This window comes from Monodon monoceros, unplaced genomic scaffold, assembly GCF_005190385.1.
Source record: "Monodon monoceros isolate NGI ecotype Baffin Bay Population unplaced genomic scaffold, NGI_Narwhal_1 Super_Scaffold_2, whole genome shotgun sequence".
Lineage (NCBI taxonomy): Eukaryota > Metazoa > Chordata > Mammalia > Artiodactyla > Monodontidae > Monodon > Monodon monoceros.
The window spans coordinates 7,274,743-7,346,831 of NW_021703776.1; positions in this window are offsets into that span (position 1 = coordinate 7,274,743).

Here is a 72,089-nt window from a genome sequence, read left to right on the forward strand (position 1 = left end):
TGGTGTGTCAGGAACTGTATCCTTAGCCAGTCAGGGGCCCCTGCATGCAGGTGACTGAGTGAGGGTTGGGTGAGAACAGGGCCTGAGACCCAGGGGCAGAACATTAACTCAGCTGGTGAAAAACTCAAGCGACCTCATCACAGTAAGTCATTGTGAAGGTAGGTCTTTTCTAAATATCATGACGGCACACTTTTTTTTTTTTCAGAAATGCCATGGCCTAGATTCTTCTCATAAAGCCTTACAGTTGCCTTAAAGCCAAATCCTGGCTTTCTAGGCTGACACCCATGACTTTCCATATGCCAAGCTGCCAGGGCACTTGTTTGCTCTGCTAGGACCCACAGACCAAAGTGGAGTTGTGCACCCCTTTCATATTTCTGTACCTTTGCACAAGGCATTTGCTCTCACTGGAAGGTTCTGTTTATTCCTCACTGGGCAAATTCTTGCTCTCACTTACCAGCATCCTTATAAAGTGTTCCCCAACCCAGTTGTCCCCTAGTTTGTATCCTATAACATTTAATACAGCTCTAGGGTCATTATCACTTGGTTCTCTAAATAATTCTGCATTTATGTATCTTCTGTAATAAAAAATAGGTAGCATTTCTCCAGATCTTGCTATGTGCCAGCCAGTGCTAAGCTGTTTGCATGTATAAATTTACTAACGTTTGGCAGCAATCCTTCCAGCTGGTGCTATACTCATATCACCCTTTTACAGAGGAGGAAGGGGCACTTAGGTGCAAACTTGCCCAAGGTCACATATAGGAAAGGTCAGGACCCAAATTCGAATCCAAGTCATCTGACCCTAGAGATGAAATGCCGGGCCACTGACTTGCCAACTCTGCTGGAACTTGCGTTCCCCAAGGGCGTGGTGGGGACTTACCCCTTGCCTCTCTCATAAAGACTAAGGTCATCTACATCTGTGGATGAATTCCCCCACCTTTCCCAAAAGTGAGCAGCACAGAGAGCCATGCAGCTGAGAGAATCATCTCCCTCGGTGCCCTTGGATGGACGTCCAGGCATTGAGGACTTTCCTCCCATCCCACCATGTGAGTGGTTTCTCCAATCTCCTCATTTGCAGGGTCAAGGAAAAGATAGGCCAGCAAGCCCCTCATGCATCTTTCTGAGCAGATGTGTGACTATTGATCCCATCAGGAGCCAGAGTGCCATGTGGGCTACATCCTGGTGCCAACTCTACGACTGAGCCTGAATTGTGCTGCTCTCCACTGGTATCACTGCTGCCCAGATCCAGGGCCCATCCCCAAAGAGAAGAGCGTGTAACAACTGAAGTTCTCAGTGAGGGGCTGCAGGGTGGGGGGCTGGATGTCTTGACTGCTTATGTAGAGTAATAACAACAGCAAGAGCAAGAAATGACTACCTGCCTTCTGGGCATTAGGTACTGTGCCTGTGGCCTCCAATAATCCTTTGCTCTTCCCTGCTGCCCTGGGCTGTATTATATATGAGAAAATTTTATATATGAGAAAATTAGGGCTCAGAAATTCAGCAACTTGCCATAGTTTAAAAAGTTTGTGAGTGATTGACCTGATATGAAAGCCCATGCTTTTAACATAATTTGAAAATGCCTCCCTCCCTCCCTCCTTCCCTCCCTTCCTCTCTCCTTCCTTCCTTCACTCCTTCCTTCCTTCCTTCTTCCTTCCTTCCTTCGTTCCTTCGTTCCTTCCTTCCCTCCTTCCTATATTCCTTACGGAATGGCCATGCGCCCGGCCAACACCAAGACAAACATGCCCCTCCTTGATAGAGCACTTCAGGATAGGGCCCCAAGAAGGCTGCTTCAGGCTGGGCAGGTGCAGAGGGAGGACAGACCCAGGGGAGAGGGAGGGTGTGGGAGCCACTGCAGTAGTGTGTCTAGGTGTAAGGACTCGGGTGGCCAGATGGAGACCAGGTGCTGGAGAACCTGGGAGGGAAGGACAGAACCTAAGTCTTGTGTTAGGGATGAGGCATGGGCTGGACAGGGCAGCAGAGCAAGAAGGAGGGGCAGTGGCCTTTGGAGAAGGAGAGCAGAGCCCTGGTTTCTGCACATAGAACAGCCCTGAGATGGGAAGAGGCTTAAAGCAGAGGGTAGAGGTTAGGAATTGGGGTCCATGATTTTAGTTTGGCTCACACCATGCTTCTGCTATTGTTTTCATTTTATTTTGCATTTTACTTGAGCCAACTGAATAACCAACAGATTTCAAATGGAAGTCTGGATTTTTTTTTTTTCCTCTTCTTTTCTCTGTGAGTCGAAAGATCGATCATGCTGGCCATGGACTGCAGTGGGTTGGCGTGCTTGTGGCCATTCTCCGAGGGCACAAGTTCCCTCTCCTGGGCCTTGCTCAACCTGCAGGGCACCAACTCACCAGACTGGAGGTGCTTGTCAACCAGCCTGGGCTGGGACATTTGAAAATGTGATTCCTGCCCCCAGGTGTGGGATGTGCAAGTGTCTGAAAGGAGGGAAGGGAAGATGATCATAGGTGAAAAAATCCATGCACTTGGCCTGGGGTGCTGGCTGTGTCACCCTCATGGATACTGAGGTCCCCTAGAATGTGTGTTGGAGTTGGGGAGGTGATCCCCAGTCTCCACTTAGCATGGGAGGGGATTAGGATAACTATGTGAGGTGAAGATGCGTAGAGGGTGAACAACCAGATGCCAGTAGCTTCAAAGGACTTTTTCTCATGCAGATGGAAAAGCAAAGATATTTCACAGTTTACATTCTACTCATATGAAAAAAGAAAAATGAACAGATTTACTAGCGATCAGCAGTTTAATTGGCCTGAGCAGGGAGTCACAGTGTGTATAATTGCTACAGATGTCTTGTTCCTTTGGATTTGGGTTAAAAATGTAATTTGTTTTGCTTAGGGACTTTCAGGGATTTTCCAAGGCCATGTAAGAGTCAATCATATGGCAATCTGCTCTTTCTTTGTCACACTTTAAAGTCATTTAATAAAAACTTAGGGAGCAGACTTGGGAATATAATACAATTTGGCTCCTTTAAATTGAATATATATTTTCTAAATACCAAGTAGATAATTTCCAGGAAAAGAATGGCTGTGATACTGTACTTATTGTTACAAAATTAGGCGACTGAGAGGGTTGCTTGCAATATTCATGGAAAATAGCTCAACCACAAGTGGGAATTGCCAAGACTTTGTCCCATAAGTAATGTTGGGTAACTTCTTCAGCACTTAACTGAGTTTCAGTCCCCTCAGTTCCTGCCAGCATTGCCATAGGTGTGGCGAGAGCCAGGCCACAGCCTGCCATCACCTGATTCTTTCTCCAGTGTCACAGCTGGCATTTGGGGTCAGATTAAACATGTTAGAAGGTGTCACATTCCTGGCTTTATCTCAAGCTTCTGACAGGAGAGCCTGAAGGGTGAGGGGCCTCTTTTTTCCCGTCTCAAAATCCATTTCCACAGTTGACTATTGTAGGAGTTGTTCTCTCATCTATACATTTTCCATGTACACAAACTCAACATTTCCTAAACTTACCTCTTTTGGAGACTGTCTTAACTTGAGCTTCCTGAATTATCTCCTGGAAATCCTATGTCCAGGAGTCCAGCCACTTGTCTCCTCTGGATTGCTCTGGATAAGAACTACCCTGACCTCTCCAGCTGCTAGACCATTCCTCATACACAGGTGGTGACACCTTCACGGTCTCTGCAAACAGAAACACCTGCTTCTGGATACTCTGGAGAAAAATCCTGGAGCCAGCTGGAAATCCTCAGCTTCTATAAACAACACCTGTAGTACTAACACATTTCTACTGTGGTTTCCCTCAAAGAAGTGTATGGGCAGGCAGACAACATGCAGGTTGGGTGTGTAATCTAAAGTGGTGGGCCTTAAACAGGAACTCAGGGATATATTTTTAAAATTCAGTGTTATTCCACAATGTATGCATGTTTGATTAAAAATGTAAGTTAAGTTCCACTTGCAGTAATGGCAGACTAATTCAGACAAGTTCTCCTGGGCAAAATATAAGAAACATTTTCTCGAAAGTGTTGGAGGGTTGATAACACAGCGAAGAGTACAAGGCCAACAGCAAAGGAGAAAGGACATCAGAAAGGCAAGCCAGAATTAGGAATGATTTTCCTCATAGGTGTCTATCAAGTCCAGAAAGGCTACGGAGGGTGTCCAGGAGCCTGAACCACAGCTGGACTCCCTTAAAGTCTGGGCTGCATGGATGAGGGCAAACCTGAGATGGTCCAATCCTACCCAAGACAGAACCCATCTTTGAATCAATCCCTCACTGAAATAGAAGAGTCTGTAGATTGCCAGTACATGGGCTACCTGCTAGAAGTAAAGGCAAAGAGTGTCTGGAAAAAGAAAAGTATTATATAATTTTTCGTATGTGATGTCAATCATTCAATCAAAAATAACGAGGTGTGTGTAAGCAGAAAATAATGTGATCTAAGAGCAAAAGACACAACCTAAAAGGGAAAAGGTCAAACAGGGCATTGACTTAGAAATAACTGTTACTATGTCCAAGAAAACAAAAAAACAAAACTGAGATGAGAATAGTTAAGGAAAGTTCCAAGTGGACATTCCATAATTTAACAAATCCATGAAAGAAAATAAGAACTCAAAGAATGTGTTTAGCAGAAAATTGGACGCAGAACAAAAAAAGGATAAACAAATAAAGAAAAGAACATATGAGGTGTATGGGATATGTGAAAAAGATCTAACGTATCATTAGTGGGACAATGAGGAGAGGTAGAGACACAGAGAGAGGCAGGGAGAGAAGGCCAAGAAGAAGCTTAAAAATCACAAGTGACTATTTTCCTTGTGTCTATGCAGGTACAACTGGAAACCTTGATGAAATGGATAATTTATTGGAAAATACAGTTTACCAAAATCCATTCCAGTAATAACAGAATTATTTAACACACCCATTTCCACAGAAAAACTAGAGAAAGTTATCAAGGAATATTTCACGTAAAACCATCAGGCCCAGAGAGATCCAGGGGAATTCAGTCAAAATTTTAGAGACCGTGTCAAAACTTCTAAGTTCTTTTTGTGAAGCAAATATAGTAATGATATATAGTAACGATACTTAAACCTGATATAAATAACATAAAAATGAAATTTACAAATATTAATTTTAAATAACAATGCACAAAACCTAGATGAAAATACTAGCAAGTGGATTCCAGCACCACGTTAAGAAATAATTAAGAATTCTTCAAGACCAAGTGGTTTTAGACTTTCACTAAAGCATGATTCAATATTAGGAAATCTATTAATATTATTCAGTTTATTAATATTTCCAAGGGAAAGAACATATGATCTGCTTGATTGATGAAAACCTCTTTGACAGTCAACACCATTTTCTTTTATTTATTTATTAACATCTTTATTGGAGTATAATTGCTTTACAATGGTGTGTTAGTTTCTGCTGTATAATAAAGTGAATCAACTATATGTATACATACATCCCCACATCTCCTCCCTCTTGTGTCGCCCTCCCACCCTCCCTATCCCACACCTCTAGGTGGTCACAAAGCACCGAGCTGATCTCCCTGTGCTATGCAGCTGCTTCCCACTAGCTATCTATTTTACATTTGGTAGTGTATATATGTCCATGCCACTCTCTTTGTCCCAGCTTACCCTTCCCACTCCCTGTGTCCTCAAGTCCATTCTCTATGTCTGTGTCTTTGTTCCTGTCCTGCTCCTAGGTTCTTCAGAGCCATTTTTTTTTTTTTTTAGATTCCATATATATGTGTTAGCATACAGTATTTGTTTTTCTCTTTCTGACTTACTTCACTCTGTATGACAGTCTCTAGGTCCATCCACCTCACTACAAATAACTCAATTTCATTTCTTTTTATGGCTGAGTAATATTCCATTGTATATATGTGCTACATCTTCTTTATCCATTCATCTGTCGATGGACACTTAGGTTGCTTCCATGTCCTGGCTATTGTAAATAGAGCTGCAGTGAACATTGTGGTACATGACTCTTTTTGAATTATGGTTTTCTCAGGGTATATGCCCAGTAGTGGGATTGCTGGGTCATATGGTAGTTCTATTTTTAGTTTTTTAAGGAACCTCCATACTGTTCTCCATAGGTCAACACCATTTTCTAATAAAAACTATTGAAAAAGGTAATTTCTATCAAAACATAGGTAAGAATACTTGAGAATAAAGTTAAGAAGAAATGCTCAAAGCCTATATGAAGAAAATTGGGAAACACTCCTGAAAGACACAAAAGTAGACACTTGAAAACTGTAGGCAACATTATACTTTCTGTGATGCCTAACATGATAAAAATGACAATTCTCCTGTTACTTCATAAATTTAGTATATTCCCAATAAAAATACCAACTATGTTTCTTTTCCCCAGACATAGGCAAGTTGATACTAAAGTTCAAATGGAAAAATGTACACAGTAGAATAGCGAAAATAAAAATGAAAGAAGAAAAAGAAGACAAGAAGAATGATGAGTGTTTAAGACTCTACCAAACACCATTACAAAGCCAGTGAGTGAAAACATCTGGGTTCCGGCACATGCAGAGTGACAGACCAGTGGACAAGAAAAGGAACTGTGGAAATTGATTCAAGTCCATAAGGACACCCAGAGCATGATAAGGGCTGCATATCCAATCACTGAGCAAAGATAGACTGCTTAATAAATGGTCCTGGGACAGCAGGATAGCCATTAGGAAAAAGATAAAATTGTGTCTGCTCTTCACTCTACACATACAAGAAAAACCCAAATGGTTCAGAGGTAGTAATATAAAATTGAAAATATACAATAAAGTATGTGTGAATACCTTCAAAACCTCAGTGTATAGAAAGACTTACAATATCTTAATCTAGAGGCAAGAATGAAGGATTGATTAATTTGATTACTTAAAAAGAAAAATGTGTTCATGGCAGAAAACATCAAGATTCGTCTTGAGTCAATATTTGCAACATATGTCACAGATAAGGGAACTAATATTCCTAATTTATAAAGAGTATTTTAAAAGAATCTGAGCTCTTTTTTTTTTTGCAGGAACTACTTTTATCCCATTAAAATATTCCTTAATGATTCGGCAATTATTTACATGAAGGAGAGTCCCGAACACAGATTTATGACTGTACTAGCCTTGTTCTTAGAGACTTATGAATTATATACAAAACATTATTCCTTAGAATACATTACTGAAGGTCAAACAGAATGTGAACTTGCCAGAGCTTACTCCTGCCTGTCTATCTGCCTTCATCAGACCACAAGACAGGTGTAAAGATGGACATATTTTAAGACTTTGAATTTAAATAGTTTGAATGCTCTTTCCCAAATGCATCAGTTCAAAGGCTTCACTAATTTGGTAAAAGACAGATCGTCAATCACAAATTCATCTACTTTTGTCTTTGGGACATACATTTGGACAAGACATTCAGAATAATTTAGAATTATTATTATCTTTTATCTAAATGTCCCATAAAAATGGCTAAAGGAGACTTAAAGACTTCAGAACATTGATGACACACGTGTTGGTGAGTCTCTGGTGAAATGGGTACTGCTATATTTCTCTGTTGGGAATGCTAAGTGGTACGACCCCCAGGGAGGTGCATTTCCAAAATACGTGTGTATTTATCCTTTGACTCAGCAATCTCATTTCTAGAAATATTACCTAAAGACACACCTCTAAAATACAAAAACACATAAGCACAAGATTATGTGTTAGCATTGTTTGTAATTGCAAAATATTGGAAATTACTGAAATGTCCAAGAATAGGAGAATGAGTTAAAAAATTTGGTACTTACACAAAAGAGAAATATGCAGTTATATAAAAGAATAAGAAAGATCTATATGAAGAGTTTGGAGTAATTTCTGAGAGTCACTGTTTGCTAAAATAGGCAGACTGCCAAAGAGTACATATAGTATGCTACCTATTATGAAGAAAAAAGGGGAAATAATAAAATATACACATATTTGACAATTTTGGCAAAAACAAAACAGAAAAGCACTGAAAGGATAAACAAGAAAACAAGAAAATTGGTTCTAAAATGGGTGGGGCGAATGCTGTTGAAGGGCCAGAGGAAGGAGTTAATTTTCTGATTATGTCTTGAAGGATTTTGACTTTTAGAAACATGTTAGCATTCCACATAATCAAAAATAACATTAAATAAACAATTATGGGGGAAAAATCTAATAATGAATACAATTAGAAACAAGTGAATATAAGTCTACTTCATACCCACAGTGAAGGAAAAAAAAGTCAAATGCAAGTAACTTGAACATGGTAATTTGATTGTAAAACTGCAGTCTTCAGAATAAAGAACTGAAATTAGTTGTGCACTCTCATTAGTAAGTCTGTGTTTTATAGTGTTATGTGTGTAGTAATTTGGAAACTATTTTAATGTAAGACAGGGCAAACAATGAAAAGTGGTAATCTTGATGGGATTCAGAGTTTTCATTTGAATAGGGAGAAGGCAAAGAAAAAAGGCCTAGTAATGGAGGTATTGGAATGTGTGTGTATATATATTTATCCATACACACTCACACACACACACACACACACACACACACACACATACACACTAGTTTTGTCTGGTGAAAGTGTCAAGAAGCAAAGATATCTCAGGAGCTATCTATCCAAGAGACCAGGTCTTGGTATTAAGAAAATACCCACTTTTGATTGACCATAGCTTTGAAGTCTGGGAGGGTGATACCTCCAGCTTTGTTCTTTTTTTTTTTCTCAAGATTGCTTTGGCGATTTGGGGTCTTTTTTGGTTCCATATAAACTTTAGGGTTATTTGTTCTAGTTCTGTGAAAAGTGCCATGGGTATTTTGATAGGGATTGCATTAAATCTATAGATTACTTTGAGTAGTGTGGCCATTTTAACAATATTAATTCTTCTAATCAAGAGCACAGGATATCTTTCTATTTCTTTAAATCATATTCAATTTCCTTCATCAATGTTTTATAATTTTCTTTCACCTCCTTGGTTAAGTTTTTGCTGCGATTTTAAACAGGATTGTTTTCTTGCTTTCTTTTTCTGATAGTGTATAGAAAAGCAACAGATTTTTGTACATTAATCTTGTATCTTACAACTATACTGAACTCATTTATTAGTTCTAATAGTTTTTGGGTGGAAACTTTAGGGTTTTCTATATAAAGTATCATGTCATCTGCAAATAGTGAGAGTTTTACCTCTTCTCTTCCAACTTGGCATGGTACTGGCACAATAACAGACACATAGATCAATAGAACAGAATAGATAGCCCAGAAATAATCCCACAAACCTATGGTTAATTAATCTATGACAAAGGAGGCAAGAATATACAAACGAGAAAAGACAGCCTCTTCAATAAGTGGTGCTGGGAAAACTGGACAGCTACATGTAAAACAATGAGATTAGAACATTTCCTCACACCATATACAAAAATAACCTCAAAATGAATTAAAGACATAACTGCAAGACTTGAAACCATAAAACTCCTAGAAGAGAACATTGGCAGATCACTCTTTGACACTCTTTGGATGTGTCTCTTAGGCAAAAGAAATAAGAGCAAAAATAAACAAATGGAACCTAATTAAACTTAAAAGTTTTTGCACAGCAAAGGCAACCATCAACAAAGTGAGAAGACAACATACCTACAGGATGGGAGAAATTATTTGTAAATGACATGACCCACAAGGGGTTAATATCCAAAATACATAAACAACTCATACATCTCAATATTAAAAAAAAACCAACCTGATAAAAAATGGGCAGAAGACCTGAATAGACATTTTTCCAAAGAAGACATACAGATGGCCAACAGGCACATGAAAAGATGCTCAGCATCGCTGATTATTAGAGAAGTGCAGATCAAAACAACCATGAGATATCACCTCACACTTGTCAGAATGACCATTATCCAAAAGTCTATAAGTAACAAGTGTTGGAGAAGATGTGGAAAAAGGAAATGTTCCTAGGGATGCAAATTGGTGCAGTATGGAGGGGCTAGTTAGGGGTATGAGATTGAGATACAAAGTACTATGTATAAAATAGGTAAGCAACAAATATATATTACATAGCACAGGGAATTATAGCTGTCACCTTGTTTTTTTTTCTTCTTTTTTATTGAAGTATAGTTGATTCACAACGTTGTGTTAATTTCTGCTGTACGCCATTATCTTGTAATAACTTTTAATGGAGTATAATCTGTAAAAATACTGAATCACTGGCTGTATACAGTAAGTAGATAGACTGTGAATTGATAAAGGTGGGGAGAGTGTGAACATCATGAAGTTTCTTGCAACCTGCAACTCAGATTCTTTCTGGCACCAAGGCCGGTGCCGTTCCTGCCACCGTCCTTCTGAGAAGAACACTTCAGAGGAGGACGGATGGCTTTGAAAATCTCCCTGCAGGAGGCTGTTTGTAAGGACAAGCCCCAGGGACACTGGCACATGTGCTTCTGGGTGCCATCGCCTTACATAGTCATATTAGCTTACATACACATCGGGAGGCCTGGTGGCAGTCCCCCACCCCAAGAGCCACACCTCCACCCTGCAGCCGGCTTGTCACCTGCTGGGGGGGGCTCCACTGCACCTGCACCTGACCTGCATCTGTGTCAGTGTAAGCCTGGAAGGGAGAACCTGATCGAGCTGCCTCTTCACTACCCTACCCCCTGTGGGCTCTGGGAAGGATCTGCTGCCCACGGACTGTGCCTGGAGCTGGGGGACAGTTTCACTGGGCACTTCCTGTCCTCTGGTGGTGGTGGTGGGGTCGGCTGAGCTGATATGGCTGACTGTTTCCTGGTGGCCAGTTTTAGTTCTCTTACTGGCACCTGTGTGTTGGCAGCCCTGCTCTGGCTCTTGTGAGCATCCTGGCCGGCCCCCCAGCATTCTTCTGAGGGACTTGAGGTCCGGCCAGTGTGTTCCACACCCCTTCCCTGTAGGGACTTCTGTCGTCCACCCAGGCCACACCAGACCTGTCTCCTCTCTTCCCTTGGACTAGACGAGCCAAGGCACTCCTGTCCTGCTGGTCCTGAGCCATTCCGATCTCCAACGCTGCAGGCTTCCTAAAAGAGGATCCAGTCTTCACCGCAGCATGGGGACAGGACACCACCCAGGGGTGCTCGGAAGTGAAGGGACCTTGAGAGACACAGGACACTGAACTGTAGCACAACCCAGCAGCCCTTCCTTGACTGAAGGCCGAAGCTTACGTTGAATAACTATGTTACTACAGTTATACAGTCTTTAGAATCATCACTTAAAATGACTTTGTATTTTGTTCTCAAGTTGCTTTCACCCTAAGCAACTTGTTGGCCCTTTAGGCTGCTTGCAGTTTTTCTTCATTAGCCATGATATTGTGCATAAAATCTTTGTGCACATAGATATGACTTTTCCGTATTTCACATCCCTCCAGATAGAGTTCCAGGAGTTGTAACGCCTACTTAAATGGTGTCATCCTTGATACTTACTGTGCCAATTTGCTCTGCAGCCACTCAGTAGTTTATAAAAGTTCCCCTTCTACTAATCCTTGTCAGCAGTGGGTATTCCATTTTTAAAATGTTTTGTTAATTTAGTCAGTGATCTAAGTATAAATTGCTAATTACTAAATTAAAAAAAATAGCTTGCGTGAAAGAAAAGTTTTCAAATCCAATTATTTGGCCACTTATCAAAGGGACACATTATGTACCTCCATAAATAATCTTGAGATGTTATTTTTATGTCATGCCTTTAATTATTACATCAAATTATGCAGTGGCTGTCAACATATTTTACACAAAACACATTTTAAAAAATTGTGATTTGTTTGTGAGGTTTTAGGAAAAACAACTTCAGCTTAAAATATAAATGGAAACATGGAACATAGAAGTGAGAGGAACAATGAAATTCCCCCAAACAGCTTGAAATAATATCGAAAACTTGATCTCATTTTAAACACAACAGTATGGGGTTTCTGGAACTGATTTAAGAGTTCTTTGAAATGGTTAGTTCTTACATCCAGCACATACATAAATACCCACATCAGAAATGCTACAGCTAGAACAAAAGAAGCAAGGTGCAAAAATAGAGTTCTGGGAAAAGTTCTCCAAACATTACCACATTTGCTTCAAAATTTATTTTTTCTCAAGGAACTTCTTTTGAGAGAAATCTGGGGTACTCAGACCCAGTTGCAATTGACAGTGGTTTGTTGCACTTAACGCGGCTGTGTTTTAGGAACAATGCCTCCTTATACCTACTTTGGGAAATAAGCAGTGCACTTCGAAAATGGAGCAGTCCTTAATCTAAGGACTTTCTTTTCATATATTCCACCTTCCTGAGCACAGCTAGTCTTCTTGGATGAACATGAGGATTTGGGGTTGCTTTCACCTTGACCCTGGCAGGGTTGCTCTCCCTCACGCCCCGTGGGCTCAAGCTGTGTGGATGGCATGCACACTGCTCTGTCATCAGTGTCTCCTGCTTGGCTCCTAAGTGGTGCCTGTCTTCCCGGGAATGGGAGGGAAAGCTGGAACATTTGGAAGGGGCTGTGCGTGGCTCAGAAGACCGTGCTCTCAGTCCGGCTGTTTGTTGATTTTAAGTGACATTAAGTGAGTCACTCCCCCTTTCAGACCTTTACTTTCTGGGTTTCTATGTTTGTAAAGTGTGGGGATTATATCATATGACCTTTAATGATCTTTCGCCTCTGCTTTTCCATAATTACTTTACTCTTGCAATTACTGAGGTCTTTGGAATTTCTTTACAAGTTTTGTAGATTTCCTTGAAAATGTGTAAAAATAGATCACTTGAAATCGTTTGTGTTTTTCTCAAGCAATTACTGAGCTTCTGCTTTGTAGAAGGAATTCTGATAGTGTGTTCAGACACATAATTTAGTAAATTGACTTGGTTTCTGTCCCCAAAAGCTCACGATTCCATAAGGGGAAAAGCCAAACATTATTTTGGCAGAACCTGGTAGGTTCAATAAGAAATGCACAAATGTGGTCTAGGAGTGTTGGAGAAAAGGCCTCCAATTCGGCCTCAAGTGTTTTAGATCCCCCATCCCTGAAGCATTTGTATTTGAGCCAAATCGCAAATCATGGGTAGAAATGCCAACAAGCTGGAGATACTAAAACAGGCTTTCTTTTTGGTTTAGGTTCTATGTAGTTTTTCTGTTACTGTAAACGATGTCATAATAAATATATGTGTATATCTATATTGAAATCTATTTCTACATCTCCATCTACTTATCTATCTCCACCTTCGCCTCCACATCTGTATCCACATCTATGTCTATATTGAGAAGGGAATTATATAGGCAAAATAGAGGGCTGGGAAAGAGGGAATGTTCTGACCACTCTGAAGGCTGGTGGTCTGGAATGTGAGACTGAGTAACAGGTAGATTGTGGAGCCCTTGGAGTAATGGAGACCAGGGGGCTTCACGCTTTGCTGCATGCTAGAATGTCCCTGGGCAGCTTTTATACCCTTGGTTCTCAGGCCACACTTTGCACTAATTCATTCAGAGTCTCTATGGGATGGAGGCATTAGTACTTTTAAAAATTCCCCAAGTTATTCTAACTTGCAGCCAAGCTGGAGGACCGGTACCTGACCATAGGGAGCCATTAGAGATCTGGATCCTGTGGGCAGTATTTTTGGTGTGTATTCTAGAAGCCTCCTTCTGAAAATCAGCCGGCAGAGGAGCTAAAGCAAGGAGAGGCCAGAAGCAGGAAGAGTACCAGCAGGGGTCAGTGAGTGAGGCTGGTGGTGATAGAAACTCGGAAGGGTCCATTGTCGGGCACGGTGAGGAACTCCATAAAGGGGGAGGGAAGAGGCAGGGTGGGGAATGGAGGTGGAGACCTCTGGATAAAGAACAGTGTAGTTAAGTGAGACAGAGGGGTGTCTACGAGAACATGAGGAGGAAATGTTTGCTAATCTCAGGGGTAGAGGAGACAAGCTCTGGGGGGAAGGTTTGGACGACTGGAAAGAAGTGTTTGGGAGTCGTGAATTCAGGGGAATGTCAGGCTACAGGGATAGATGTGCCCCCAGCCTCCACCCCAGGGAGCAGGGGCACTGAAAGCACCTGTACCACTTCAGCTCAGAGCCCGCGGGCGGGCAGGCCCTGTGTCTCTATTGGTTGCACACCTCAACAGGGTGTGTGAAGCCCTTGACCTTAATTAGAGGACTGATTTCACACAAGCTGTCCTATGCCACAGATTCCATAGATCTCCGTTCCATACATTATAAGGTGGAAGGTTAAGAGATTAATGACTCAGTGTTTAAGGGAAGAGACAAGCAAGGAGGCCACTTGGATGGCTACTTCCTAGACACGGAAGACACCCCAATCCAGATGCCTGTGTGCGGTATCTTGAAACCCAAGAAACTAGAGTCGCTCTTGACCTGTGAGGGGGTCACACCATCCCTGTTTTCCTGGGTTGTTCTCTTTTCTTGTCTCTCTTTGTACAAATTTTTACGTTTTCATGCCCACAGAAAAAGGGAAAATGGTGTCCATTTTGGCCGGAGACAAGTGAATAGCAGACATCCAGGAAAAAAAAATCCAAATGTAAAATGTTTTAAACTTAGAATGTTTTAACAATTTAGGAATATTCCTATCCCAAAGTGTCTGAACCAATGGCAAAATTGGACACACTCTCTCTCTCTCTCTCTCTCTCTCTCTATATATATATATATCACTTTTCTGAACACTTGAAATATTGTACATCAACCATACTTCAGTAAAAAATAAAAATAAAAAGAAGAATTGGATCTGCTTCTGACTCACCATGACTTGTTCTTAGCCCATTCACTGCCCCAGTTAGAAGCTGGAACTGTTTGAACATGTTGCCTTCAGGGTGCAGAGATCACTTCCCTGGGTGTTGGAGAGGCTGGAGCAATTTGGTCAACTGGGTGCAAAATGCAAATCTGAGGCTCTAAGGCTCTGGCATTGGAAGAGCTAATGTATTCAGCTTTGTGCATGCATGTCAACTCACAAGACCTCTCAGGTGAGGAGAAATGAAGCAGTGTTGGTCTTAAGCAAAAAATTAGGTGAAGTCGTCTGTTCTGAAATGCTTCCTGTAACAGGAAGTTAATTTAGACACACTGAAATCCCCTCTTTTGAGTCCCTGAAGAGGTGTGTGTGTGTGTGTGTGTGTAACATGGGAGCCCAGTGGTGAGGATCTTGCCAATTTTAAACAACTGGCATCTTTATTTAGCTGTTAAATTCCATATCCCCACCAAGAGCCAGCTCTGCAAACACCAAGTCCTCCAGCATCTGGTTTCTTAAAGTCCTGGGACACATACACACTTTCTGGTGAAAGTCAGCATTTTGCCAAAATGCCAGAAATCATTCTCAAACTCCAGAGACTCTTCCTGAAATCTGCTTCTTTAATTTAGTGGCCTCAGAGCAGCTCACTGCAACGGCCCCCCCTTTGTCCTGTACCTGCAGAAACCATGCATTCGAACTTCATACCTCTCATTCTGCCCGGTGGCCTCCATCACCCTGCAGGGCTCTGGGCTCCCCTTCATAATTGCTTAGCTGTCTTTTTTTCTTTTCTCTGACCAATGATATAAATGCACAAATATTGTGGAAATTTCAACTTCTGTTCGTAGTTGTCTTAATTCTCATTTACAGAATGTTTCCTCCTTCTAACTTATCATACCCAAAAACTGATAATTGGAGTCCACATTTACTTGCGTAATTCCAAATATTATAGGCCTATATAACCTCATGTATTATTGATCCTTTTATCTCAAAGATGAAGAGACCAGGGCCCGGAGAAATTGTGACCTTCCCGGGCTAGGTCACCACATTTCTAGTAGGTGAGAGGGTGTCTTAACTCCAGATTTCCTGACCGTGGTCTAGTGCTTTCCTCAGTCCCATTTAGCCCTAGACTGGATTTGAGGGCATAGAAATGAAATGTCACCCACATCCTGATATTCTATGAGGCAATTTGCTCCACTAAGACCCAAAATTTTGTCCTGAATTCTTTCCCGTGGGTAATCAGTAGTTTCCCATTATTACTGCCAGTGAGGACAGGTGAGGGCTGCGTGACCTCGTGCAGGTGAGGGAGGGACTGGGGCCCCCATGTCAATGTTTGTGCCTTATAAACCCTCTCACCTGTCACCTCATCAGGGTTCTGAAACCCCGTGGTTATCCTCTGGGGTCTCTTGAGTTAAAAGAGCAGAGCTGTGACTGTTTAAAAAGGAGAAGTGGTTTTCTCTTTGAGAAACGGAGTCCACTAGGTTACCAAGGAAAGGACAGGAGGCAGGGACCAGAGGATGGGGGAGTTGAGATTGTTCAAATTAGGAAGTGGCTATTCATGTTTAGGGTCCAGGATCTGATGATCAATCGTGTGCATGCGTGTGTGGTAGGGTGTGCGGACGAAAAACTCTGAAATCCCCAAAGATAAATGACTGTTGCTAACGGGGTTAGTTAGCTACTAATTAGCCAATCAGTGATGCTTTGAAATGGAACTGTCCAGGTAATTTTCACACAGGTCTGAGTATATTTTAGCCTTTCTTTGGGGTTTGATACTTTTTGGTGCCTCAGGGTGAACAGGCAGAATGACATTTCATTTTGTAGCTTTAGATGATAGGGGGTGCATGACACAGTCTACAGAAAAGTGCTCATGAAATGTTAGTTGTCTCTGAAATGGACACATCTGACAAACGACAGGAAGATCTCTGATGGTAAGTCATGGCTGTCACATATTACAATCAATGCAGGTGTGCAAATGTTCACACACAACTCAGAGAAACACGCAAGCGTGCACACAAACATACACGCTTTCTCACATACACACTCACACACACAACATATGCCCTCACAGTCACACATATACACACTCACTCTCCTACTTACATGCGCCCACACACAATATACCCAGGCACTCACAGTCACACATATACTTCACTTACACTCACACATAGGCACATATATACACTCTCAAGCATATTCTCTCACACACTCCCACCCTCATGTTACCCTACTATAAACTCACACACAGAGACACACACAACACTTACACACATGGTCACACATACACATATACACACACTCACACACTTAACAGACACGCCCACACAATATCCTCACACGTGTACACTTACGGCCACAGGTACAATCCTTCACATACACACACATTCTCACACACACACAAGGTCACACATTCACACACATATCAGAACACACACAAATACTTCACATACACTTTCATATACACATATATATATACACTGCTACACTCACATATTCTCATGCAAACTCAAACATACACACACACACTCATGCATACACTCACTCATACACATATCTTCACACACACATTCACACATGCACTCATTCTCAAAAGTCAGGCTGAGCCCAGGCTTCCCATGGCCACCTTGATGAGTTTTCCACTACATGTGCTTTGTGATTTCTGTCGGCACTTTTAGAACTAATACTCATATGGCAATTTCCCTCAGATGTTCCAATTCAAACCATCTATCTTTCCGAGGAGCTTCCTGGCATGTGTATACAATAAAACATGGCTAGAATAATAGGACAGTGGATCCTCTGGGGAGAGAGGACAGTAAAGATTTGACAAGGACCTACTCTATAGCACAGGGAACTCTGCTCAATATTCTGTAACAACCTAATAGGGAAAAGAATTTGAAAAAGAACAGGTACATGTATATGTATAACTGAGTCACTTTGCTGCACACCTGAAACTAACACAGCATTGTTAATCAACTGTAGTCCAATATAAAATAAAAAGTTAAAAAACACAAAAAAAACAAAACAAAACAACAGAAAAATGAAGCAGAGGGAAGATACCCTGCGTGTCACTGAATGACGGCCAGATGGAAAGCCTTATCGCAGGACCACTTCCGGGGGAGTAACTGGGAGCAAGTTCCTCAGCTTTGCCAGTCTCAGTTACTGCTTTGTAATAAGGGTTTCCTGGGGCCTGCCATAGTCATTTTTAGAAATATTGGGGGAGTTGAAGGTACAATGCATGTACAAAGAACTTGTCCATAGCAAAATGCAACAGTGCCAGGAGGAGGGAGAAGATATTAAGCAGGAATAATTATTCAAGAGCAAATCTCAGAGCTTACCATTAAAAATGTGTCACCTTTCAATTTGTCATCAAATATTTAATGAGTTTATATTTCTAAAAATTTTCAAATTGTCGATTCCCTTCCGAGCCTCTCTTAAACATTCTCACTGTAAAGCTTAAATCCCCCAGAATTTCTTGGCCAGGGTCCCCTCACATTTTGGAGCTGCTGTCTTCATTTTACTGTCTCATTCCACACCAGCCCTAGAAATTAATGAGACATGGATGGAAATCATTCTTTCCAGAAAGCGCCTATTCTCAACTTTCAGCTGATAGACAGTGAGGACATGCTTTTATCTACTAGAAAGAACACACTGTTTGAATAACACTGTGCTCAGACAGAGCACAGGCACCAGGTATGTCACAAGAGAGGCAGGTGGCCATGCTCATCCTTGAAGGACTAAAGGAAGAGACAAGAATCGGATTCTGAAAGACAGCTGTGCCCTTCGTGAGCTGAAGCGCCAGTTACAGAGCACGAAACCCTCGGTGGTGACTCTGCAGAGCGATGCCTTAGCATCCCTCATCCTGAGGGCATTGATGAGTGCCCTAGGTGGGAATGGATTTCTGACGCTTCACTGGCTCACTGATGCCGTGAGTTGGTGACACTGTGGGGCAAGCAGAGATACTTGGTATGATCCATTGGAAGTAGATCCACAGCCAGAAGGTGCAGCCCTGTCACTGAAAGATCTACTTTAGATGAGGGCTTAGAAGGTGTCTGCACACAGAGGAGGAGAGAGAAGAGAGACTGGACATGGGAGCAGGAAGTGGCTCTATGAGCGGAATCACTGAAGAATCCTGAAGCGGTGGTTTCTAGGAGCAAAGGCTCATTATTGAGCAAGATGCCATGGAGCCAGGAGGAAAGGACAGTGGATGTTGATCAGCTCGTTGGAACCACAGAACCTGAGCTCCCCAAACCAGGACTAGAGGCGTGATCTAGACACTTGAGCCCATAGAAAATGGATGAGTTTTTCTACTGCGACTATTCAAGTTTTGATATTTGTTAGGTGTTTGGAATACCTTGGACACTGCACGGAACACGAGCTGCATGCTCCTGGGGGTGGCTGGCCAGTGTGCTCCTGGATGAAGTAAGTCGGCCAGGGCTGTGCACACATGATCACTCCCACTTTCTTGTCATTCAGTCCTGTGAAACGAAGGATGCTACTTCCACTTTGCAAGTGAGGAGTGTGAGCCTCAGTACTTGTGTCCCCTACCTGGAAAATGACCAAGAAGGAATTTGCCCACTCAGTGCAATTTTAAATTTCACTCCTCCATCCCTTGTCTTGTGCTTCATTAAAGAAGAATTACTCCGTTTGTGGGGGAAGATGGCATCTGAAACAAGGCACCGAGCTAACTCGACTTCTGGCTGGTTAAATCCTTGACGTGATTTTTCCCTCATTATTTGCTTTTATTTAAGAGGCTAAAGGGCCGAGCCAAAATGAAGTCTTCATTATGTTTTGTTTACACGGGCAAAAAAAGTATTTTAAAATTTGCGTTATTAGAAAAATATTTCTGTAAAGAATTCTCATTCTCATTTATGCGTTGGGGGACCGGGTGCTATTTGCACATCCTCACCACTAGATGGCGATGTCTGAGCGCCGAGCCGAGCCCTGGGGGGTGGGCTCCAACTCCAGCAAGGCCCCTGGGATGCTGCGTGGTCTGGTCCGCTGGTCAGCGGTCAGCACATTTCCTGCACCTAAAATAAACCAAGGAGATTTGAAGCTCCTGATACTTTTTATCCATGTCTGAAGCCCAGCTCAGCTCCAGCCTCTACCCCTGCTTGAGAAACTTAGCAGTGTCTTCTCCTGCCAATAGGACTAAAGTCACATACCGTCCCCCTCATACTTTATAGCATGTGTGGCATGTTCATGGCCCATCTGAGCAGCCCACATGGATGTGATGATGGGGCTGCTGTGCTGTGCCTGGTGGGGACCCAGCCCTTCTTCCCGGCCATGACCGGCTTCACTTCCCTGCTTCATTTTGGCTGGGGCTTTCCATGTTTGTTTCTGTTTCACCTGCCCACCACAGACACATCCAGTCTACACCTGTCTGTCTGCCCTTCCTCCCAGTCGGGCCGTGCACTGGGTTCTGTGGCAGGATTCTCCTGGCCTTTTTTCTCTGAACTCCTGCGGCCGGATGTGCAGGCCCTTGGAGTATGCAATCAGGCCCTGTGGCCCAGGAGTCTTGCTGAGGGACCTGGTGCTTCTGGATCCAAGGAGGTTCCTGCCTCTGACTCAGGGCATCCTGAAAAGGGGGCACTTCAGGACACCGAGGTCTGTAGAGGTCACTGTGCTTATCAAGCCGTGAGTCCTTCCAGTTCCCGCTACTGTACCACGTCCTGGCGGTGCCAGTGTAAGGGCAGATTCATGCCCTCCAGAAGCCAACGGTCTAGTCACAGAAAAAGGCAAAGAGATTCCCACAGGAATGTATGCTGGAGTAGAAGCACCTACAACCTGAGGAAGGAATGCAGAGGGAGGTCTGTCTGGGGGATTTGGGGAAAGGGCAAGACCTTGCAGGGGGAGGGGGGGCATCTGGGCACCCACCTCCTTGAAGGACCTCTCCGCTCCCCCTTCTTCCTCAGCGTTTCCTCTGCCTCCTGGGCTCACTTCCCTCCACAGTGGTTAGTTGAGGAGGATGGAGGGCTTCCCCTTGAGTGAGGAGACCCAGAAACCCTGCCCCCTGGCTAACCTCCTACTGTGCTTCTTTGACAGGAGGGTCTGAGTTGCTTCTCCGTGGCGGGGAGGGGAGACTGTGCTCTCTCTCTCTCTGGTCTGGGGCAGGGATCTTCACCTGGCTGTGCCCTAAGAATGTGGACATTCACTGTGCAGAGTGACCTTCCAAGACAGGCCTTGGTGCCCACATGGATAAGTTCCAGGACCTGGCTGCAGGTTTGGAAGGAGTCGAGCCACGTAGCTGCTTTGGTTCTAAGCGTCAGGTCATGAGGCTAGAGGAGAGCTCTGTCCGCTGACCAGTCAGTTCCTTCGCTTCCCGCTAGGGCTTGGGAAGACAAGATTTGATGGTGAAGAGTGTCCTTTGCTTGGCTTTCCTCTATGGATAGCCTTCTCTGACAACGAGTCTTATACTCAACCTGGCAAATAATCTTTTCTTCTTTTATATGGTATGCCATTTCAGAGAATGTGTATTCATTTGTACTTTAAATCCAAATCTTTTAAATCAGGGGTCCCCAACCCCCCGGCCTCGGCCTGTTGGGAACTGGACCACACAGCAGGAGGTGAGTGCTGGACGGGCGAGGGGGGCTTCATCTGGCGCTCCGCATGGCTTGCATTACTGCTTGAGCTATCCCTCCCAGCTGTCCGTGGAAAAATTGTCTTCCACAAAACTTGTCCCTGGTACCAAAAATATTGGGGACCGCTGTTTTAAATCATTCATTGCCCAGAAAATTGGATAGATGGGTGTTAATTTGGGTGCTCTGTTGGATGGCTGGCAGCTGTGAGGCTGTTTTAGGGTCCTCAGGTGACTTCATATTCTGATCTGACCTTATACTCATTATCTGAATAGTAATGGGATGAAAATTGCAGGACCTGAGGGCAGAGACCGCTCAAATGTGTGCTCTTTCTCTGCCTTGTTTTAGTTTGCCCTGTGCTGTACCCCCACCCAATGTGACGTGAGGTAGCACCCATGTTTTGGCCAGCTTGGGCCTGACAGTGGGGTTCTCCTACTAATGAAGGGCTGGGACCCCAGAAGAGCCATGCTCTCTGGGTGGGGGGCACAGAAGGTCTTGCCCACAGCTGACCGGGGGGGCTCCGGCAGTGCTACAGTGACTGTCCCAGCACAGCCTTTCGGTTCCTTTCTGAAGAGCAGGAATTGGGGGATCCTGGGGACATCCAAGTGCACGTTTCTTTTGAGGAAATCGACATACGGAGGGATTCATTTCTCCCTAGTTTGTCTATGGAGGTACCCGTACCCAAAAGGACAGACATACAAGATTTTTAAAATAAAGAAATGTCTCAGGCTCCATTTTGCATAGTTTTGTTTTTTAACAGACCTAGTAAAAATAACTGTAACCTTGCACCCCATACAAACACAGTTTGTCCAAATGAGTGAAAGCATGAGTGCGTAACCTGAGCGGTGGCTCATGGGGTGGGCGCATTCCCGGGGAGGTGTGGGCATCAGGGAGCCCTGATGGCATTTTGCTGCTCCATGAGAGTGACAGGATCTGGGACCAAGGTTTTGAAGTTCAGTACCATCCTCACTGTGTAAGTAATCTTGGAAAATGTACCGAGCATGTTTGTTATCTGACAAAGCAGGTAATTATAACAAAAATGCCATTTAAAACAGCTATAGCTTTGGCATGCTCACCATTCCCAGTGCTAAGGACTTTCTGTTCATCAACTTATTTATTATAAACCCAAGAGGTACATGGGTCAGCAGGGCACAAGGTGAGGTTTGAACCCAGGATGGCTTTATCTCATAGGATGGTTGGGGTATTATTCATGTTTATGGAAGTAACTCAGGGGTGTGTGTGAATCTGTCTACCGCTGAAGGTACACAAACGTTCCTCAAGGAGAAAGGACAACGTGAGAATAAAGGGGCTCGCGGTGTTCTTGATGCTGAGTGAAGACCATGTTACTACATTCAATGAGACAGAGTCACACAGCTAGTGATCCCTCATACAGAAATACATTTAAAAGGGAGATCATGTTACATGATGAGCAACAAGCCATCGATCACACTAAGTGCCAGGATATGGGAAAACTGCAAGAGACTGAAGAGTAAAAGTCATATTAGCAGAAGGCGCCATAGGCCAAAGGAAATGGTAAGAAAATATAAAAATGAGTTCAAATAACTAACTTTGAATAAGAGCCCACAAGAAACTGAAATTCCACTGCAGGTGTGCCTGCGGGGGAGAATGACATTTAGCCTACAGCGACGACAATTTTTAATCTTTAGCAAATTTTGTAATTCTGTCTGGCTCAGTGCACCTCCCAGAGGACCCCGATAGAGAATATACCAGCCTTTTTTTAACTTTTGAATTTCATATGCAAAATGTTCCTTCCTGGGGGGTATTTTTCTTAATAGGGCATACACATCTTTCTCATTCCTTGTAAGGCAGGATGTGTGGACATCTGACCCTGCTGCTGGACATTTAGGTTTCTTCTAATTTGACCTTTGCAGTGTTGGAACAGACATCCTCCTGCACACTTTGACATGGAATGCGTGAGTCAGTCGGTTGCACAGACTTCTAGAAACGGAATCTGTACATTAAAGGTAACACATGCTTTGATAGGTCTTCCAATTTGTTCTTCCAGAAGACTCAGATACTTTCTGCTTTAACCAACATGTGTCAGATTGTATGCATCCTCTTTGTGGATGAATATTATCGATCATTTAAATTTTTGTGTATCTGAGGGAGAAAAATTCTCATTTTTATTTTAATCTGCATATTCTGAATTACAAGTGAGATGGGGCACATGTTTCATGGTTATTTGCTCCTTGCATTTCTTCTATGAATTTTTGTTCATATCCTTTGCCCCTTTTTCTATTGTAACGTTTCTATTTTTCTTACTGGTTATAGGATATTTTTGCTGTGGAAATCTAGGATGGATTTAGGTTTTGTGGTTCCTAAAGCTTATCAAATATAGGGGATCATCCGTAAGAAAAATTATACAAAATTAGATAAGAATGTAACTATTTACTGCCAGCCCCTTGCCCGACCTTGGGATGAACCCACACAAGTAACTGGTCCCGAGCTTGAGTTGCCTTAGCTTGGGAATGAATCCGACTCTTCTACAAGTTACTCTTTTGTTATGTTTGTAGCAAATATCTACATTGTAAGGACACTGTGACTTTTGTGTTTGCAAATCTGCCAATAGTTTCCATTTTTAATGGCTGAGCTGATAACTTTACTTCTGGGATTGTGGCTTCTGTCCTTTGGGGATTTTGCAGGTTTCCTGGGGCATTGCTGTGCCTGGTTGGCTTCTGTGCCCATCCCCACTAGCGTAGCATGGGAATAATTGTGCTGAGCTTAAGTGGCCGGGGAAGAAAGCATATCGTATTTGCTCAAGATTGCAAGTGTCTAGTCCATAGCCATGAAAACTTCCCCATGCCCCTCCCACCCTTGGTACTTGTTGATTCTGAGTCTAGAATGGTTGGTTGTCTAGAAGGCTCAGTACCCCTCCTCTGCCCAGATGCTGGGCTGTGAGTTCCCAGGCTTGTCTCTCATAGGTCTGTTGGCTGGTTGCCTCCCCAGAGTGCTATAAAAGTTTTGCTTGGCTAAAGGCTTTAGCTTCTATTTTCCAGCACTCTTACAGATTTTATAAAGATTTTTCTGTCAAAACAAGATTTCCATCAGGTGGCTGTGCATTTCAGACTGTCATTAGAGCAGCTCTTCTCTGGATTTGACCTCCTCGGAAAGAGAGTAGGCAGGTGCCCTTTAGAAGAAGAGTTGGTTGATTGAGTGGACCAAACCAGCGACTTTGAAAATTCTTTTACCGTAAAACACAGTTTATATTTTTATAGGAAATATATTTTATAACACAAGTTGGCACTTCTACTGCCATACACAGGATTGAAAGAAGAGTCACAGAAGACGGCTTAACCCCTGGGGACCAGGCAGGCTGAAGTTTGCCCTTTGGCTCCCCTCGCGTCCTCTTTCATCTTCTCATCTTTCTCTTCTGTTTACTTCATTTCATCTCAGAATGCTGGCTGCTGCCCATTAAAGGGAACTGACAATCACTGGTGAGCCGGGCCCTGCAGGCTGGCACGTGCAGCTCTATGAGTGTAGAGTCCTCCCTGGAAAAGGGAGGTGGCCCTTCTGTCCCAGGACTCGGCCCCAGTGACTGACCAGGGAGCCCTCTGTCCGTCCCCATCCTCCCTGCTCTCTGTCCTGCAGCCTCCATTCTCCGTTTCCTCATACATGCAACCCACTGCCTTCCGGCTCCACAAGGCTGCCCCCCGCCCCCGGATCAGGTGAGGGCCTCTCTCTTCTTCTGTGAGTCAATAAGAAGTTTTGAAAAGAGTCTAGATTTTTTTTTCTTCTTTCCTTTAGTGCAAATTTTCGAAAAACAAGGAGCTCGGGAATTCCTTGGCAGTCCAGTGGTTAGGACTTGGTGCTTTCACTGGGCCCAGGTTCAATCCCTGGTCAGGGAACAAAGATCTCACAAGTTGTGTGGTGTGGTTAAAAAACAAAAACAAACAAGGAGCTTGATCTTCTAAGATTTCCTTATGGACTACAAGGCCCAGGAGCCTTAGCCCTGAGCCCTGAGGCTCATTGACATGAATTTACGTGGAGCTGGAGGAATGACTGGGAACGGCGGTGATGGGAAACGTGAACACAGGTCAGAAGCTTATGATGTCCGGGGTGATCCTGAGTGCTTCGCTTACATCATTCATCTTTACAACAATTACAAAAGTAATAAAGCCACATGGAGTAGACAGCCTGGGAGCAGTGAGGGACTGGTGAAGGCTGAGAACTGGTGAGGTCAGTGGAAGCTCTTTAAAAACAAAGAGGGCAAACTCAGACTCAACTTTCTTTTTTAAAACTTTAGACACTAAAAATATACAGCATTTTCATATTTTATTGTGTCTGCCATCCTCAAAAGGGAGTGCAGAGCTTATAACTGATTGCTGTTTGAGGGGTGCAAGTGCTCTGGCTCTTTCTCACTGCCTGACCAGCTCACCCTTGCACCCTGACCCCTGACCCCTTTAGCCATTGTCTCCTGTCCCACCCTGTCCATTCTCTCCAGTCTTAGACTGGTTGTGCATCTGCGGGTGGAGAGGGATTAGGGTGAGGAGGGCTTCTATTTTTCTGAAAATCTGAGCAAGGAATTCTAATGTTTGTACGTACAACCAGGGCGAGTCTGGCTTGTAGGATGAGGTGGCCAAGGATGGACAAGGTGAGGGAAAGGGCTCCACCACGACCCTACCTCCCGCCAGGTCCGTGATGTTCAGCAAGTTTCTTCCATATTCTGAACCTTCCATGGTGTCTTCCTGTATAAAACGTGGGCCATAATCAGGGGTCCGAGTAAATTAGGAAGGTGGGAGCACCTGGCTCGGGGTCTGTAGTTACATAATAACACCGTTGTTCGGCAGCCCATGCACGTTAGAAGCCCCCGGCCATCCGGCTGCTTGGCCGTTGCTGTTTCCCTGGGAGAACATCTAGGGGAGTTGCCCTCACCTAACTGGGCCGCTTCATCCCCCAGCTGGGGCTGCGGGAGCCCATCCTGGGATGAGATACACGAGGTTCTTCACCCTCCAGTGTACCATACCAACCTGTTAGTGCTGATTTCTGTGCGTGAACATTCTTCTTTTCAGGCACTATACCAATGAGCATTTTGGGTTTTGGTCTCCAAACTCAAGTAAGAAAGCTGTGCTTCCTACAACCACGGGAAAGGCAGCCAGGATGCCTGCAGGGGAGGATGGCTCCAGGCCGAGCCACACGAGAGCCATCCCGTCCCTGCCTGAAGAGTCCTCTCGAGTCAGGAGCCATCCAGCTCCAGCTCCAGACCAAACAGATTAGGAGGAACATAAGCAAAACTGTAGGATGCAGCACTGAAGTTCAGGGAAGGTCAAACCCCACTAGACAAATGTCCAGCTTCTCCAGTGTTTATTTAGTTTTACAGCATTGGCGGCACCAGCGGGGGATCAACGAGGCAGACGGGGGTGGGAACTGTTCCTGTCCTTTCCTCTGCCCTTAGCAGGACATCCAGCTCCTCGAATTCAGTACGAGGGGGAACAGCATTTTCTGACCAGAAAAAAACCTCTTAATAAAATAGAATCATCTCCTTAAACAGAAGGAAAAACCACATTGCAGCTAAGATTAAATACATTCTTACGATTTTTTATTTAGATTGGCAACATAAACTCATATGATGTCATTTTTGTATACGTCCAAGATTTAGACTTAAGAAGGCTCTTTCATCTGGGTTTTTGGTTCATTCATTTAGCATACATTTCCCGTGAGTCTACTATGTGCCAGCCCCTGCGCTACAAGCTGGAGATTCAGTGCCCCTCTCCTCAGTAGGCCTTACCATAGTGGGGAAAACAGACATGGCAAACGATGTTACATTTTAGAGTGATGGGTATGTTTTGAATACAGAAAAGAAAACTGCTAACTGTCTAAGGTTTGGGCAGCCTCCCAATTTGATAAGGGGTTAATATTCATATACAAACATAAATAAATGTATTTACACATATTTATAAATATATATTTATATGAATATAAATATAAAGTATAAGTGTATATAAGGAACTCGTACAACTCAACAATTAAAACAAACAACCCAATTGAAAAACGGGCAGAGGACCCGAATAGGTATTTTTCTAAAGAAGACATACAGATGGCCAACAGACCCATGAAAAGATGCTCAGCATCACTAACTGTCAGGGAAACGCAAATGAAAACCATGAGGAAACCATGACGTATCACCTCACACCTGTTAGAAATGGCTACTATCAAAGAGGCTAGGAATTACGTATGTTGGCAGAGATGTGGAGAAGAAGGAACACTTGTGCACCGTTGATGGGAATGTAAATTGGTGCAGTCACTATGGAAAACAGTATGGAGATTCTTCAAAAAATTAAAAAAACAAAAAAACTACCGTATGATCCAGCTATTCCGCTTCTGGGTATTTATCCGAAGAAAACAAAGACACGAATTAGGAAAGATATGTGCATCCCAATGTCATTGCAGCATTATTTACAATAGCCAAGATACGAAAACAACCTAAGTGCCTATAAATGGATGAATGGTTAAAGAAGATGTGTATATATAAACAATGGAATACTATTCAGCTGTAAAAAAAAGAATGGAATTTGGATGGAGTTTGAGGCTATTATGCTAAGTGAAGTAAGTCAGATGGAGAAAGACAAATGCTGTATGATTTCATTCAAATGTGGAATCTTAAAAAAAAAAAAAAAAGCACCCAAACAAACAACACCAAAGAACAAACAAAATAAAACAAAAACAAACTCATAGATACAGAGAACAGATTTGTGGTTGCCAGAGGGGAAGGGGCTTGAGGGGTGGGCAAAATTGGTGAAGGTGGTCAACTATATGTTGATGAGTGGTAAGTAGACCTGTGATTGTGATCACAGTATAGCGTATACAGATGCCAGACTATAATGCTGTACACCTGAAACTTACATAGGTGTGTGTATATATATTTATGGCCCATAGACTGAAATTCAAAGAACAATATGAATTCAATAAGTGAGAAAAGAACAGGAAGTGAGTATAGGCAGAGGAAAGTGCATGTATTTTCCTCTGTGCATGCACAGGGTTTGAGATAAAAAGAGCAAGACATATTCATGGAAATTCCGGCACCTGGTATGCATGGAGTTGGGGTGCGTTTAAAGACGATTTGGGGGGTAAAGAGTGCACAGAGAGGTGATTTCAATGCTGGGATGAAGCATAAAGTATTGGCCAAAGACCTTTACATTTATCCTGAGGGTAATGGGGAGGAGGTTGAGCTGTAGAAACGTAGAATTTCACATATGCCAAAGCATTTTAGGATATGTATTTTATTATGTATTTTATTAAGGAGGATCATTCTGGTTGCAGTGTAGAGCAAGAAATGAGGTGTACTTGAGCTAGGGTGGTGGTAGAAAGAAAATGGGGAGGGGGCAGTGTGAAGGACACTGACTGTGTTAAGTTGACCCAACTCAATCGGAGGCTGGTTGGGGCAGGCAGGAGTCCTGCTTAGGTCTTAGGTTGAGGACCTGTTGCACAGCAACGCTCTTGGAGAACAAGGCAGTTTTCCCCACTCCTGAGGACCTGTTCCATCGTAATGCTCAGCTCACAGTTGGAGCTCAGGATTTTTTGCAGGGATCAAGGATACCTCAGGCTCAGGGAATATGGGAAGGTCAAGTGTGTGGGGAAAGAAAATAATGTGTGGACATGTGAGAGTTGAAGGTCCATCTGGCAGGAGGATGCGTCAACTGCTGCTTTGAGATCTCGAATAGGGAATTGTCAACATGAGGTGATGGTTGGAAGCTGGTCTGGGAAGGGGCATGAAAGAAGAGACTCAGGCCAAGAGGGGGCAGGTGTTGCAGACTTAACTGAAGAGCCCAGGAAGCAGGAGAAAAATGAGGGAGATGTCTTTCAAAAGCTGAGAAAATAATAGATCAGTTAGGTTCTATTGATTCCAAGTAAAACAAAAGGTCCCTGGGTTAACAGGCACAAATGAAATTTGATGCAGCATGAGTAGCTCCAAGGTGGAAGAAACAGCTGGGAACCAGTTCCAGAAAGGGCAGAGGTCGTATTTAACTCAGTAAGGACAGTTTCATCAGCGTAGTAGGAAAAAGAGATGGCAGAAGGCAGAGGACTGGCGAGAAGTGAGGTAGCGAAGAGCTGATTCATAGCTTGCTGTGAAGGAAAAGATATCAAATACCTGGAAAGTGACTAAGGTTAATAGAGGTTGAAAATTCTTTGTCTTTTGTTTTTTTAAGGTGGCTCTTTTGAACGTGTTTCTATTCTGAAGGGAAGGACCAGAAGCAAGGAAGTAACTTTAGACCAAGCAGAACTGGGGATAAGTGGTTGAGTGGAGTTGAAGTCACAGAACCTATGAAAGCACCAGCCAGGGAGGAAGGAGGACGTCCAGTCCCTGAGCCCGGAAACCCCGGGCAGATAAACACCGTGAATGGACCATGTGCAGAGAGGTAAGTGCTACTTCAGAGTCTCCAGTTTTCATTATCTGATATTCTCTTCACAAATAGTTAACTCTTCTTCATTTTATAGTAAGATTAAGGAATATTCCCAGGTTTGTACAACTAGTAATGATAGAAGTAGGGTATTCAGTCTAATGTCCTTTGGCTTCAAATCCAGTGACTTTTCAGAAACTAAGCAAAATGCGACGGTAGTAAGCATGCGGCGTGTGTGTGTGTGTGTGTGCACCTATTACACGTACTATTGACAATTCACAAAAATTCATTTTCACAGGGCTTGTTTTTTTCACTTTTTCTTTGAAACCATCTTCCATGTTTATGCCCAAACAAGCTTTCTAAACCACAGCTCTGATCAGACTCCATCACTGGCCTAAAAACTGGATAGTCTCCCATTGCCTGAAGAATCAAGCCTTAATCATGCAATATGGCCCCAAGACCCTGTGCAATCTGGTCTATAGCCTACGTTTCCAACCTAACTCAGGATCATCTTGCCCTTCTGAGGAATTAAAAGGGCATCCGTTCCTCAAAACACCCTATACCGTTTGGCAGAAGTCTGTCATAATATACTTATTTTAAAAAATAATAATAATTTTATTGTGATATAATTTATATACAAAAATTTCACCCATTTTAGGTGTAACTTGATGATTTCAGTAAATTTATGGAGTTGTGCAGCCATTAGCACAATCTAAACACTGGTGTTTCATTATTATTTTTTTCTTGTTTACTTTTATTTTACTTTTTAACATTTTGAAGAGTGTGGCCTTTTTTTTTTTAACATCTTTATTTGAGTATAATTGCTTTACAATGGTGGGTTAGTTTCTGCTTTATAACAAAGTGAGTCAGCTAAACATATACATATATCCCCATATCTCATCCCTCTTGCACCTCGCTCTTACCCTCCCTATCCCACCCCTCTAGGTGGTCACAAAGCACCGAGCTGATCTCCCTGTGCTATGCGGCTGCTTCCCACTAGCTATCTCTTTTACATTTGGCAGTGTATGTATGTCCATGCCAACTCTCACTTCGTCCCAGCTTACCTTTCCCCCTCCCCATGTCCTCAAGTCCATTCTCTACGTCTGTGTCTTTATTCCTGTCCTGCTCCTAGATTCTTCAGAACCAATTTTTTTTTTTTTAGATTCCATATATATGTGTTAGCATACTGTATTGTTTTTCTCTTTCTGACTTACTTCACTCTGTATGACAGACTCTAGGTCCATCCACCTCACCACAAATAACTCAATTTCATTTCTTTTTATGGCTGAGTATATTCCATTCCATTGTATATATGTGCCACATCTTCTTTATCCATTCATCTGTCGATGGACACTTAGGTGCCTTCCATGACCTGGCTATTGTAAATAGAGCTGCAATGAACATTGTGGTACATGACTCTGTTTGAACTATGGTTTTCTCAGGGTATATGCCCAGTAGTGGGATTGCTGGGTCATATGCTAGCTCTCTTTTTAGTTTTTTTAAAGGAGCCTCCATACTGTTCTCCATAGTGGCTGTATCAATTTACATTCCCACCAACAGTGCAAGAGGGGTCCCTTTTCTCCACACCCTCTCCAGCATTTATTGTTTGTAGATTTTTTGATGATGGCCATTCTGACTGGTGTGTTGTACGTTTGATTTGCATTTCTCATTGTAGGTTTGATTTGCATTTCTCTAATGATTAATGATGTTGAGCATCCTTTCATGTGTTTGTTGGTTATCTGTATATCTTCTTTGCAGAAATGTCTATTTAGGTCTTCTGCCCATTTTTGGATTGGGTTGTTTGTTTTTTTTTGATATTGAGCTGCATGAGCTGATTGTATATTTTGGAGATTAATCCTTTGTCAGTTGCTTCATTTGCAAATATTTTCTACAATTCTGAGGGTTGTCTTTTTGTCTCGTTTATGGTTTCCTTTGCTGTGCAAAAGCTGTTAAGTTTCATTAGGTCCCATTTGTTTATTTTTGTTTTTATTTCCATTTCTCTAGTAGGTGGGTCAAAAAGGATCTTGCTGTGATTTATGTCATAGAGTGCTCTGCCTACGTTTTCCTCTAAGAGTTTTATAGTGTCTGGCCTTACATTTAGGTCTTTAGTCCATTATGAGTTTACTTTTGTGTATGGTGTTAGGGAGTGTTCTAATTTCATTCTTTGACATGTAGATGTCCAGTTTTCCCTGCACCACTTATTGAAGAGGCTGTCTTTTCTAAATTGTATATTCTTGCCTCCTTTTTCAAATATAAGGTGACCATATGTGTGTAGGTTTATCTCTGGGCTTTCTATCCTGTTTCACTGATCTATATTTCTGTTTTTGTGCCAGTATCATACTGTCTTGATTACTGTAGCTTTGTAGTATAGTCTGAAGTCAGGGAGCCTGATTCCTCCAGTTCTGTTATTCTTTCTCAAGATTGCTTTGGCTATTCAGGCTCTTTTGTGTTTCCATACAAATTGTGAAAATTTTTGTTCTAGTTCTGTGAAAAATGGCAGTGGTTGTTTGATAAGGATTGCATTGACTCTGTAGATTGCTTCGGGTAGTATAGTCATTTTCACAATGTTGATTCTTCCAATCCAAGAACATGGTATATCTCTCCATCTGTTTGTATCCTCTTTAATTTCTTTCATCAGTTCTTATAGTTGTCTGCATACAGGTCTTTTATATCCTTAGGTAGATTTATTCCTAGGTATGTTATTCTTTATGTTGCAATGGTAAATGGGAGTGTTTCCTAAATTTCTCTTCCAGATTTTTCATCATTAGTGTGTAGGAATCCAAGAGATTTCTGTGCATTAATTTTGTATCCTGCTACTTTACCAAATTCATTGATGAGCTCTCGTAGTTTTCTGGTAGCATATTTAGGATTCTTTATTTAGTATCATGTCATCTGCAAACAGTGACAGCTTTACTTCTTTCCGATTTGGATTCCTTTAATTTCTTTTTCTTCTCTGCTTGCTGTGGCTAAAACTTCCAAGACTATGTTGAATACTAGTGGTGAGAGTGGACAACCTTGTCTTGTTCCTGATCTTAGAGGAAATGGTTTCAGTTTTTCACCATTGAGAGCAATGTTGGCTGTGGGTTTGTCATATATAGCCTTTATTATGTTGAGATAAGTTCTCTCTCTGCCTACTTTCTGGAGGGTTTTTATCATAAATGTGTGTTGAATTTTGTCAAAAGCTCTTTTCCACCTATAGAGATGATCATATCGTTTTTCTCCTTCAAGTTGTTAATGTGGTTTATCACATTGATTGATTTGCTTATGTTGAAGAGTGCTTGCATTCCTGGGATAAAGCTCACTTGATCATGGTGTATGATCCTTTAATGTGCTGTTGGATTTTGTTTGCTAGTATTTTTCCATCTATGTTCATCAGTGATATTGCCCTGTAGTTTTCTTTTTCTGTGACATCTTTGCCTGGTTTTGGTGTGAGGGTGATGGTGGCCTCATAGAATGAGTTTGGGAGTGTTCCTCCCTCTGCTATATTTTGGAAGAGTTTGAGAAGGATAGGTGTTAGCTCTTCTCTAAATGTTTGATAGAATTCACCTGAGAAGCCATCTGATCCTGGGATTTTGTTTGTTGGAAGGTTTATAGTCACAGTTTCAATTTCAGTGCTTGTGATTGGTCGGTTTGAATTTTCTATTTCTTCCTGGTTCAGTCTCAGAAGGTTGTGCTTTTCTAAGAATTTGTCCATTTCTTCCAGCTTTTCCATTTTGTTGGCATATAGTTGCTTGTAGTAATCTCTCACGATCCTTTGTATTTCTCCAGGTCAGTTGTTACTTCTCCTTTTTCATTTCTAATTCTATTTATTTGAGTCTTCTCCCTTTTTATCTTGATGAGTCTGGCTAGTGGTTTATCAATTTTGTTTATCTTCTCAAAGAACCAGATTTTAGTTTTATTGATCTTTGCTATTGTTTCCTTCATTTCTTTTTCATTTATTTCTGATCTGATCTTTATGATTACTTTCCTTCTGCTAACTTTGGGGTTTTTTTTATTCTTCTTTCTCTAATTGCTTTAGGTATAAGGTTAGGTTGTTTATTTGAGATGCTTCTTGTTTCTTGAGGTAGGATTGTATTGCTCTAAACTTCCCTCTTAGAACTGCTTTTGCTGAATCCCATAGCTTTTGGGTCGTCATGTTTTCATTGTCATTTGTTTCTAGGTGTTTTTTGATTTCCTCCTTGATTTCTTCAGTGATCTCTTGGTAATTTAGTAGTGTATTGTTTAGCCTCCATGTGTTTGTATTTTTTACAGCTTTTTTTTCCTGTAATTGATATCTAGTCTCATAGAGTTGTGGTTAGAAAAGATACTTGATACAGTTTCAATTTTGTTAAATTTACCAAGGCTTGATTTGTGACCCAGGATATGATCTATCCTAGAGAATGTTCTATGAGCACTTGAGAAGAAAGTGTATTTGTTGTTCTTGGATGGAATGTCCTATAAATATCAATTAAGGCCATCTTGTTTAGTGTATCATTTAAATCTGTGTTTCCTTATTTATTTTCATTTTGCATGATCTGTCCATTGGTGAAAGTGGGGTCTTAAAGTCCCCTACTATGATTTTGTTACTGTAGATTTCCCCTTTTATGGCTGTTAGGATTTGCCTTATGTATTGAGGTGCTCCTATGGTGGGTACTTAAATTTTTACAATTGTTATATCTTCTTGTTGGATTGATCCCTTGATCATTATGTAGTGTCCTTCTTTGTCTCTTCTAATAGTCTTTATTTAAAAGTCTATTTTGTCTGATATGAGAATTGCTACTCCAGCCCTCTTTTGATTTCCATTTGCATGGAATATCTTTTTCCATCCCCTCACTTTTAGTCTGTATGTGTCCCCAGGTCTGAAGTGGGTCTCTTATTGACAGCATAGATATAGGTCTTGCTTTTGTATCCATTGAGCCAGTCTATGTCTTTTTGGTTGGAGCATTTAATCCATTTACATTTAAGGTAATTATTGATATATATGTTCCTATTACCATTTTCTTAATTGTTTTGGTTTCGCTATTGTAGGTCTTTTCCTTCTCTTGTGTTTCCTGCCTAGAGAAGTTCCGTTTGCATTTGTTGTAAAGCTGATTTGGTGGTGCTGAATTCTCTTACCTTTTGTTTGTCTGTAAAAGTTTTAATTTCTCCATTGAATCTGAATGAGATCCTTGCTGGGTAATCTTGGTTGTAGGTTTTTCCCTTCATCACTTTAAATATGTCCTGCCACTCCCTCCTGGCTTGCAGAGTTTCTCCTGAAGGATCAGCTGTTAACCTTATGGGGATTCCCTTGTGTGTTATTTATTGCTTTTCCCTTGCTGCTTTTAATATTTTTTCTTTGTATTTAATTTTTGATAGTTTGATTAATATGTGTCTTGGTGTGTTTCTCCTTGGATTTATCTTGTATGGGACTCTCTGCACTTCCTGAACTTGATTGATTATTTCCTTTCCCATATTAGGGAAGTTTTCAACTATAATCTCTTCAAATGTTTTCTCAGTCCCTTTCTTTTTCTCTTCTTCTTCTGGGAAACCTATAATTCGAATGTGGTGCTTTTAATATTGTCCCAGACGTCTCTGAGACTGTCCTGAAGTCTTTTCATTCCTTTCTCTTTATTCTGCTCTGTGGTTGTTATTTCCACTATTTTATCTTCCAGGTCACTTATCCGTTCTTCTGCCTCATTTATTCTGCTATTGATTCCTTCTAGAGAATTTTTAATTTCATTTAATGTGTTGTTCACCATTGTTTGTTTACTCTTTTTTTCTTCTAGGTCCTTGTTAAATGTTTCTTGTATTTTCTCCATCCTATTTCCAAGAGTTTGGATCCTCTTTACTATCATTACTCTGAATTCTTTTTCAGTTAGACTGCCTATTTCCTCTTCATTTGTTCAGTCTGGTGGGTTTTTACCTTGCTCCTTCATCTGCTGTGTGTTTCTCTGTCATCTCATTTTGTTTAACTTACTGTGTTTGGAGTCTCCTTTTCACAGGCTGCTGGTTTGTAATTCCCATTATTTTTGGTGTTTGCCCCCAGTGGCTAAGCTTGATTCAGTTGATTTTGTACGTTTTCTGGTGGAGGGGACTGGTGCCAGTGTTTTGGTAGATGAGGCTGGATCTTGTCTTTCTGGTGGGAGAACCACATCCGGTGGTGTATTTTGGGGTATCTGTGACATTATTATGATTTTAGGCAGCCTCTCTGCTAATGGGTGGGGTTGTGTTCCTGTCTTGCTAGTTGTTTGGCATAGGGTGTCCAGCACTGTAGCTTGCTGGTCATTGAGCGGAGCTGGGTCTTTGCATTGAGATGGAGATTTCTGGGAGAGCTGTTGCCATTTGATATTACATGGAGCTGGGAGGTCTTTGGTGGACCACTATCTTGAACTCGGCTCTCCCACCTCAGTGTCACAGGCCTGACACCCGGACGGAGCACCAAGACCCTTTTGGGAAGTTTGAGGTCTTCTGCCAGTGTTCAGTAGGTGTTCTTTAGGAGTTGTTCCACATATAGATGTATTTCTGATGTATTTGTGGGGAGGAAGATCTCCACATCTTATTCTCCACCATCTTGAAGGTCTTCAACACAAGTGTTTTAGAATACTTCCAATACCTGAAAAATATTCTTTTTTCTTGTTTGCAGTAAATCCCTATTCTTGTCATTTCATGTAAATGAATCATGCAATATGCAGCTTGCATCTGATATCTAGTAAAATATTTTTGAGGTTCATTCATATAATATGTACCAGTAGTCCATTTCTATTTTATTGCTAATTGTATTCTATTATATTTGATATTCATACTAATAAAGCATATTTTATTTATGCATTTACAAGTTGATGGACATTTGGACTGCTTGTACATTTTAGCCATTATGACTAACACGGCTATGATCATTTGTATACAAGTTTTTGTTTGTACATATGTTTTCATTTCTCATTTCATTTCAAATTCTCTTGGAGTGGAATTTCTAGGTCATGGGGTAAATTCATGTTTAACATTGTAAGAAACTTTCAAACTGTCTTCCAAAGTGGCTGCTCCTTTTACATTCCCACTGCAATGTTTAAGAACTCCAGTTTCTCCACATCCTTACCAACACTTGTTATTATCTGTCTTTAATATTATCATAGTTATCCTAAAGGGTACATAGTGTTATATCGTTCCAGTTTTCATTTTCGAAAATACTAATGATGTTGTCCATCATGTTTTGTTGATCTATGTGTCTACCCCTCGAACAATACTACAGTGTCTTGATTACTGTAGCTATATAACAAGCCTTAATATTAGGAAGAATGTTTCCTCCACTTTATCATTCTTCATCAAGATTGCTGTAGCCATAGAGTCTGTGGCTTTTCATACATATTTTAGAATAAACCTGTCCATGTCTAGGAAAACCTTGCTCAGATTTTGTAGGAATTGCATGAAAACTGTGGTTCATTCTAAGGGGAAGTGTCATCTTTACTGTATTGACTCTTCCAATCCATGAACACAGTATGTATCTCCATTTATTTAGGTTTTCTTTGAGCTCTTTCATTAGCACTTTGTAGGTTTCAGTGTACAAGTCCTGGACATGCTTGTTAGATGTACACCTGTTTCATTTTTCTTGGTTGTTATAATTGTATTTTGATTATGGTTTCCGTGTGTTGGGTGGATTTATGTCCTTATTCATGGGTGTGGCATCCTGGTGGGGAGGAAGAACTATGAGGAGGATGTAGGGAGGAAGATGTGCACTCAGGTCCTGCCTTCGCCTCTTTCCCCTCTGTGATCCTGGGTAAGTCATTGACGCTCAGGTGATGATTAATACCTACCTCACAGGAGTCAGGACAACCCAAATTCTATTTAAAATGCAACCAAGTATTGGTGCTTCTGTCCTTATCAGACTGGTATACTTTCCACTTTTAATAGCTATCCACATATTAATAAAAAAACCTTTGATATGCCACTTTGTAAATGAAGGGCAAGGATCATGAAACCTGGCTTAGGAAGATAAAGCAAAACAAAATGAACTGTATCATGACATGCATAAGAAATATAAGTTTGGAGGAAAGTAGCAATGAAATGATGGATAGAAGAGGACTGAGCAACACAGTAGTGGGTGAGATGCCTGTACAGGATTAGCAGCCAGTGAGAAATTCAGTTTTGGGAGTGAGAAAAGAACCACAGAATAAAAACATATCTAATATTCAAGTTTAATTTCTTTTAAAATTTATTTATTTATTTTTGGCTGTGTTGGGTCTTTGTTTCTGTGTGAGGGCTTTCTCTAGTTGCAGCAAGCAGGGGCCCCTCTTCATCATGGTGTGCGGGCCTCTCACTGTCGTGGCCTCTCTTGTTGTGGAGCACAGGCTCCAGATGCGCAGGCTCAGTAGTTGTGGCTAAGTTGCTCCGTGGCATGTGGGATCTTCCCAGACCAGGGGTCGAACCCGTGTCCCCTGCATTGGCAGGCAGATTCTCAACCACTGCACCACCAGGGAAGCCCCAAGTTTAATTTTTAAAAATCTCCTTTTTTTTTGCTATTTAGTGCTGCGTTGTTGCCCTCCACTGTCACTGAAAACAAAATTCATTAAAATCTGGAATCCACAGATGCTCTATGTGGATGGGCAGTAGACTGGGATCGAGAATGGACAAGAGGAGAGATGAGCCACACCCTTTGGGAGATGAAAATAAAAGTTCAGTTTAAAATAAGGAAATTGGAGCTGAGTAGGGTAAGCCATCAGGAAGTGACAAAAATCTTGGAGAAAGCAGGGATTCATGCCAATTTAATGTGGACCTCGTAGGACAGACAACATGACATTAATTGGCACCTGTGTTTTCTAAGACACGCATGACAAGTGTGGGTGGATGTGCTCCCCTCAGCACTTCCTACCATGGCTGGAGAGTCATGACGTCCCAGAGCACATGCCTGAGCTGGATGGTGGTGACCAGGTTCCTCAACTGTAGTATGGGACAACGTATATACTGACTTTATAAGAGTGTGTTGAGACATAGATTTGTACGGTGCTTCACACATATACATGCTTAAAACCTCTTGACTATGGCTTATGTTAAAACTGGGTTTGAGTCCCAGGGACATATGTTACTGAGCATCTTCCAGCTCCTGGAGTAATGCCTGGCACACAGCAAACAGTAAGGATGTGTGCAGAGAATGGACTGAATGAATAAACGTGGGTAATTTCTGCCAAATATTTAATCCTCAGGATCTTTGTCGGATGACTCAAGTCTATCATTCTAAGCAGGCAATAAGTTGAATACTGTAAACATTCTTTTAAAATTCCCAAATCCGTTTACACGAACCAGCCAAAACCCTCTGAAAATACTGTCATGAGGGATAGGGGAGGAAAGAATGCTCAGGATCATCTCAAAATACCTGCAGAATATTGTCCTTACAATGGTCCCCTTCTACACTAATGCTTCCCAGCTGCTCTGTGCACAGGTTCCACGAGAAGACATGGTGAAAATGTCTAGGAAGCTAGAAATCACCTCTACTCCAGGGAAATGCTTGAATGCATTTAGCATTGCCGTCTTTGCAGACCGATATCTTGCTGGCTGTCCAAGGTCTCAGAGAGACAGTCACTGGTAAATGAGTCAAGCAAAGTGTCCTGTAAGCCAGGAGATAAGTAAAGTTGCCTAATACAAACCAGGCCTTTGACATTTGTTATTTAGATTTAGAGGTTCTTTTCATGGTCAAAATATTTGCGTTTCCTTCAGATGCCTTCCAAGAGAGTTTATCTTAACATTGAGGCTAGCTGGAGTTTCAAGTAGAGCAAAGATTAGGGTCACACAGAGCAGTCTCGGTCTCTTCTCAAACAGCTTTTGCGAAGGAGCAGCTGTGGTATCATCGCAAGAGGCCTGACCATAGAGGAGCAGCAGAGGGTATGGGTGGAATGTGGCCATTAGCGAGCCCCTTAGCCACTCTGGGCCTCGCTTCCAGCAGGACAGCCAGGGCTCTCTGATTTCCGTGTCTGTGAGCATCATGACTGGTGGGAGAAGGGATGACTAGTGTGAGAACTGTAATTGGTGACTGCCTGCAGGGTGCGCGCCAAGGAGGGGGGCAAACTCTCATCACATACTTTTCTAATTTAATCCTGAGAACAACCTGGTGAAGTAGATCACAACGGAGTGGAAGTTTTACAGGTGAGGAGAGAGTTCAAAGGTCCATCGGAGGTGGGTGGGTCGAAATCATCCAGGTTCACATGGGCGCAGTGATTTGGAAGCCCACACTGGATGAAAAAAAATCATGGAGAAGTCATTCCATCCTCTCAGATTCCTTTTTTTTTTTTTTGCGGTACGCGGGCCTCTCACTGTTGTGGCCTCTCCCATTGCGGAGCACAGGCTCCGGACGCGCAGGCTCAGCGGCCATGGCTCACGGGCCCAGCCGCTCCGCGGCATGTGGGATCTTCCCGGACCGGGGCACGAACCCGTGTCCCCTGCATCGGCAGGCGGACTCTCAACCACTGCGCCACCAGAGAAGCCCTCAGATTCCATTTTTAATTGAAGTGAAATGACCATAAAATGCATGAGCTTCAATCTACATCTCTTTCTAAGTGGCTCAGCATTATGTCATTGACAACTGATTTTTTTCATGTTCGAAAATTGACTTGGGTCTGGGCTTTTAACTTTCCTACAATAGGGTGCCAATTTTTACTCTGCCCGTATAATAGAATCTACCAGTTTCCATTAAAATGCATTAATTTAGCTTGTTTTTTATAAAAGAAAATCCTAAATAAAGAACTGGCTCACCCCAAAGTCCTAGCAGTCTCAAAGAAACTGACTTTGGCTGGATCCATCTTATCTGCCTCTTTTCTTCAGGCAGGAGAAAACACACCACCACAGTAACGTGCTCTTTAGAGCCTGAGTTTTTCTTATGTTTCACAAAAGCGACCCAGGTTGCCCTCCTGGACTGTGAAGCGTGGAGTCAGGAAGTTGGGGGCCTGGTACAACCCAGAGTCAATGTTCTATGGTCCTGCCCAGGCTGGAGGCCAATTTTCCAGCCCACACTCTTGCCAACATCCACCCCTGGCATTGACTGACAGCCTTCTGGGAGGCTGAAGCTGACTCTCTCGTCTGCTGCAAGCCCTGGGCAGCAAGTTCTCCCATGAGCGAGGGGAGGTGACTGTCTCAGAACATGAGGGCATCTTTGGTCCACGGCAGGCATAGAACTGAAAAGAAAATCTAAAGTTTCAATTTGCCAGTTTAAGAGTAGAAAAATTATGAATCTTTGCCCATTTCTTAAGCTAAGTTTTAAAGCTTGTGATCTCACAAATAAAAAGAAACTTTTTCTTGTCGTGGCTTCGACACCTGACTATAAATCCATGTGTGTTATAGATCAAAGCAAGAACCTTCCCACAGCTAAATGCCAAGAATGGCTGATATGCGAAGTGGAAAATGTTTCCCATGGGGCTAAAAAGTGAAAAGAATTGGGTGAGTATAAAATTATAAGACTAGAATTTGATTATAGAATTATAAAGCTGCAATTTAAATATTATTTTTATTGGATTTTAAGTAAAACAGATTTCAAATTTAGAAAAATTACTAAATTTTTACAAGTTTTTCAACAAAGACAAGTGTACATTTAATGTACTTTCTGATATCTGGCCTCATAAAGAAACTAAAAATATACTCTAGAAAATGTCCTGCTGATAAGAAACAGTTAAATCTATCTTACTATTTGAGAGAACCCAGATTAGTTTACCATTTTAGAAAGTTAACCAGTATACAGACCAAGACCTATCTGGCTTAGAGTACAAATCTGGTGGTCCCTGGAAATTGCTCTCAGGAGGCTCTTTGGGGCCTTTCTGAGCTGTGCTCCCATGGACCTTCTACAGGGATGCACAGCCAAGATAAAGCTGCCTTCTATAAAGGTTGGGCTCATTCTGGACTCACCTCAGGGTTCATACAGCCGCGTCCGGGCCCAGATGTCAACTCATAGCCACAAGGAGAAGAGGTTTTAACTTAAGACTTCATGAAGACGAGAAAAGAAAGTAATGACTGAACTCAAATGAAACCTCCAGTTTTGAATGCTTGTACAGTACAGTCGGCCTAGGCTCAGTGACTCTGGCCCTACTCCCTCAGGACTGTGAGAGCCCTTTGCCGGCACGTGTGACTGATCAACTTCTGTTGAGGCCCAGGTACGTGCCTGACAGTGATGGCTGTCTTGTGCAATCCTGTGCTGAGATGCCACTTTCCCACATCAGGGCTCTTATTTGTCTTTGGGAAAAGTCCATGGTTGCTACAGTAACTCTAAATTCAAATTTGAACTGATTATCTATGCGATGAGGGGAGCTAGTCCTCTTGGCTGTGCTATATTTAATGCCTGCCATACATTTATTCTAAGGGGGAAATCTTTCCACTAGTAGAGAAATTCCTGCCTGGCTCTGTTCTCAGAGACACAGCTGGGCCTCTGTTGCTTCTCTTGGAAATGTGCTGATGCCTTGGCAGTGACCAGCCTCACCTCTGCCTGCTCAGCTGAGAGAGTCTCAGGCTGATGGGCTGTAAGCTCAGCAACCATGATGCTCAATGGTTTCTTCACTTCCGACGTTCCATTATTGCTATGGAAACATATAGAAAATACCTACATGTGTTATAAACCCGACAATACTATATCCTAATTATTATTCTAATGTCTTTGAAGCACTTATGTGTTTTCTGGTGCTCTCCATCTCTTCCTGTGGGTTTGGATTACCATCTTGCCAGTATCACTTCCATTCCACTTGAAGGACATCCTTTAGTATTCCTTGTAAGGTAGTGTTTTGATCAGTTCTGAATGCTACAACAAAGTACCATAGGTTGATTGGCTTATAAACATTAGGCGTTGGTTTCTCACAATCCTGGAGGCTGGAAGTCTGAGATCAGGGTGCCAGTATGGTCGGGTGCTGGTAAGAGCCTGTCTTCTGGGTTGAAGACTGCCTACTTCTTTTATCCTTGCATTGTAGAAGGAGAGGAAGGGACCTCTTTGGGGCCCCTTCTTTAAGATCATTAATTCCATTTGTGAGGGCTCTATCCTCATGACCTAATTACTTTTAAAAGTCCCACCTCCTAATACCATCACCTTGGGGGTTAGAATTTCAACAAATGAATTATGGGGGTGACACACACAATCAGACCGTAACAGGTCTGCTAGCATGGAGCTGTCTTAGCCTTTGTGCGTCTGGGGATGATGTTATTTGGCTTCTACTATGAAGAGTGTTGAAAAGAGCTAGCGGCCTCCACCTACTCCCTCTTTCCTCCCCATCCTTTTATTTTTGGTTAATCTCTCAAGGCCACTTGCTAGCCATTTGCCTTTCAAGCCCTCTCCAATCAGCTAGAGGGAAGATCTGCTCTGCACTCTCTGGTCTCCATTTTCACCATCATTCATTCCATTTATAAATCTAGACTTGTCACTGCTTCCCCTACTGGGCTCCACTTGGGTCCTCCTCGCAGGGGTTCTCCTCAGTGCCCCTTCATTGTCCTGAAGAGGGTCTTTGATTTATGAGTTTGCAGCACGTACAGGCCTGGACCACAGCAGCCCCGTTCAGATTGGTGTGGACTTTCCATTGTCTCACCCACAAGTGGAGAGCGAGATACCCCATGCCCTCAAATCTTGTGCCTCCCAAGGGGCCTGGCTTGATGGGGACAGGGCTCTCTCCTCAGGCCCATAGAACTGCCTGCTACTGCCTTTGTCTCTGTGATTCTTATGTGACCCAAGTTCTTATCTTTGGATTTTTAGTTCTGATCTTTGGATTTTTCTCTACATAATCACATATTCAGATAAATACAGTTTTATTTTTTCCAGTCCACAATTTATATTTAATGTCATATTGTACTGACAAGGTCTTCCTCAACAATGTTGAATCATCATGGTGTTATTGGGGTCTTTTCTGTCTCAATCTCTCTCTCTCTTTCTGTTTCTCATATTCCTGGTATCACTGAGAATCAGCTAATGTTTCCAAGTTAGGAGTGGCTGCTTTGAAGTGAGTACTCTTCTTTGTGTTAGGCAAACACCATCTTATTCTTATTTTTGAATTTCAAAGTATATTTATTAGCTATTATTTAAGGATCTCAATCACTATCTTGTGAGATTAGTTCTGCAGTTTTTCTTTTCTGATCTACATTAATTATACTTTCATATCAGCATTAAGTGTGCTTGGTAAAATAAATTTTTTTCATCTTTTTATATATTTTAATTTTAATGTTTCTTGAAAATATGATAAATTTAATGTCTTGAAGTCTTTGTGACTATAATCTCTTTGGAAGTCAGAAATTTCTTCCGGGAGTCTCATTTTAGCTTTGGTTGTTATTTCTTCTAATTTATTGGGGATCACCTAACACCTAATTGCAGATTATAGAACTATTGAGAATAATAAGGAAGCACATGGCAATGCCTCCAGGGCACCTAAGCCTATTAATAGTCCTACAAGGCAGGTATCTGCTAATGTTACAGAAGGAAAAACTGAGGCTCAGAGAGTTTTACTGACTTAGTCCCTTTCCCACAGGACAGTGGAGAAAGAACTTTCCCTTGAACTTGAATCTTTGAAAATCTTGTGTTCTTATTTCTCCTGCATCAAGCCAAGTCTGGTGACTACTGTTTATATTAATTATTATTTCTTCCAAGTTGTTAAAGGAAATAGCTCAAAGAACAGTACATTCCTGATCGTCGTGAGTTTCCTCTGAGCCCTCACTCAGCCATGCAGAATGTTTCCCCGACGTTGCCACAAGCCAGTGCAGCTCACAGGAGCGGCAGCAAGGCGGGTTCCCGTGTGAAAGGTCTGGTTCTGGTTTAGGTCGGCTGGTCTAAGTCCTCCGAACCATTTGTTGTGTCTGAGCCTTCAAAACCAGGTGGCCCATTTCCCAGATATATTGTTGGCAATTCTGAATATTTTTCCCTAGAGTCAGAAGTTCTGTCTGTAGCTTTTTCCGGATTTCTTCTCATTGACATTTTTCATTAGTCTAGGTTTTGTTTGCCGTAGAAAACCACTGTGGTCAAACAGCCTTTCACAGCCCTTCCTACTGGTGTTGGCTCAGACTCAACTGGGCAAGCATGTGTCATGTGTCTTCTCATTGCCCATCACTGCTGACCACAGGCTGGGTTGCCTGGAAAGGCAAAGAGAACTTTTCAGATTTTGATGGGATGCCATGCATGTCCATGTCAACCAGCAGAGGCCCTGGCAGGGAGATCCTTACAAGGAGGTCTCCTCCTGTTCTGTTTCTCATGCTGTCCAATTCCACACATCAGGGAATTCTGTGTATTGAAACTAGAAAGTTTCTGAGGAATACTAGAGTCTTTCGCAGCTTCCTCTGCAACCTGTGCAAATACCATGAGAACTGAATTCTAATATGCATACTCTTATTTAAAATAGATATTCTTGACATTTCTTTGTTCAGCTTCACTGAGGTATATGTAACCTACCAACTGTTACACTTATTTACTGTATGCATTTTGACGAGTTTGGATATTGCCTGCGCCCCTGATACCATCACCACGAAGTGAGAAACACATCCATTACGTCCATGAGATTTCTTGTGTCCCCCTTGCCTTTTTTTTGTGCTAAGAACACATAGCATGAGACCTACCCTCTTAACAAGTTTTTAGGTGCACAATGCTAAATGGTTAGCTATAGGCACTATGGTGTACAGAAGGTCTCTAGAATGTATTTATCTTGTATAACTGTAACTTTATACCTACTGCACATCTCTCCATTTCTCCCTCCACCCAGCCCCTGGCAACCACCATTCTACTCTCTGCTTCTATGGGTCTGACTATTTTAGATTCCTCATGTTAAGTGGAATCAAGCAGTATTTGTCCTTATTTCACTTAGTGTAATGTCCTCCAGTCTCCTCCATGTTGTTGCAAATGATAGGATTTCCTTCTTGTTTAAGACTGAATAATACTCTGCTGTGTGTATCCATATCTATCTCTATATCTACATCTAGCTATATCTATATCTATCTATACCTATATCTACATCTATCTCTATCTACATCTATATATCTACATCTACATCTATATCTATCTATATCTATACCTATATCTATATCTATCTATATCTATACCTACATCTACATCTATCTCTATCTAAATCTCTATCTACATTTATTTCTATATCTACATCTACATCTACCTCTATATATATCTATATCTATCAATATCTACCTCTATATCGATATCTATCTATATCTATATCTATCTATATCTACATCTATCTATATCTATCTATATATCTATATCATCTATATCTATATCTATCAATCTATATCTACATCTTCATCTATCTATATCTATGTATCTATATCTACATCTATCTATATCTATATCTATCTACATCTACATCTACATCTATCTATATCTTTATCTATCTATATCTATCTATATCTTTCTATATCTATATCTACATCTATATCTATCTATATCTATATCTACATCTACATCTATCTATATCTATACCTATCTATATCTATCAATATATACCTCTATATCTATCTGTATCTATCTATACCTATATCTACATCTATGTCTATATCTACATCTACATCTACCTATCTATATCTCTATCATCTCTATCTCTCTCTATCTCTATCTATCTATATGTCTATCTCACATTTTCTTTATCCTTTCCTGTGTCAGTGGACATTTGGCTTGTTGTTAAATCTTGGCTATTGTGAGTAGTGCTGCAGTGAACATGGGAGTGCAGATTTCTCTTCAAGATCCTGCTTTCAATTCTTTTGGAATTGAAAAAGAGTGGGGTTGCTGGTAGATGAAAGGGCAGGGAACTTGAAATCACATGATCTGGGATGCAGTTTCTGATCAGCTGCACTGGCGTGTGACCATGGGAGGGCCCTACGAGGTCCTTGAGCACCAGCTTATTCACAAGGACACCATGCGTGCCGCCCAGCAGACCTTCACCAGATCCCAGGTGATGGATGAAACAGCCTGTCTCATGGAGCGCTCGTTAAAATCATGAGAAACGAAGTCTGTAGCAGCCTTTGGGATGAGCCTCTGGGGCAGCAAGGCTTCCCCTGGAGAAGTGGGGGAGCAGGGCAGGATGCTGGTGGAGCGGGCTGTTCCCCTGTTCCTCCTTCACACTGATGTGAGCACCAGAGCACAACTGGCACGTCCTTCCTGCCTCACTCATGAGAGGCCCCTTCCGGGTGGCTCCCCTGCAGCACCCCTGCACGGAGAGGCTGAGCACATTCACTCTTTCCATGGTCCTCATCCTCAGACCGGTGGAGGGCTGACTGCATTGTACAGCATGGTTTCATGAAAAATTTTCGGTTTAGTCACCCTTGGGGTTTGAGCCAACATCTTCAGGAGGTAAAAAATGACTGTTTACTGACCAAACAAAACAACTCCAGTGCAACTTCTACTAATGTTTTACAAAGCATAATATTTTTGTTTCTTTCTTAGGAAGTTCCTGTAATTCTTAAACATTTCAAGAACTTTATGGTTCACTTCTTGTTATTTTGTTAGTTGTGTCCTGGATACAGTTTATATGTGGAGTGTAAGCTCACTTCAGTTTATTGCTGTGTGAACAAAGGCTCTATTGCTGATACGAGACCTGGTTGGCAATCTATTTAGACACAGGGATGCATGGACAGGGAACTGCGAGGTGTCCAGGGGTTCTTCCCTTCCATCTGGCTCATGAAATTGGCTTTAACTGATTTCAGTTACGTGTGTAAACGAGAATGACGTCTGAGTTTTCTTGTTTCACAGACAACCTAGAAAAAAATAAAAACATTTAAGTATATTTTTAAGAGTCTAAAAATGCAGCTTTTTCCCATATTAATTTTTTTCTAGATTGATTCATTCTGTATTGAAAGTTAATGAAAGTCAAGATATTTTGCTTCTAGGTGAGCATCCTAATATTTTAAGAATATTTTATTTGCTTATCTGCTTGCTATTTATTGATCTTACTCCAGTGATCTTCTCTGGACAAAAATGCGTACAGTGAGGAACACAAGATGGGAGACGGCCTCAGGTCTGCCCTTATGGAATTTGGTAGCTAGTGATAACAATGAAATCACCCCACCTTTTAGCCTGTTTTGAGATGCAAGTAACAGAAGAGTTGGCTAATGGACTGAGTGTCTTGGGACCTCTGTTTTTCTCAGGAGTACCAGGAGAGTGATTCCAGTGGGATGGGGGACTAGGGGTGTGTAGCAACTCCTCTCTCGGGAGCTGAGACCCTCCTAGAATAGCGGTTACCAGCATAGCTGTTGGACCCTGATGGCTGGGGCTGAATCCTGGGTCAGCCCCTTACTAGACGTGGGTTGTGTGCGAGTTACTCAGCCTCTTTCTCTCAGTTTCCCCATCTGTGCAGTTTCCACGAGGTGGGAGGTGATTTCGCACAGCAAGCACTCTGTGTGTTAGATGCCACAGCCCTGGGCCCCTCACAGCTGCCCGAGGAACAGGCAGGAGTGGTCTCCACACGTGGGGTTCGGCCCCTGACAGGAAATGGGCACTGTGTGAGACAAAGTAGGCATCCAGACTTCTCCTGGGATCTGGCAGAGCTCCTTGGAATTCTTCCTGAAATCGTTCTTAATTTTTCAGAAACCCCCGAAATTTGCTAAAACGTCATTTTCAAATTAACGAAGAATTATTAAGCACCTATTGTGATGTTTGTCACAAAGTTCTATGCTCAGTGCTAAGCCCCGAGGACACCTGGATAATCACCAACACATTTCTAACCCTCCCTTACCTCCTAGTGCAGTAAAAAGGTTGGCTTGAATGAAAGCATTGCTTTCATGTGGGAATGTTCTAGAAAGGGAGAGTAAGCTGGGGATAATCATAGAGGAGATAGAGGAGGAAAAGGACGACAGGTGCGGAAAAGCCAGGTTTTCCTTCTTTACTTATGAGCCATGTGTACCTAATGAGGTAGCTAATAAGATGCATGTGTTGGATTTCAAAGGCACCCAGGACTCAAATTCCTAGACAAGAATGTCTCAGCAGTGAGAGTCACCTGTTGCTTCTGGAAGTACTGAAATTCATGCATCATACAGGTGGACGGATGAAGAACATCATCAGGCCAGGATTTGGTATAATAGGGAAATGGATTTCATAAGAAAAGTCTGTCATTAAAAAGAAAAAAAGAAGAAGATGAAGACAAAGGCCAGGAAAGAGGAGAGATAAGATGTCATGGTGTTGGGACTCTGGATCTGGACATGACGCCAGGATAGGGAATTTGGATCAACCTTCCTTCTCTCCGAGGACGAGTGGAAAGCTGCACAAAATATTTAGTAAAAGCCCTCTGGCTACTGAGTGGAGAGTGTCCGTTAGGGAGATAAGAATGGAAGCAGGAAGATAATTTATGGACATAGATTATTAGGCCAATCAAGAAGTAATAGTCATCTGAACCATAAAGTTAGCAATGTAAATAAATATTTCACTGGAATAATTGGAAGGATTTGGTAATATTGAACAGGGAAGAATCAAGAATCACTCTTAGTTTTTAATTTTGATCAAGTAGTTGGATGGTGGGCACCTTTAATGGGGAGGAGAAGATTTGAGGAAGGTCAAGTTTGGACGAGTATATGCTGAGATGCCTGTGGCATCTCCAAGGTAGATATCAAACAGACAGTTGGACATTGTGTTTGTTTGCTAGGGTTGCCATAACAAATACCACAGACTGAGGGTTTTTAACAATAGAAATTCATTTTCTCACAGTTCTGGAGGCTGGAAGTCTGAGATCAAAGTATTGGCAGGTTTGGTTTCTTCCAAGACTTTGACTTGCAGATGGCAGCCTGTTGCATCCTCACATGGTGTTTCCTCTGTGTGTATCCATCCCTGGTATCCCTCCGCGTACCAATTTTCTCTTCTTAATGAGGACACCAGTTAGATTGGATTAGGCCTATTCAAACTGCCCCATTTTAACTTAATCACCTCTTTAAAGGCCCTATCTCTAAATATGGCCAAATTTTAACTTACTGGGGATAAGGTCTTCAACATATGAGTTTTAGGGGTAGAGCACAATTTAGTCCATGACAGATAGACACACTGGGGCAGGAAATGAAGTTTTGGTTGGAGATATAAATTTGGGAGTTTTTGCATAGAGATGGTATTTAAAGTCATGTGAAAGAATACAATCAATGGGAAAGGGGGAGGGGGGAGAGAGAGAGAGAGGGAGAGAAGGTGAGAGAGAAGAAAAGGGCGGGAGGAGGGAGAGGGAGAGGAGGGGGGAGGAGAAGGAAGAAGAGAAGAAGAGAAAAAGAAGCTCTTGGAGCATAACTATAATCTTTATGAACATTATTTATGATCTTTACCATTAAGATGACAGCTAAGAAAGGAGGAGGACCTCAACTCAGAGCCAACAGAAGAGCAGCCAGACATATGAGATGAAAACCAGTGGAATGCTGTGCCCTGAAATTCAAGAGAACATTATGCTCAGAGAAAGTGACATTGGACAACTGTGCTGAATTTTGCCAGGGGGTCTAGTGAATTTGTCTGAAAGGTCAGGAGGAAAGAGGCTTTCTTGTATAGAGAGGCATAAAGATGCTAGAAAGAAATGTTGCGGAGGCATGGGATGAGAGGTGACCAGACAGTTGAAAAGGAATGTATTTCTCTGAGATCAATTCTTTTTTTTTTTTTTTTTTTGCGGTACGTGGGCCTCTCACTGTTGTGGCCTCTCCCTTTGCAGAGCACAGGCTCCGGATGCGCAGGCTCAGCGGCCATGGCTCACGGGCCCAGCCGCTCCGCGGCATGTGGGATCTTCCCGGACCGGGGCACGAACCCGTGTCCCCTGCATCGGCAGGCGGACTCTCAACCACTGCGCCACCAGGGAAGGCCCCTGAGATCAATTCTTGAAGGGGCTATTTTCCAAGTAGGAAGGGAAACTAAAGTGCTCACCAAACTGAGTAGGAAATTTGAGATGGAAAAAGGAAGTAGGCAACTTCATAAAGTGTGATTATGAAATTTATTTTGGGTAAATTAAGTACAGGCAGGTTTGGGTTGATGGTGATGATCCAGAGGCACTCGCAGCTGCATCTGTCCCTGAAATGGGCACGTAGAGGGGCTGAAGCCAAAGATAGAATCTGACTACTAGGGAGAAGCATATCAGCACTGACCGGAACCAGGGTTTTCCCACCCACTACGGTCTCATGACCATTATTCCTTGTGGACCATTAACCATCTGTGTCAGCAGGAGGTATTCTTCTGGTTTTCATAACAGATGATGGCAAGGGTGAACATTGACAGGAAGCTTCTCTGGCTTGGGCATATTCCTGTGAGTGGGCTAAAGCTCAGTCACATAGAGGCGGGGAGGGGTGGGAGCCTAAGATGGAGCTGACAACTTGGGGTTGGTGTGGTTCAGCCACGCAGCCATGAGGAGGGGTAGTTCCTCGTTCCAGTCCTCAATGACAGGCCAAGTTCAGGGGCCAGAGGAGAAGAGAAGCCTGGCTGAAGACTGGTCGAGATGGCAGGCATTTGTCCAGATTGGTCAATGGGAGTTTGGGCTGTTGGGCCTGGTCCTAGGTGAAGAGGGGGCATCATGAGTCTTATCCAAGTTGTGTGGGGAAGGGAAGGCCTTTGCAGTGGACCACTTCCCCAAACACACACGTGGGGGCATTTATTGACCTTCTGTTTCCTAGGAGCACAGACTCAGGTAAAATTCAACACTGTCACTTTCTCCTGGCGTCAACCATCGTATCTCAGATTATTGTTACTTACACTGACTGTTTTGTTTGTTCCTTTCTCTTCTCCTACGGTGTTGTAAGGAGAAAGAATGCAGCCCTCTGCTTCTGGAAGACATATGTTTGAGTTTCAGCCTTACCCACCTCTGTGGTCCAGGGAGAGACAGTTCACTTACAGGTGAAATTGTGAAATTGTGATGTTGGCGTTCATCTTTCTGTTTACTCCTGCCTTATCTTCCCACTGTGGCTCCCTGAGTCAAGTCTTTCTTCCTGGACCCCTTGCTGAAGAAATGTGAGCTCTATTTCTTCCCCTTTCCTCTCTCCCTCACTTCTGAGTCACACACACCCAACCCGTGCTCTGCACTAGGTTCTGTGAGGTCTCACCCTTACTATAGGTTTTTTCTTGATAGTATTAATTCTATATAATTTGTCTTTTTAAAATGCAGTGTTCAAAATAACATAGATTTGATTATTTTATGAAAATAAGACAGCTCATCTTTTGCATAACTCCAACCCCTGGCACTTAGAGTAATTATAGGGGTACTGTTCAGTGTGTCTGAAATATTCTGCGATGTTTTGATAGATCAAATCATGGAGTGTTAAACATTTCCTATTCAGTATCAATATAGTCTTCTTCCTGTGACATTTCACATGAATATAGTCTATGTCTCATGCCTTAGAATTTATGAAAATATTCATGCCATGTTTTATGATTATACTCATATTACACAGAAAAACCAAGGTTCAGGAAAAAGTCACATAGCTGTTCGGTGGCAATGCCAGGATTAGACATCCAGATATTTACCTCCTTAGATTTGGTCTGTCTTTCACGCTACAATTCCCAAGGATATCACACTTTCTGAAACATAGTGAGACAGTAAAATATTCCCATTGTGCTCTTCAGCTGAATCTAAAATTCTTACCCTAAACTTCCCCTCCCCTCTGCCCTACACCAGCTTCTTAAATTGCTTTATTTTCATAATGATACACAATACTACCTAAAATTCATGCTTTATGTATATTTTATACTTGATTATTGGCTGGCTTCTCCACTAAAATGTTGTTTCCAGAGGGCAGAACTCTCTATCTTGTTTATAGCTGTACATGCATGGCCTAGACCAGCTATGGGCATACACTAGGTACTCAGAAAATACTTGTTGAGAAAATAGAGCAAGGAGGTCTTATTGCCTAAACCTATTGTTGGTTCTTTCATTGACTTATAGTGAAATCTTCTATTTTTGTATCAAATGGTAAAATATTATAAATTTAAGTTTGTGTTCTGAGGACTTCCAGCCTGGAGAAGATGGAGAACTGCTCCCCCATGAAGTACAACTATAAACTCTGGAAGTAATGGGACAGACAATTAAAGGAGAGCCCTGAAAGGTAGTAAGACGGAGAACGGGCTTGGGCCCCAGGATTGGAGGTACAACACCATGCCGGGACATTGCATGTCTCTCCACTCAACAGGAGAAGTGGACCCTGATCCCGCATTTCCCCCAACCCAGCAGCAGGGAAGCTCACTCCCATCTCTGACTGAGTGAAATGGGGACACCAGGAGAGCCAGGAACATCCTGAGTCTCACTAACCACAGGGCCAGGAAGGACTTTCCTCCCCTGCCTAGAAACCCTGGGCCTCAGGTGGATGTGGAGGGGAATCCCCACAATCCTGAGATCCCTTTGTCCCACTAGGTGATACTAGGGTGGTCAGGAGGGACCCGGCCTAAGAAGTGTCCTGGCCAGGACACTCTACTCACAGGTAGAGGGATGCTGCCACACAAGGAAGCCCCTGTGGCCCCAAGAGTTCCCTCCCAACTAGGGATACAGGGTTAGGAGGGGCCCAGCTATGGTGTAGGTCCTGGCTCAGAATGTCTCCTTGTCCCACAGGTGTAAACCCCCTTCCCTCAAGACATAGAACAGCAAGGAGATACTCTTAGGGTTTCCTGACAAGCATCCAGCCAGGAAGCCTCTTTTCTGCTACACAGAGACTCTACCTGGAAACCCCTCTGCCCCTCAGGCAGCAACATTGGGGACCAGCAGGAACCTCAGAAGCACCAGATAAATTACACAGACCAAAATAGTATGGAATGACTCTGATTGAACTGTCAATGGGACCACAGCCTTCAGCAGACCAGGACCACCACATCAAATGTAAACAGGGTGACTGGCTGCTGAAATAGAGACTTACATAGGATCCAGAATCTCTTAATATCAGAGACAAATGTCCAGAATACAACGGAAAATCCCCTGTTATGCCAAGAGCCAAAAAATTATAACTGAATTAGGAAAAAAAAAATCAACTAGTGCCAAGACCAAGATGAATCAGATGTTGAAATTATCTGAGAACTTTAAAGCAGATGTCATGAAAATGTTTCAATGATCAATTCAGCATTCTCTTGAAAAAAATAAAAAAGGTAGAAAATCTCAGCAAAGAAATAGGTATTAAGAAAAAGAACCAAGTGAAAATTATGGAAACAAAAATACTACATTAGAAATTAAAATAAACTTGGAAGATGGGATCAATAGTAGAGTGGAGATGACCAATGAATAAATAAAACCAATGAACATGAGGATGGTTGAATAGAATTCACCAAACTGAACAGAGGAGAGATGAAAACAAGAACAGTTTCAGAGACCTTTAGATAATAACCAGAGATCCAATATTTGTACAGAGTCCCAGAAGGAGATGAGAAAGAGAGTGAGGCTGAAAGAGTATTTTTAGAAATAACTGAAAACTAAAATTTGGTAAAATGCACAAGTGTCCAGATCCAAGAGGCTGAGCAAAAAGCAAATGGGATAAACCCAAACAAATCCATGCCGAAAAATATCACAATAAAATTCTGAAAACTGAAGACAAAGGAAACATCTTAAAAGCAGCCAGAAAAACTGTACCTTACCCATAGGAGGACACCGATTTGAATACCAGTGGATTTCTGAGTTGAAACCATAGAGCCAGAATGAAGTAGCACAATATTTTTCAAGTACTGAAAGAAATAACTGTCATCTGTGAATATTATATCGAGTGAAACTATACTTCAAAAATGAAGGGTAAATAAATATATTCTCAGATGAAGGAAAACTAAAATAATTTGTTGCCAGTAGATGTGTCAGGAGGCTAAAGGAGATTCTTGGAATAGGAAGGAAATAATAATAATAATAATAATATCTAGGAACCTCAGTAAGGAAGAAAGACCAACAGATAGGGCAGAAATATGGGTCCATACAAGAGATTATCTCATTTTTTATGCATTTTATAAATCACATTTCATGACTGAAATAAAAAAATATGATATCAGTTGATACCCAAAACAATGATATTTCAAAGTGGGAAAGGTAAAGGGACCTAAAAGGAAATGAGAGATCCCTACTTGACTCCAAGTGGTAAAATGGTGATACCAGTAGTTGATGATTTACGTTTTTAAAAATTTTTATTGGAGTACAGTTGATTTATAATGTTGTGTTAGTTTCAGGTGTACAACAAAATGAATCAGTTATACATATACATATAAACACTCTTTTTTTTTTTTAGATTCTTTTCCCATATAGGCCACTACAGAGTATTGAGTAGAGTTCCCTGTGCTATGCAGTGGGTTCTTATTAGTTACCTATTTTATATATGGTTGTATGTATATGTCAATCCCAATCTCCCAATTTATCTCTTGCTCCCCTGCCCTTATCCCCAGGTAACCATAAGTTTATTTTCTACATCTGTGAATCTACTTCTGTTTTGTAAATAAGTTCATTTGTACCCCCCATTTTTTTTTAGGTTCCACATACAAGTGATATCATATGATATTTGTCTTTCTGTCTCTGACTTACTTCACTCAGTATGACGGTCTCTAGATCCATCCATGTTGCTGCAAATGACATTATTTTGTTCTTTTTTTAATGGCTGAGTAATATTCCATTGTACATATGTACCACATCTTCGTTATCCATTCCTCTGTTGATGGACATTTACATTGCATCCATGTCCTGGCTATTGTAAATAGTGCTGAAATGAACATTGGGGTGCATGTTTCTTTTTGAATTATAGTTTTCTCTGGGGATATGCCCAGGAGTGGGATTGCTGGGTCATGTGGTAGTAGTTCTATTTTGAGTTTTTTAAGGAACCTCTACTGTTCTTCATAGTGGCTGTACCAATTCACATTCCCACCAATAGTGTAGGAGGGTTCCCTTTTCTTCACACCCTCTCCAGCATTTACATTTGTAGATTTTTTGATGATGAACATTCTGACCAGTGTGAGGTAATACCTCATTGTAGTTTTTATTTGCATTTCTCTAATGATTAGTGATGTTGAGCATCTTTTCATATGCTTTTTGGTCACCTGTATGTCTTCTTTGGAGAAATGTCTATTTTGGAGATTAATCCCTTGTCAGTTGCTTCATTCACAAACATTTTCTCCCATTCTGAGGGTTGTCTTTTTGTTTTGTTCATGGTTTCGTTTGCTGTGCAAAAGCTTTTAAGTTTAATTAGATCCTAGCTTTTTATTTTTGTTTTTATTTTCATTACTCTAGGAGGTGGACCAAAAAAGATCTTGCTGTGATTTATGTCAAAGAGTGTCTGCTTATGTTCTCCTCTAAGAGTTTTATAGTATTGGCCTTACATTTAGGTGTTTAATCCATTTTGAGCTTATTTTTTGTGGACGGTGTTAGGGAGTGTTCTAATTTCATTCTTTTACACATAGACGTCCAGGTTTCCCAGCACCAATATTGAAGAGACTATCTTTTCTCCTTTGTATATTTTTGCCTCCTTTGTCATAGATTAGGTGACCATAGGTGGGTGGGTTTATCTCTGGGCTTTCTATCCTGTTCCATCTATGTATATTTCTGTTTCTGTGCCACTACCATACTGTCTTGATTATTGTAACTTTGTAGTAGAGTCTGAAGTCAGGGAGACTGATTCCTCCAGCTCAGTTTTTCTTTCTCAAGATTGCTTTGGCTATTCGGGGTCTTTTGTGTTTCCATGAAAATTGTGAATTTTTATGTTCTAATTCTGTGAAAAATGCCATTGGTAATTTAATGGGGATTGCATTAAATCTGCAGATTATTTTGGGTCATATAGCCATTTTCACAATATTGATTCTTTCAATCCAAGAACATGGTGTATATCTCCATCTGTTTGTGTCGTCTTTGATTTCTTTCATAGGATCTTAAAGTTCACTGAGTACAGGTCTTTTGCCTCCTTAGGTAGGTTTATTCCTAGGTATTTTATTCTTTTTGTTGCAATGGTAAATGGAAGTGTTTCCTTAATTTCTCTTTCTGATCTTTCATTGTTAGTGTATAGGAATGCAAGGGATTTCTGTGTATTAATTTTGTATCCTGCATCTTCAACAAATTCATTGATGAGCTCTAGTAGTTTTCTGGTAGCATCTTTAGGATTTTCTATGTATAGTATCATGTCATCTGCAAACAGTGAGTTTTCCTTCTTCTTCCCCCAATTGGATTCCTTATATTTCTTTTTCTTCTCTGATTGCTGTGGCTAGAACTTCCAAAACTATGTTGAATAAAGATGGTGAGAGTGGACATCCTTGTCTTGTTCCTGATCTTAGAGGAAATACTTTCAGTTTTTTACCATTGAGAATGATGTTTGCTGTGGGTTTGTTGTATATGGACTTTATTATGTTGAGGTGTGTTCCCTCTATGCCTACTTTCTGGAGAGTTTTTTCTTTTTTTTTTATCATACATGGGTGTTGAATTTGTCAAAAGCTTTTTCTACATCTATTTAGATGATCATATGGCTTTATTCTTCAATTTATTAATATGGCATATCACATTGGTTGATTTGTGTATATTGAAGAATCCTTGCACCCCTGGGATAAATCCCACTTGATCATGGTGTATGATCCTTTTAATGTGTTGTTGGATTCTGTTTGCTAGTATTTTGTTGAGGGTATTTGAATCTATATTCATCAGTTACATTGGCCTGTAATTTTCTTTTTTTGTGATGTTTTTGTCTGGTTTGGGTATCAGGGTGATTGTGGCCTCATAGAATGGGATTGGGAATGTTCCTTCCTCTGCAGTTTTCTGGAAGAGTATGAAAAGGATAGGTGCTAGCTCTTCTCAAAATGTTTGATAGAATTTGCCTTTGAAGCCATCTTGTCCTGGACTTTTGTTTGTTGGAAGATTTTAAATCACAATTTCAATTTCATTACCTGTGATTGGTCTGTTCATATTTTCTATTTCTTCCTGGTTCAGTCTTGGAAGTTTGTACTTTTCTAAGAATTTGTCCATTTCTTCCAGGTTGTCCATTTTATTGGCATACAGTTGCTTGTAGTCATCTCTTATGATCCTTTGTATTTCTGTAGTGTCAGTTGTAACTTCTCTTTTTCATTTCTAATTTTATTAATTAGAGTCCTCTCCCTTTTTTTTTTTTTTTGTATCCAGTAGCCAGTCTGTGTCTTTTGGTTGGAGCATTTAATCCATTTACATTTAAAGTAATTATTGATATGTATGTCCTTATTGCCATTGTCTTAATTATTTTTGGTTTGTTTTTGTAAGTCTTTTTTCTTCCCTTCCTTTTTTGTTCGCTTCTCTTGTGTTTTTTGCCTAGAGAAGTTCCTTTAGCATTTGTTGTAAAGCTGGTTTGGTGGTGCTGAATTCTCTTAGCTTTTGCTTGTCTGCAATGCTTTTGTTTTCTACAGTGAATCTGAATGAGATCCTTGTTGGGTAGAGTATTTTTAGCTCTAGGTTTTTCCATTTCATCACTTTAAATACTTCCTGCCATTCCCTTCTGACCTGTAGAGTTTCTGCTGAAAAATCAGCTGCTAACCTTATGAGGATTCCCTTGTATATTATTTGTTGCTTTTCCCTGTAACTTTTAATGTTTTTTTCTTTGTGTTTAATTCTTGTAAGTTTGATTAATATGTGTCTAGGCATGTTCCTCTTTGGCTTTGTCCTGTATGGGACTCTCTGTGCTTCCTGGCCTTGGGTGACTATTTCCTTTTCCATGTTAGAGAAGTTTTCAACTATAACCTGTTCAAATATTTTCTCATGCTCTTTTTCTTTCTCTTTTCCTTCTGGGACCCCTATAATTTGATTGTCGGTGTGTTTAATGTTGTCCCAGAGGTCTCTGAGACTGTCCTAATTTCTTTGTATTCATTTTTCTTTATTCTGTTCTGTGGCAGAGATTTCCACCATTTTGTCTTCCAGGTCTCTTATCCATTCTTCTGCCTCAGTTATTCTGCTACTGATTCCTTCTAGTGTATTTTTCATTTCAGTTATTGTCTTGTTCATATCTGTTTGTTTGTTCTTTAGTTCTTCTAGGCATTTGTTAAAATTTTCTTGTATCTTCTCAATCCATGCCTCCATTCTCTTTCTGAGATCTTGGATCATCTTTACTATCGTTACTCTGAATTCTTTTTTAGATAGATTGCTTATCTCCTCTTCATTTGGTTGTTCATGTAGGTTTTTATCTTGTTCCTTCATCTGTAACATATTTCTTTGTCATATCATTTGTCAAACTTACTGTGTTTGTGTTCTCCTTTCCACAGGCTGCAGGATCATAGTTCCTCCTGCTTCTGGTGTCTGCCCCCTGTGGGTGAGGTTGCCATTATCTCCTTTATATGGGGTTTGATTGGTGTTTTGGTGACCAGAGCCTGCCCTAGATATTGAGTGGGGCCTCCCCTTTACTCTGTGGTTTTCACTGCACCGGGTCAGAGGTGAGGTCTGATCCCTAGTTGTTGAAGTAGAGGCCCCCAGATCTGCTTCTTAGCTGTGATTCTGATCTGCATTGTGAGGTAGGCAGGATTGGAGCACTCCCACTGGGGGAGAAGTCACTGAGTATTCCTCCTCTGGAGATGTCACCTGTGAATGTGCTCTGTTGTGTCCCCTTTCACCTGTTCTGCAGGCTGGCAAAATATACTGTTGTTGGGCTTCCCTGGTGGCACAGTGGTTGGGAGTCTGCCTGCCGATGCAGGAGACGCAGGTTCGTGCCCCAGTCCGGGAGGATCCCACATGTTGCGGAGCGGCTGGGCCTGTGAGCCATGTCTGCTGAGCCTGCGCATCTGGAGCCTGTGCTCCGCAATGGGAGAGGCCGCAGTGGTGAGAGGCCCGTGTACTGCAAAAAAAAAAAAAAAATACTGTTGTTGGCACTGCTCTTGGTCCTGCCTTAGCTGTGGGTATGTCTGCAGTTAGCCCTGATGACTCTCAGGTGTTGCTTTCACCTCGCCATTGGTGCAGATCCACTGAGGTCAGGTCCCAGGACTGTAGTAATCATGCACCTGGACCCACTGTGGGAACTATGGAGGCAGCTCAGGCTCTGGCCTGCCCCAACCCCCGTGTATACATGCCCATAAAGCCCACAGCTGCTAAAGTCATACCCATTTCAGCTTCAAGAGCACTTGTTGTCTTTTCAGATGTTTCACAGGCACTGGATTTAGGAAGCAGTCAGAGGAGGTGTAACTATGCAGTTCACGCAGCTGCGAGGAGAGATTTCAGCTCTTCTTCCTGAGCCCCTGGGGCTCAGCTCTGGCTTCAGCCCCTCCTCTGGGCACATTTCCTAGTGGGCAGTAGCTATCCTTCTCAGGACAGCAGGGAGGGTCCTGGCACCAACTGGCAGATTTCCTAGTAGCGAGAGCTATCTGCATGCTCCTGGGACAGCTGGGCTGTTTCCTGCATCTGCTGACAGATTTCCTAGTAGCAAGAGGTTTCTGTCTGCTCCTGGGACAGTGTGGGAAGGTCCTGGGGCCCACTGGCAGAATTCCTAGTGGCTGGAGCTGTCCACGCCCTTCCAGGTCAGCCGGGGTGTGTCCTGTGGCCCACTGGCAGAATTCCTAGTGGCTGGAGCTGTCTGTGCCCTTCTGGGTCAGCAGGGGCTGGTCCTGGGGCCCACTGGTGGATTTCCTAGTGGTTGGAGCTGTCTGTCCCCTTCGTGGTCAGTGAGTGTGGGTCCTGGGGTCTGCTGGCAGAATTGCTAGCTGCTGGAGCTCTCCGCACCCTTCCAGGTCACTGGTGGCAGGTCCTGTGACCCGCTTGTGGAATTCCTAGTGTTGGGAGCTCTCCGCATCCTTCTGGGACAGCAGGATCAGGACCTGGTGTCTGCCCACAGGTCTGAAAGAGGTTGCCAGTGTCAGTCTCTGGAGCGGCAGCGACTGGCGCCCACCACTGGAGCTCCTGTAGGCAGTGTCCTGTTGCCTGGGAGCACTCACAGGGAAAGAAGTTCTTATGGTGGTCCTGCCCCTCTCCTCGTGCGCCTCCCAGTAATGGTGCCTTGCCTCTTTGGTGGGCCCAGGCTTCTTCCTAGTACACCCTCAGTTACCAAGGCCTGACCTCTTCAGGCTGTTTCCACACCAAACTCTGTTTCTCTCCATTGTCCTGAGCTCCGGAGTCTGAGCTTCAGCGCCTGAACCCACCCTCACCAACAGAGGAGTATCTCAAGTAGGGGAGAACAGGGTGGAGGTGCCGACCCTTTGTGCAGGTTACTTCTCCATTTATCCTCCCAAAAACAGGTTGCTGCTCTCCCCTTTTAGGCTCCAAATCTGCCCCTCTGTTCAGTCTAATCTCTCTGCTGGTGAGGAGCCTTCCAGAGGTGTGGGAAACTTTCCTCCTTCACAGCTCCCCGCCAGGGATGCAGGCCCTGTCCTGATTCCTTCTTTTTCTTTTTCCTTTTGTCCTACCCAGTTACTTGGAGGTTTTCTTGTATTTTTGGATGTCTGAGGTCTTCTGTTGGCACTTAATAGCTGTTCTGTGTGAATCTTTGCACTTATAGATGTATTTTCAATGTTCCTGTGGAGGGAGATGAACTCTGCTTCCTATTCCTCTGCCATCTGGATCCCACCCCCCTATTTTTTTTTTAATTAATACCCAGAGCAACTGCTGTGAAAACCATACAAACAGATACATTTAAAAATCCTGTAAATAGATCAAGACAGAATCCTAAATGTTCAAGTACCCCAAAGGACAGAAAGAAAAGAGGAACTGAGGAATGAGCAATAGAGGAAACAAGTAGAGAACAAGAGATAAAATGGCTGACTTTAATGCTAAAATATCATAATTACCTCAAATGCAATGATTTAAATACATCAATCAAAAGAGACTGACAAAAGAATGAAAAAAAAGAAAAGAAAACTGAACTGTCTGATACAAGAAACTAACGTCAAATTTAATAACATAGGTAGATTGAAAGTTAAAGAATGGAGGAAGATATACCATGCAACCATTAATATAAAGAGAAGCAGGAGTGCTTATATTAATATCTGATAAAATGGACTTTAGAGCAGAAAAGATTTCTCGATATTAAGAGGGACATTACATAATGATAAAAGAATCAATCTACCAGGAAGACACATAGATCATATTTTTGCATGCACCAAACAACAGAGCCTCAAAATATATGAAAGAAAACCAGAAATAGGTGAAAGAAGAAATGGACAAATTCACATAGTTGGCGACTTCCACACTGACTTCTCAGAATCTGATAGAACTGCTAGACAGAAAATCAGCAAGGATATAGAACTGAATCACATGACCAACCAACACAATCTAAGTGATATATATGGAACATTCCAAATGAGAATAGCAGAATACACATTTTTTCAAATACCCATAAAACATTCATCAATTAGACCATATCCTGGGATGTAAAACAAACTCCAACAAATTTGAGCAAATTGAAATAATACAGAATGTGTTCTCTGACCATAATTGAAAGAAATTGTAAATCAGTAACATGAAGACAACAGAAAAATCTCTAAATATGTGGACAATAACCCATACAATTCTACATAATCTCTAAAGTCAAAGAGAAAATTTCAAAGGAAAATTTTAAAATACATAGAATTGAATGAAAATGAAAATAGAACATTGCAAAAAATGTGGGAGGTAGCTAAAGCAGTGGTGAGAATAAAATTTATAGCTATAAATGCTTACATAAGAAATGAGAAAAGTTCTGAAATAAATAATCTAAGTTCCTAGGTCAAGAAGCTAGGAAAAGAGGAGTAAAGTAAAAAGAAAGCAACCAAAAGAAAGGAAATAGGAGACTTTCAAGATGGTGGAAGAGTGAGACATGGAGATCACCTTCCTCCCCACAGATACACCAGAAATACATCTACACATGGAACAACTCCTACAGAACACCTACTGAACGCTGGCAGAAGATCTCAGACCTCCCAAAAGGCAAGAAACTCCCCACATACCTGGGTAGGGCAAAAGAAAAAAGAATAAACAGAGACAAAAGTATAGGGACGGGGCCTGCACCTCTGGGAGGGAGCTGTGAAGGAGGAAAGGTTTCCAGACACTAGGAGGCCCCTTCACTGGCAGAGACGGTGGGTGGCAGCGGGGGAACCTTCAGAGCGACAGAGGAGAGCGCAGCAACAGGGGTGCGGAGGGCAAAGCGGAGAGATTCCTGCACAGAGGATCGGTGCCGACCAGCACTCACCAGCCCCAGGGGCTTGTCTGCTCACCCGCCAGGATGGGTTAGGGTTGGAAGCTGAGGCTCGGGCTTCGGAGGTCAGACCCCAGGGAGAGGACTGGGGTTGGCTGCATGAACACAGCCTGAAGGGGTCTAGTGCACCACAGCTAGCCGGGAGGGAGTCTGGGAAAAAGTCTGGAACTGCCAAAGAGGCAAGAGACCATTGTTTCAGGGTGCGTGAGGAGAGGGGATTCAGAGCACCGCCTAAACGAGCTCCAGAGACGGGCGCGAGCTGCGGCTATCAGTGCGGACAACAGAGATGGCATGAAACACCAAGGCGGCTGCTGCAGCCACCAAAAAGCCTGTGTGCGAGCACAGGCCACTATCTGCACCTCTCCTCCCGGGAGACTCTGGAGCCCACCACTGCCAGGGCCCCGTGATCCAGTGACAACATCCCCGGGAGAACACACAGTGCACCTCAGGCTGGTGTAACGTCATGCCGGCCTCTGCCACCACAGGCTCGCCCCGCATTCCATACCCCTCCCTCCCCCTCGCCTGAGTGAGCCAGAGCCCCCTAATCAGCGGCTCCTTTAACCCCGTCCTGTCTGAGCGAAGAACAGACACGCTCAGGCGACCTGCACACAGAGGCGGGGCCAGATAACAAAGCTGAGCCCCAGGAGCTGTGCGAAAAAAGAAGAGAAAGGGAATTTTCTCCCAGCAGCCTCAGGAGCATGGATTAAATCTCCACAATCAACTTGATGTACCCTGCATCTCTGGAATACATGAATAGACAACGAATCATCCCAAATTGAGGCAGTGGACTTTGGGAGCAACGATATATATATATTTTGTTCTTTTTGTGACTTTGTATGTGTATGTTTCTGTGTATAATTTTGTCTGTATAGCTTTGCTTTTACCATTTGCTCTGTCGGCCCATTTTTTTGTTGTGTTTTAGTTTTTAGCACTTCTTTTCATTGGTGGATTTCTTTTAGGTTTGATTGCTCTCATCTTTCTTTCTTTGCTTCTTTTTTATTATTTTATTTCAATAATTATTTTTTATATTAATAACTTTTAAATTCTTTCTTTCTTTCTTTCTTCTTTTTCTAACTTTTATTCTGAGCCCTGAGCCGTGGGCATGACAGGATCTTGGTGCTTCAGCCGGGTATCTGGCCTGTGCCTCTGAGGTGGGAGAGCCAAGTTCAGGACATTGGTCCACAAGAAACCTCTCAGCTACACATAATAACAAACAGCAAAAATCTCCCAGAGACCTCTTCTCAATGCCAAGACCCAGCTCCACTCAATGACCATCAAAGTACAGTGCTGGACACCCTATGCCAAACAACTAGCAAGACAGGGACACAACACCACCCACTAGCAAAAAGGTTGCCTAAAATCATAATAAGATCACAGACACTCCAAAACACGCCACTGGATGTGGACCTTCCCACCAGAAAAACAAGATCCAGCCTCATCCACCAGAACACAGGCACTAGTCCCCTCCACCAGGAAACCTAAACTACCCACGGAACTAACCTTAGCCACTGGGAGCAGACACCAAAAACAACAGGAACTTTCTGCAGCCTGTGAAAAGGAGACACCAAACACAGTAAGTTAAGCAAAATGAGAGGACACAGAAGCACACAGCAGATGAAGGAGCAAGGTAAAAACCCACCAGATGAAACAAATGAAGAGGAAATAGGCTGTCTACCTGAAAAAGAATTCAGAATAATGATAGTAAAGATGATCCCGAATCTTGGAAATAGAATGGAGAAAATACAAGAAACATTTAACAAGGACCTAGAAGAACCAAAGAGCAAACAAACAATGATGAACAACAAAATAAATGAAATTAAAAATTCTCTAGAAGGAATCAATAGCAGAATAACTGAGGTAGAAGAACAGATAAGTGACCAGGAAGATAAAATAGTGGAAATAAATACTGCAGAGCATAATGAAGAACAGAGAATGAAAAAAATTGAGGACAGTCTCAGACACTTGTGGGACAAAATTAAATGCACCAACATTCAAATTATAGGGGTCCCAGAAAAAGAAAAGAAACACAAATGGACTGAGAAAATATCTGAACAGATTAGAGTTGAAAACTTCCCTAATATAGGAAAGGAAACTGTTAATCAAGTCCAGGAAGCACAGAGAAACTGTTAATCAAGTCCAGGAAGCACAGAGAATAAATCCAAGGAGAAACACACCAAGACACATATTAATCAAACTATCAAAAATTAAATCCAAAGAAAAAATATTAAAAGCAACAAGGGAAAAACAACAAATAACATGCAAGGGAATCCCCATAAGGTTAAAAGCTGAACTTTCAGCAGAAACTCTGCAAGCCAGAAGGGAGTGGCAGGACATATTAAAAGTGATGAAAGGGAAAAACCTCCAACCAAGATTACTCTATCCAGCAAGGATCTCATTCATATTCAATGGAGAAATGAAAACTTTTAGAGACAAGCAAAAGCTAAGAGAATTCAGCACCACCAAACCAGGCAGGAAACACAAGAGAAGGAAAAGGCCTACAATAACAAACCCCAAACAATTAAGAAAATGGGAATAGGAACATACATATCGATAATTACCTTAAATATAAAAGGATTGAAGACTCCAACCAAAAGACATAGACTGGCTGTCTGGATACAAAAACAAGACATGTAAATATGCTGTCTACAAGAGACCCACTTCAGACCTAGGGACACATACAGACTGAAAGTGAGGGGATGGAAAAAGATATTCCATGCAAATGAAATCAAAAGAAAGCTGAAGTAGCAATTCTCATATCAGACAAAGTAGACTTTAAAATAAAGACTATTACAAGAGGTAAAGAAGGACACTACATAATGATCAAAGGATCAATTCAAGAAGAAGATATAACAATTGTAAATCTTTATGCACCCAACATGGGAGAATCTCAATATATAAGGCAAATGCTCACAGCCATAAAAGGGGAAATCAATAGTAACACAATCATAGTAGGGGACTCTTAACACCCCACTTTCACCAATGGACAGATCATCCAAAATGAAAATAAATAAGGAAACACAAGCTTTAAATGATACATTAAACAAGGTGGACTTAATTGATATTTATAGGACATTCCATCCAAAAGCAACAGAATACACTTTCTTCTCAAGTGCTCATCGAACATTCTCCAGGATAGATCATACCTTGGGTGCGAATCAAACCCTGGTAAATTTCAGAAAACTGAAATTGTACCAAGTACCTTTTCCAACCACAATGCTATGAGATGAGATATCAGTTACATGAAAAAAATCTGTAAAAAATACCAACACATGGAAGCAAACAATACACTGCTTAATAACCAAGATATCACTGAAGCAATCAAAGAGGAAATCAAAAAATACCTAGAAACAAATGACAATGAAAACATGATGATCCAAAACCCATTGTATGCAGCAAAAGCAGTTCTAAGAGGGATGTATATAGCAATACAAACCTACCTCAAGAAACAAGAAACATCTCAAATAAACAAACTAACCTTACACCTACATCAATTAGAGAAAGAAGAACAAAAAATCCCCAAAATTAGCAGAAGGAAAGAAATCATAAAAATCAGATCAGAAATAAATGAAAAAGAAATGGAGGAAACAATAGCAAAGATCAGTAAAACTAAAAGCTGGCTCTTTGAGAAGATAAACAAAATTGATAAACCTTTAGCCAGACACATCAAGAAAAAAGGGAGAAAACCCAAATCAATAGAATGAGAAATGAAAAAGGAGAAGTAACAACTGACACTGGAGAAATGCAAAGAATTATGAGAGATTATTTGCAACTATATGCAAATAAAATGAACAACCTGGAAGAAATGGACAAATTCTTAGAAAAGCACAAACTTCCTAGACTGAACGAGGAAGAAATAGAAAATATAAACAGACCAATCACAAGCACTGAAATTGAAACTGTGATTAAAAATCTTCCAACAAACAAAAACCCAGGACCAGATGGCTTCCAGACGAATTCCATCAAACATTTAGAGAAAAGCTAACACCTATCCTTCTCAAGCTCTCCAAAATATAGCAGAGGGAGGAACACTCTCAAACTAATTCTATGAGACCAACATCACCCTGATCCCAAAACCAGACAAAGATATCACAAAAAAAGAAAATTACAGGCCAATATCACTGATGAACATAGATGTAAAAATCCTCAGCAAAACACTAGAAAACAAAATCCAATGAGCATAGTAAAAGGATCATACACCATGATCAAGTGGGGTTTATCCCAGGAATGCAAGGATTCTTTGATATACGCAAATAAATCAATGTGATGCACCTTATTAAATAATTGAAGAATAGAAACCATGTGATCATCTCAATAGATGCAGAAAAAGCTTTAGACAAAATTTAACACCCATTTAGGATAAAAAGTCTCCAGAAAGTAGGCATAGAGGGAACTTACCTCAACATAATAAAGGCCATATATGACAAACCCACAGCCAACATCGTCCTCAATGGTGAAAAACTGAAACCATTTCCACTAAGATCAGGAAAAAGACAAGGTTGCCCATTCTCACAGCTATTAGTCAATATTGTTTTGGAAGTTTTAGCCACAGCAATCAGAGAAGGAAAAGAACTAAAAGGAATCCAAATCGGAAAAGAAGAAGTAAAGCTGTCACTGCTGGCAGGTGACATGACACTATACATAGAGAATCCTAAAGATGCTACCAGAAAACTACTAGAGCTATTCAATGAATTTGGTAAATTAGCAGGACACAAAATTAATGCACTGAAATCTCTTGCATTCCTCGACACTAATGATGAAAAATCTGAAAGAGAAATTAAGGAAACACTCCTATTTACCCCTGCAACACAAAGAATAAACTACCTAGGAATAATCCTACCTAGGAGACGAAAACCTGCATACAGAAAACTATAAGACACTGATGAAAAAAATTAAGGATGATACAAACAGATTGAGAAATATACCACGTTCTTGGATTGGAAGAATCAACATTGCAATAATGACTATACTACCCAAAGCAATCTACAGATTCAGTGCAATCCCTATCAAACAACCAATGGCATTTTTCACATAACTAGAACGAAAAATTTCACAATTCGTATGGAAACACAAAAAACCCCTAATAGCTAAATCAATCTTGAGAAAGAAAAACGGAGCTGGAGGAATCAGGCTCCTGGACTTCAGACTATACTACAAAGCTACAGTAATCAAGAGAGTATGGTACTGGCACAAAATCAGAATTATAGATCAGTGGAACAGGCAGGATAGAAAGCCCAGAGATAAACCCACACACATATGTTCACCTTATCTTTGATAAAGAAGGCAAGAATATACAATGGAGAAGAGACGGCCCCTTCAATAAGTGGTGCTAGGAAAACTGGACAGCTACATGTAAAAGAATGAAATTAGAACACTCCCTAACACCATACACAAAAATAAACTCAAAATGGATTAAAGACCTAAATGTAAGGCCAGACACTATAGAACTCTTAGAAGAAAACATAGGCAGAACACTCTATGACATAAATCACAGCTTGATCCTTTTTGACCTACCTCCTAGAGAAATGGAAATAAAAACAAAAATGAACAAATGGAACCTAATGAAACTTAAAAACTTTTGCACAGCAAAGGAAACCATAAACAAGACTAAAACACAACCCTCTGAATGGGGGAAAATATTTGCAAATGAAGCAACTGACAAAGGATTAATCTCCAAACTTTACAAGCAGCTCAATATCAAAAAAACAAACAACCCACTCCAAAAATGGGTAGAAGATCTAAATAGACATTTCTCCAAAGAAGATATACAGATTGCCAACAAACACATGAAAGGATGCTCAACATCACTAATCATTAGAGAAATGCAAATCAAAACTACAATGTGGTATCACCTCACACTTGTCAGAATGGCTATCATCAAAAAATCTACAAGCAATAAATGCTGGAGAGGGTGTGGAGAAAAGGGAACCCTCTTGCACTGTTGGTGGGAATGTAAGTTGATACAGCCAGTATGGAGAACAGTATGGAGGTTCCTTACAAAACTAAAAATAAAACTACCATATGACCCAGCCATCCCACTACTGGGTATATACCCTGAGAAAACCATAATTCAAAAAGTCATGTACCACAGTGTTCAATGCAGCACTACTTACAATAACCAGGACATCGAACAGATGAATGGATAAAGAAGATGTGGCACATATATGCAATGGAATAGATTATACTCAGCCATAAAAAGAAACGAAATTGAGTTATTTGCAGTGAGGTGGATGGACCTAGAGTCTGTCATACAGAGTGAAGTCAGAAGGAGTAAAATACCATATGCTAACACATATATATGGACTCTAAAAATAAAAAAGAAATGGTTCTGATGAACCCAGGGACAGGACAGGAATAAAGACGCAGACATAGAGAATGGACTTGAGGACACGGGGAGGGGGAAGGGGAAGCTGGGACGAAGTGAGAGAATAGCATTGACATATATATACTACCACAGGTAAAATAGTTAGCTAATGGGAAGCAGCTGCATCATACGAGGAGATCAGCTCTGTGCTCTGTGATCACCTAGAGGGGTGGGATAGTGAAGGTCGGAGGGAGACTGAAGAGGGAGGTGATATGGAGTTATATGTATACATATAGCTGATTCACTTTGTTATACAACAGAAGCTAACACAACATTGTAAAGCAATTATACTCCAATAAAGATGGTTAAAAAAAAAAAAAAAGAATAGAGCTGCTGTAAGCATTTATTTAGAGGTTTTTGTGTGAACATAAGTTTTTACTACCCTGGGATAAATGCCCAGAGGTGCAGTCACTGGGTCATTTGGTAATTGCATGTTTTGTTTTATAAGTAAGTGCCAAACTGTTTTCCAGTAATTTTCCATTACTACCAGCAATAGAGGAGTGATCTATTCTCCTCACCAGTATATGGTGTTATCACTATTTTTTTTTTATTTCAACCATTCTGATAGGTGTATACTGATATCCTATTGTGGTTTTAATTTTCATTTCCTTTACAGCTAATAATGTTGAGCACTTTTCATTTGCCATCTGCATGTTCTCTTCAGTGAAATGTTTCTGCATGTCTTTTGCTCATTTTCTAATTGAATTGTTTAATTTTTACACTTGAGTTTCGAGAGTTCTTTACAAATTCCAGACACCAATCCTTCATTGAGTATGTGATCTGCAAATGTTTTCTTCCATCCTTAGTTTACCTCTTCATCCTTTTCATTAGAGTTTCTATGGAGCAAAAGTTTTAGTTTTGATTACATCAATTTTCACTTTTATGGATCATGCTTTTTGTGTCTAAGAACTCTGCCTACCCCTGAATCCTGAAGACTTTTTTCTATTTTTATAGAAGTATTATATATTAAGGTTTACAGTTAACCCCATGATCCATTTTGAGTTTTTGTTTTGTTTTGTTTGTATAGGTCTAAAGTTTACACTGAGGTTCATTCTTTTTGCCTACAGATGTTCAATTATACCAAAACATTTTGTGGAAAAATTTATCTTTCCTTCATTGAATTGGTTTTGCACCTATGTCAGAAATCAGTTGATTATATTTGTGTTGCTCTATTTTGGAATCCTGCATTCTGGCCCAGTTGTCTGTCCCTCCAGCAATACCAAACTGCCTTGACTGTTATAGCTATATAGCGAGACTAAGCATTGGGTAAAGTGAGTCTGACCTCTTTATTGTGATTTGTCTAGAATGGTTTAGCTATTCTAGGACCTATGTCTTTCAATATAAATTTTAAAGTAATCTTGTCTATATCTACAAAAAGTCTTGATGGAATATTGGTAGGAATTGCATTCTACCTATAGGTCAGTTTGGGGGAAACTGATGACATCTCTACTATGTTGAATCTTTTGGTCCATGAACATGGTATGCTTTCCATTTATTTAGGTCTTCCTTGATTTCTTTCATCAGCATTTTGTAATTTTCACCATACAAATCGTGTACATATTTTATCTAGTATGTAGCTTAATATTTCATTTTTTGAAGTAAATGTAAATGCTGTTGTGTTTCAAGTTTCCATGTGCTGCAAACTTTTGCTGCATCCCATAGGTTTTGGGTCATTGTGTTTTCATTGTCATTTGTTTCTAGTTTTCTTTTTTATTTCCTCTTTGATTCCTTCAGTGATCTCTTGGTTATTAATAGTGTATTGTTTAGCCTCCATATGTTTGTATTTTTTACAGATTTTTCCTGTAATTGATATCTAGTCTCATAGAGTTGTGGTCAGAAAAGATACTTGATATGATTTCAATTTTCTTAAATTTACCAAGGCTTGATTTGTGACCCAAGGTATGATCTATCCTGGAGAATGTTCCATGAGCACTTGAGAAGAAAGTGTATTCTGTTGTTTTTGGATGGAATGTCCTGTAAATATCAATTAAGTCCATCTTGTTCAATGTATAATTTCAAGCTTGTGTTTTCTTATTTATTTTTATTTTGGATGATCTGTCCATTGGTGAAAGTGGCATGTTAAAGTCACCTACTATGATTGTGTTACCGTCGATTTCCCCTTTTATGGCTGTTAGTATTTGCCTTATGTATTGAGGTGCTTCTATGTTGGGTGCATAAATATTTACAATTGTTTTATCCTCTTCTTGGATTGATTCCTTGATCATTATATAGTGTCTTTCTTTGTCTCTTGTAATAATCTTTGTTTTAAAGTCCATTTTGCCTGATATGAGAATTGCTACTCCAGCTTTCTTTTGATTTCCATTTTCATGGAATATCTTTTTCCATCCCCTCACTTTCAGTCTGTATGTGTCCCTAGGTCTGAAGTGGGTCTCTTGTAGACAGCATATTTACATGTCTTGTTTTTGTATCCATTCAGCCAGTCTATGTCTTTTGGTTGGAGCATTTAATCCATTTACAATTAAGGTAATTATCGATATGTATGTTCCTATTCCCATTTTCTTAATTGTTTGGGGTTTGTTATTGTAGGTCTTTTCCTTCTCTTATGTTTCCTGCCTAGAGAAGTTCCTTTAGTCTTTGTTGTAAAGCTGGTGTGGTGGTTCTGAATTCTCTTAGCTTTTGCTTGTCTGTAAAGGATTTAATTTCTCCATGAAATCTGAATGAGATCCTTGCTGGTTAAAGTAATCTTGGTTGTAGGTTTTTCCCTTTCATCACTTTAAATATTTCCTGCCACTCACTTCTGGCTTGCAGAGTTTCTGCTGAAAGATCAGCTTTTAACCTTATGGGGATTCCCTTGTGTGTTATTTGTTGTTTTTCCCTTGTTGTTTTTAATATTTTTTCTTTGTAGTTAAATTTTGATAGTTTGATTAATATGTGTCTTGGTGTGTTTCTCCTTGGATTTATCCTGTATGGGACTCTCTGTGCTTTCTGGATTTGATTAACTATTTCCTTTCCCATATTAGGGAAGTTTTCATCTATAATCTCTTCAAATATTTTCTCAGTCTCTTTCTTTTACTCTTCTTCTTCTGGGACCCCTATAATTCGAATGTTGTTGTGTTTAATGTTGTCCCAGAGGTCTCTGAGACAGTCCTCAATTCTTTTCATTCTTTTTCTTTATTCTGCTCTACAGTATTTATTTTCACTATTTTATCTTCCAGGTCACTTATCTGTTCTTCTGCCTCAGTTATTCTGCTATTGATCACTTTT